Source organism: Aplidium turbinatum, chromosome 2, assembly GCF_918807975.1.
Source record: "Aplidium turbinatum chromosome 2, kaAplTurb1.1, whole genome shotgun sequence".
NCBI lineage: Eukaryota > Metazoa > Chordata > Ascidiacea > Aplousobranchia > Polyclinidae > Aplidium > Aplidium turbinatum.
The window spans coordinates 6,227,379-6,284,966 of NC_137473.1; the positions used below are offsets into that span (position 1 = coordinate 6,227,379).

At 38.3% G+C, this 57,588-nt stretch overlaps 2 protein-coding genes across 4 annotated transcripts; one reads left to right on the forward strand and one right to left on the reverse strand.

The window, feature by feature from the left end:
- The first annotated feature begins 7,643 nt into the window (after window positions 1–7,643).
- On the forward strand, window positions 7,644–14,109 carry LOC145787182 (TBC1 domain family member 23-like). Of its 3 annotated transcripts, XR_014291377.1 has the most exons (9): window positions 7,644–7,881; window positions 8,189–8,792; window positions 8,944–9,189; window positions 10,276–10,391; window positions 10,681–10,841; window positions 11,427–11,621; window positions 11,884–12,043; window positions 12,278–13,229; window positions 13,385–14,109. XR_014291377.1 is itself a non-coding variant. In XM_082598916.1 (8 exons), exons 1-8 carry the CDS (start codon window positions 7,664–7,666, stop codon window positions 12,879–12,881), a joined length of 2,316 nt encoding a protein of 771 aa, XP_082455042.1. In that variant the 5' UTR covers window positions 7,644–7,663; the 3' UTR covers window positions 12,882–14,109. The 3 variants fall into 3 exon arrangements, 2 of the variants coding, with proteins under 2 accessions (XP_082455042.1, XP_082455034.1); XM_082598916.1 differs by having other exon boundaries at window positions 11,884–12,055; window positions 12,278–14,109; XM_082598908.1 differs by having other exon boundaries at window positions 12,278–14,109.
- A 264-nt stretch (window positions 14,110–14,373) lies between these two features.
- On the reverse strand, window positions 14,374–25,842 carry LOC145787199 (ubiquitin-conjugating enzyme E2 G1-like). Its single transcript, XM_082598924.1, has 6 exons — window positions 25,656–25,842; window positions 23,812–23,914; window positions 22,986–23,083; window positions 19,109–19,224; window positions 18,408–18,470; window positions 14,374–16,195 (listed from the first exon to the last, which is right to left on the reverse strand). The coding sequence occupies exons 1-6, from the start codon at window positions 25,699–25,701 to the stop codon at window positions 16,118–16,120; spliced, it is 504 nt and encodes a 167-aa protein (XP_082455050.1). The 5' UTR covers window positions 25,702–25,842; the 3' UTR covers window positions 14,374–16,117.
- Window positions 25,843–57,588: the final 31,746 nt, after the last annotated feature.

Genomic DNA, 57,588 nt, shown 5'->3' on the forward strand with positions numbered 1-57,588 from the left:
ACTCTTTGTACACTTAGATGACCTATACTCACACCACAGGCTCACAGTCACACGGCTCGCCTGTCAAACTTTGAGACATTTTTGACACGAGAGTTGAAAAGTTTGCCTAATCCACCAGACATAGGAGGCTACTAATTAATTATTAATTCAACTTTTTAGTCTTATAAATAATGTATTTTTTTAATAAGTTATTTGGGTAAGTCAAGTATACAGCTCGAAAAGCTTTGTCGTGTTACAGTGGCGTAGCCAGAAAAAAAATTTGAGGGGGGCCAAATATTTGATGAATTGAAGAGAACGACAAAGTGTTTGATTTAAGACATCGCCACCTGGTGTGCTGTGGCGTATTCTGGTGGGTTAAGCCAGTGGTTCTCAAACTTTGTTTTGCTGCGACGCCTCGGGAAAAGTTTTCTGGACTTGCGACGCACCAGCAAATAAAAGTTAATGAGGAAACTTATTATTAAAGTTGTTTTTATTGATACAACAACAAAAAGCAATGCATATTATTTAAGGTGACGTGTGGGCTAGCTTGTTTTTACAAAGATCATTGAATCTTGGGAGAATTTTTGAAATTGAAACCCGCATTTGTCTTTCAGTTTTTATTCGTAATCGGCATTTGCTTTTTATCACCGCCAAGGCAGAAAATCCTGCTTCACATAAATACGACGTGGCAAGTGGAATAATAATTTGCAGTGCTTTCTTCACCAAAGCTGGATAATCGTCGTTCATTGAAATTCAAAAACTTGCAGGATTTCCTGAATTAAACATCATTTTCAGGGAATTGTCACAGGAAAGGTCAATGTAGGCTTCTTTTACTTGTGAAGTTAAAGACGATGGAGTACGTTGGACGAAAGGATCACGAATCCATTCGTAGTTTGATAAATTTTTCGGGAAGTATTTTGCAAATTTCAACTCGAGTGTGGACAAATGTTGCCCAAAAAAGTTATGCTTCGCAGATTTGAAAGCAGCGTTCGTTCTGAACTATAAACACTCTGCAAGTGGATTATTTTCTTGCTGCAAAAAAGCCTGAAGTTCAACCACCAATTCGTAGAAGGGTTCAAAGGATTTTCCAAGCGAAAGCCACCTGGACCAACAATAAAAGAGCAAACTCCAATGCTCTGCATTCATTTCTCCACAAAGTTTTTCGAAAATTCTTGACTTCAGTCGGTTTGTTGAAGTTAATAACTTTGATGACATCTGCACAGGCCCGAGTTTAGGGGGAGGGGGGCAGAGGGGGCAGGTGCCCCGGCCCCCCCGACTTTTGAAGGGCCCCCTACGTAGAAAAAATGTGATTTTGTGTTATTTTTTTTCCTTTCAGCCTTTAAAGTCTCTGCAAATTGCTGTGCAGTGCTGGATTAATGCTATTGTAGACGTAGAGGTGGTTTTTTTGCGCCGTAGGCGCAAAAAATTTTTTTGCAGGGGGCCCCCCATCAGCTAAATCCGGCCCTGCATCTGCAACTGTGTCACCAAGTTCAGGACTCAGTTTTCGAGCAACTAGCCTAACGCCTTTTAAGCATAACGTTTAAGCTTTAGGTAACATGCTCTCACTGGCCAATAGGCCTACTTTTCTGCATACAACACATTGAGGTCTTTCCTCATCAGCACATTGAGGTCGTTCCTCATCATCTTGCAAGACAAAGGTGATTCCAAAATTTAAACAACTGTCCTTGTAGGCTACTTGCGAGATTTCTTCTTAGGACAGTCATCTTTATTTGTAGATTGACGTTTAGCTTGCAACATTAACTTTCTGTTTACATCCTTGTTTCTTTCCGTATTCTGCGACGCCCTTGGAAAATTGAAACGACGCACCAGGGCGTCGCGACGCACAGTTTGAGAACAATGGGGTTAAGCAATGGAAGCAATAAAGCTGGCGGAGGATTAGAGCGTGCCGAAGGCACGCGAATTCTAGGGAGGTCCGGGGGCATGCTTCCCCCAGAAAAGTTTTGCAAAATTACACTCAAATAATGGATTATAGCGCTTTCTGGAAACACTTTGAGGGTAATATTTGTATGAAATTTATTAGCAGATAAACAGAGCTATTAATTTATTAAAGGTAGCTGCTACACAAAAACTACACAAAAACCCAACAGAGTAAGCCATTCTGAAATTGCTTCCACAGATTAGTTAAAAGAAGCGTAAATCGCGTAAAGTTTGCGCGATTTAAGATTTGCAAAATTTATTGGTGTCTTTCTTTGTGTCTAAAACAAGTCCTGGGGGGTGTTAATAGCGACGTCTTGGTAAACGATATAAATTTATACAAACTATATTATATTTTCAACAAAGGGTTCAACTTTGGAATCCAAACTTTGAAAATTTGGGGGGCCATGGCCCCTTTCGCCTCCCCCCCTGGCTACGCCTATGTCGTGTTACACGTTTTAAAATTTAGCTGTTGGCTACTTTTTGGTTAAAGTTTTGCAACTTTTGCTATAGAAATATTTTGAACCTGGCAACTCTGGCGTCAGCTGATTGATTCGCTCCTGAACCAGGGCCCTGATTGTACTCAATTTTGCGACTTGCGTAGCAGGTAATTTACATTTAAAAGCTGCAACAAAAAGCAAAAAAAAACCTACGAGAAAATTTGATTTATTTCCGCTATGGGAGCTGGTATACAAGTCCCCCCCCCCCCCCTTGGTAACTCGTGACAAAGACAGAACTCGACCAAACATACAGGGTGAAACTACTTTACCTTTGCTTTATTGTTCACACACTTCAATCCACATGTTTTGGTCAATTCCTCTTTGTCATGAGTTACCAGGGGAAGGGGGGGATTGTATACCAGCTCCCCGCTATGTACTTATGTGATTTTTTTTGCCAAAGGATCAAAATATGGAGTTGTGACATCAGTGGCGTAGCCAGGAAAAAAATTTTGGGGGGCCAAATATTTGATGAATTAAAGAGAACGACAAAGTGTTTGATTTAAGACATCGCCACCTGATGTGCAGTGGCGTATCCTGGTGGCTTGAGCAAGGGAAGCAATAAAACTGGTGGAAGTTAGAGCGTGCCGTAGGCACGCGTATTGTAGGGGGTCCGGGGGCATGCTCCCCCGGAAAATTTTTGCAAAATTACACTTAAATGATGGATTATAGCGCTTTCTGGAAACACTTTCAGGGTAATATTTGTATGAAATATATTAGAAGATGAACACCTATTAACTTTTTAAAGGTAGCTCTTACACACAAACGGGCAATTAAATCTGTGGCTAAAATTAGAGAACACCAAAAACTCAGCTACACAAAATTTAACAGAGTAAGCCATTCTGAAATTGCTTCCACAAATTAGCTAAAAGAAACCTAAATCGAATAACTTTTGCGCGATTTACGATTTTCAAAATTTATTGGTGTCTTTCTGTGTGTCTAAAACAAGTCCTTGGGGGTGTTAATAGCCAGATGTCTTGTAAAACGTTACAAATTTCTACAGATTTTATTATATTTTCAACAAAGGTTTCAACTTTGGGTCCAAACTTTGAAAATTTGGGGGGGAGCCATGGCCCCTTTCGCCCCCCTGGCTACGCCTATGTGTGACATTTCACAGAACTGTGTGCCTGTTGTTTAGTTAGGTTAGTTGGTTAGTCCACCCCGATAGCTCAGTTGGTTGACGCGTGACTTCTCAAACAAAGAAGCTTCACGATCAAGCAGTGCTGGTTCGACTTTCAGGGTGTGCACTTTGAGCAACGCACGTAAAGAACTGCTCTCCATTAAAGGCATCTAATGGATGGAATAATTCCCTGGCAACAAGAATTCAATAATCGAAAACTTCACTTTGTCAATTTCGGTGACCGGGTCTGCATCAGTGATTCAAACCCTCTATAAATATGCGAAGCTGCCAGGATTAAGCGTTGCAGGAAGCTTTCCCGGTCCAAGGATAAAGATTCGATCAATCAGTTGATTGAGATGCGATTAAAATATGGCAGGGCTATTTGGGTGCAACCTAGTTCGTACCTTGAACCATTCGTACAGTCAGTTCGTACCCTGAAAAGATCGAGAGAAACAATTAAAAAAAGCCAAAGTCGCTGATCGCAGTTTAATAGCACAAAGCCGAAGTCGCTGATCGGAGTTTCCCCAAACAATTTGAAACAAACTCGAGGGTTAGGGTTAGCGGAAACTGCGGTTAGCGGAAAGGAAAAATGTTTGCGGAAACTGCGATCAGCGAGGGTTAGGGTTAGAGCATAGATTACTCTATGGTTAGAGTTAGGGTAAGCGGAAACTGCGGAAAAATGTTTGCAAAAACTGCGATCAGCGAGGGTTAGAGCATAGATTACTCTATGGTTAGGGTAAAGGTTAGCGGAAACTGCGGAAAAATGTTTGCAGAAACTGCGGAAAAATGTTTGCTTAAACTGCAATCAGCGAGGGTTAGGGTTAGAGCATAGATTACTCTGATGGTTAGAATTAGGGTAAGGATTAACAGAAACTGTGGAAAAAATTTTGCGGACTCTCGATCAGCGAGGGTTAGAGCGTAGATTACTCTATGGTTAGGATTAGAGTACGGTAAGCGGAAACTGCGGAAAAATGTTTGCGGAAACTGCAATCAGCGTACTTCGGTTTTGAGCTATTTTTCTCCCTTTGCTATTTTTTCTCTCCTTTCTATTTTTTCGATCTTTTCAGGGGGAAAATTTAAAAATAATTGCGGAAACTGCGATCAGCAACTTCGGCTTTTTTAATTTTTTTTCTTGATCTTTTCAAGGTACGAACTGACGGTCCGAACTGTTCATGGTACGAACTAGGTTGCATCCAGGCTATTTGACCGGCTCCGGTTTTTGAATCTGAAACCTTATTTGACCGGTCATGACGTCACTATATAGGCACTTTTTTCTATTTCTCTTTCAATGCGAAAGACGAGAAGAGTGTCTATATAAGTTCTAAATTTGACAATTATGTTGAACTGTTTCGGTGGCACGTAGGATACGTCTCGGGCTGGTGTTCCAGAGGGAATGAGTTCGATATATACTATGCGGAAGGTTTTCTTTTTTTTAATTTTTAACTAAATTTTGACCTGAAGTGACTCAATCGTTAGGCTGCTAACTCAAATTAAACATTGACTAAAAAAATGCACTTCGGGTCAAAATTTAGTTTAGTCAGTTTATTTATTTGTCACAAACACAAACGTGAAAAGAATACAAAATATGCCATAATCTGCTGTGTGTCATATGACGAGGAGACTGCAAAAAGACCAAAGCGGTCATCTAATCAAAAAAAATGTTTAAAAAAAATGGACCCTTCCGGGTAGTATCGAACTCATTCCATCTGGAATAGCAATCGGAGAAATATCGTACGCGCCACAGATCGAGTTGAATAAAGTCGTCGAATTTAGAACTTATATAGGCGCTTCTCGTCTTTTGCTTTGCTTTCATCATCATCATAATCCATCATCGGTTTGTTCCCCACTAGGGGGGGTGGCCGATCTTTGAAAGTGGCTTGAAAGAGAAAGGCTTTGGCTTTGAAAGAGAAAATGAAAAGAAGTGCCTACAGTATATAGTGACGTCATGACCGGTTAAATAGTGTTTTAGATTCAAAGACCGACGCCGGTCAAATAGCCACTGCCTAAGTTCATTGCCTATTAGGCTACATAATAAAGTTACATGGAGAACGAACATAATAAGAAAAACAACGACTATTGCCGTATTGTGCATTACCTGGGCTAGCATGAACACAAAACAAAAATAATGCACATCATTATCATTGGACAATTAGATATTATAACTACAAACTGTAACCACAATCAAGTGATGACATCAATTCAAATATTCGCAGTCTTGCGTGAACTACCACTTGTAAGCTTGTAAATTTTCCAAGCCATCTTTGCAAGTTCCTCGAGCATGGGAGCGTTCAAAACGTTTATTCTATGAAAATGTTCACCTTACCAAATCCACGCTCTGCATTTGTTCGAGCTGTTAAGAATGCCGCAGAGATGTCATTTGGCTTGCATGCAGATGAAGCTTGTCCCATAGGCCACTATAACTTTGAGTTGATTGTAAAAACTTTGTATTGTTTCGCCAAAAATTAACTGAAACGTTTGAATGCTCCCAGGCACGAGGAACCTTAAAGATGGCTCCAACAGCTCGCAAGCTTACGAGTGGGTGGTTCACGCAAGACTGCCAATATTTGAAATTATGTCATCACTTGATTGTGGTTACAGTTTGTAGTTATAATATTTAACTGGACCCAATAATATTGATGTGCATTATTTTTTGTTTTGTGTACATGCTCGCCAAGTTAATGCACAATACGGCAATTAGTCGTTGTTTTTTTTTTGTCTGTTCATGTAAATTTTTTATGTAATAGGCAATAAACTTATGAAATATTAATACTTTTGTAAAAAAAACATAACAAATACCACTTTGATAAAACGATCAAGTGAAAACAGCCAGTGCAAAACAAACATTCTCATGCAGTAACACGGCATTGTTCAATACAATGTAAACAGCATAGTTAGCCCTTCAGTTGGATGGGCAGATTTCGAGTTTTGCATCCCGTAGTGTCAAGATATCCTTGATCTGTCCACTCTGCTTTAAAGTTTAAATGCTTTGTGTTCACTGTCAACTTATCAATAAAATTGTGATAGGTTCTAAGATTAACAGACCCAATAAGCTGGATTTTGCCTGTCGACCATCATTAGCTTAACCACTGTCATTTCTGGTTTACAATGTCACTACTTTCTTGCAATTAACAAAGTAGGCTGTAGTGTTTTCACAAACTCTGTTAAAGTCGGATAACCTTAGTAGCCTAGGCTATGGTAGTTACTGGGATGTTTAGGCTACAGTTTCTGATAAGACATGAGATGGAATTGTTTGCCCCGTTGAGTGCAATGCTGCATCATTTACAATTTCTATGGATGCTGCACAATCACTTTGTTTCTTAACTAACTCTTTATTATAGCCTACTGTAAAACTCCTTGTTTAAAATAGTTTTGTAACACTGTTAACATAGCCACAGCCGAGTACACTATTCTCATGAATCTATTTCTAATGATTGTCCCAGTTTTAAAAAGCATTTGGAATAAACGAACCAAACCATCAATCCCATGCCTATCAATTTAGTCAGCTTCTCCATTATTTTGGCAGTAAATTATTTCAACTTGTAAGACATACATAATCAAAGTTAAGTTTCATTTTTCAACATTGTGAATATGCTCTTTATTAGAGTCTTTATCGGTGTGTCACAGGTTGATCACACTTTTGGAGTTAGTTGGTCACATAAAAAAATTGAGAATCACTGGATTAGCCTATAACACGCAAGTATGTGAAAAAAATTGCAATGACAAGTATCACTTAACCTATATTGAATCCATATATATATTATTGATGCACTAAAAAATAAGGAAGTGGCTATTTTCCCACTCTTGTTGCCATGGTTACAATTAGGTGTTGCCAGAGTTAGGATTAAAGGTAGGAGGGGTTAAGGTAAGGGCTAGAGCTAGGAATAAGATTAGGGTTTTGATCTTTGCCCAGGACTAAAAAACATTTCCAACATATATATATACAAGTTTTTGTTTTCAACAGGTTTAAACTTTTCTCAAATTAGGGAAGAATTCCTTATTTGGCAACACTATTGTGGCTATTATTACACTATATAGTGTAAATATAGCCACAGCCAAAAAATAATGTTAAGTATTTTGCATTCATCATAGACATTGCCTTTTTTACGATCTAGGTTGACCATAATGATATGCAATGGCTGATGAAGATATAAATGTCGGTAGTGAGTCTCCACACAGCATGAGCACAATTGAAGAAGTCAACATCCCGGCTGACACCAGCAACTACAGTGATGCAGAAATTATTGACTCTGACTGGTACTTTGAGCTTGAAACAATTCTCAGCGAAGGGTTTGCTGATCAGGGAATTATTAAAAGTGTTTGCAAATGTAGAAACATACCACAAAGATTCAGGTATGGTTATATGTTATCTCAAGCTTGTTTTGGGCAGTTGAAAAAGCATGCTTTATAATATATTTTGTAGATGATTGGCTTTTAAAATATTTTGTATGCATTCAAAAATATTCCTTTATACTTCAACACTAAAACCTTTTAATAAGCAGTTGTCTATAACTTAATGTTGCATAAAATTAAAATATGATACATACAATGTTAAAGTATTAGAAAATTACATATTGCTGTGATCTGGCTGGTATTATGTTTAAGCTTTTAAATGTTTTTGCAAAGACCAATCCATAGTGATCTTATGCTGACTTTACAGATCACAAGTGTGGAAGATATGTTTGAACGTTGCAAATCGTGGAAATCCAATTGCGTCATGGGATGGAAAGCATGATGGTGCCATGTTGGATCAACTTAAACTGGATTGTACCAATCTGATAAAGTCAATTACAAAAGATGACTCTAGTGTCATAAAAGATGAAAATGAAGCCATTGATAATGTCATGGCTGTGATAGCATATTATTCAAAATGTCGTGCTGTCAAATACAATTCTTCAAATGGTTGGCTAGAAATCTTACAACCTTTTTTGCAACTCGGGCTTAGTCGAGGTGACTTATACAACTGCTTTTATGCAATGCAGTCTCGATACATTTCACGGCAAGATATTTCCCCTTCAGTCAGTTCAGCACCATATCATCTTTTGCGCTTGCTTCTTCTGTACCATGACCCTGAAATGTGCAATTACTTGGACACATGCAAAATTTCGATAGAATCATTTGCAAACAAATGGTTCTCCACATTGTTTTCCTTCCATTGCTCTACTGAAGTGGTGTCAGCAATATGGGATGTTTATCTGCAACAGTCTGATTCATTCTTTCTATTTTTCTTAGCTTTGGTAATCCTCGTGAATGCAAAAGATCAGGTAAGTGTGGCTTCTATATTTTGTCGTATCTAATTCGCATCTATTTTAAAAAAGGTTTGTTATTATTATGACGTGGCGATGTATCTATGTTGTGTGTTTGTGAAAGACTTCCTAATTTGCTTTGTTCTTACATTTTTTTTATACTTATTAGGTTATGGAAACCACAGGTACTTCTGTGGACAAGGAGGAAATTATAAAAACCCTCGCAAGTGCGCCATCTAAACTTGAAAAATATGATGTTGACGATTTCTGTCAGCTTGCATTGTACTACAGTGACAGAACTCCCTCATCATTCAGGCGTGACCTTGGAGCCTGCTTTTACAACTGTACAATGCCATCCACTTCATCAAAATTAGATTTGATGGCAACTGATCTGGAACAGTCATTCTGTTTGAAGGTGAGCCAGTTTTTTCTAACACTGACACGTAATTTGTAAAAGTATTATATATTTTAAAAAACAATACTTCAAGAAAGATGTGCAACATCCCAAAATATGACTTACGTGCGTGCAAGTAAACAGAATGCATCCCTTCCAGTACGGTAAGCGATACAGAGACTGAAAAGGTGGTAAAACATTGTGAAGTTTGTAAAGTTTGAAGTTAAACAAAGTCTGTTTAAAGAATGTCGCAAAAAAACTCAATACATGTTATTGTGTATGAACTATTATTCCTTTGTGTCCTTGTTTTTTTGGTGATTTATTTTTATAATGAACCTGTTGAAACTAATATGAATTGATGTGTAAGAAATAAATTTTATTTAAACTGAGAAAGTGGTTGGCATGTAAGCTTATTTCTGCTAGTCCTGATAATTAGTAAATTATGAACATTCTCGGTGCAGAGCCACTGTTATGCTAGTTTCTGCATTCTGAGCTTTTCGTGTGTCTTATTTTAAATGCATAATAAAATGAAGTTAATTTCTTTTATTACTAACAGATGATAGACAACAACTTAGTTTATTGAATAACGTAGGCTATTCAATTCAGTTTTAACTGTTTAACAAAACACAGTAACATAACATATTAAACACGGAATTTGTTATTATTCATTGTTGTTGTTTTGTTTTGGTGTGATGGGTTGTAAGGGTAGAGAGTTGCTGAAAACATTCGAATTAAATATGTTATATTACTTTGTTAGTTATAATTGTTTAAGCTTTTATCATCCAGGATGAGTTTAAGCTCAACTCATCCTGGAAACAACAAGGGAAGGATGAGTTTAAAAAAGTCGGACTGAAGGAGGAAGATGCAAGGGACAGGGTGAAATGGAGAAAAGGGATTAAGACAATTGCTGCGCGGAAACAATCGGCCACCCCCACTAGTGGGGAACAAACCGACGATGGATTATGATGATGATGAATTGTATTAATTTTTGAGTTATATCATTCAATCGAATCAAGTTGTCTATCTTGTGTCTATAGTACTTCACTCCCAAAGCCATAACATCAGTATTGTGCTGTAAAATGTATATATTATATATCTTGTTTTTAGGTTTCCATTCCTGAGTTGTTATTGAGCAGCCAGCCCTCCCACACAGAGGATTCGTTGGGTGACGACAGTGGCCCAAAGATTCGCTTCTTTGTTGTGGATTGCAGGCCAGCTGAGCTGTAAGTATCCCTGATGCATTTCTATTACACTTATAACTAAACATAGTGTTGAAAAAGGCTGCACCGCTTATCTTTGCTAAAACAAATTGTGTTCATTATTAAGACGGTTCTGCTTAAAAAGAATGATAAAATCTCCAAATTGCTCTTTTTCAATTTCTATTATAAGCAAAATACTGTACTTTTATGCATTGATGTCTTTCACGACCCATATATTGCACCAGCAAGTAAATTCAGCAACTAGTAATACAAGATTAACGTTTGATCAATTAATTTCGTGTTTCCCTTACAGCTACAACAAAGGTCATCTTTTGACAGCATTTCATCTGGATGCTACTCTTATGCTGCGGGAGCCATTGGAGTTTGACTCTGCCCTAACTTCCCTGTTTGCAGCCCAGGATCAGGCCATCCAAGCTGGTTCCGCAGCTGGCGGAGAACATCTCTGCTTCATTGGTGAGTAGTGGAGACCATATCAGGCAAGTCACTCAACAAGATGAAACCAGAAAACCTCTTTTTTTAAACACTTTTTATTGTGCCATTCCAGTGGTTGATAAGCTCTGCCTTTGACCACCTTTAGGACAATTGAGATCTGGTCTAAATAGAAAAGAACATAGAAGCTGCTGTTATGGATTAAGATGGAATTCATCTTCCTACATTCTCCTTCCAACAGCACTGAAACACTTGGCCACCAAACGACTAATTTTAACACAACACTTTCAAAGAAAGCATTGAAACAAGCATTTAGAAACAACTGAGTGGTTAGTTACCTTCACCACCCTTACTACATGTTTTTGTTTACAAGTATTATTTAATTCTAACTCTTTTTTCGTATGAAAAGTTGTTTTTTTTACTACATTTGATCGGAGTCAGATGCCTGGGCATTCCTCGAACAGCCACTTGATGGTACAGTCGTCCAGCGTTGACTGCCCAACTGCCCTTGGGTGTTGTGAGATTTGCTTTCAATGGCAATCGAAATGCACTCTGTCAAAAACTAATTCAGGCAACAACGACTTTCACTTATCGATTTATCTTCCACAGGAAGTGGCCATAAAGAAGGTGACCAGTACATGCACATGGCGGTGGCCAACCTGCTGCAGAAGCACAAACCCTATGTGAGCATAGCAAGAGGAGGACACGCATCCCTGATGGAATACCTCACTGATGTTGGGATTGATCTTTCGGAATGGATCGTTGGAGCAGAGCGTCCTCATCCTTCGCCCAGCAAGTCAATCAGTGAGATCAATTCAATGTTGGGATTTCTTTTTGCCGAGTCGTGCACTATAATGTTGGGTTAAGTGATTTGGGTCGCGTATTAAGTTGTCGTCATTTTAAAGAAGGTTTATTGTTTAGTCTTTAATCAATTTTCATGTAGAGATGGCTGTTTGTGCCAAGTGCAACGCTCGATAGGGCGCCGGTTCGACACCGCTCAAGAGCAGGTGGCTGTGGTTTCCGTAGCCTAACGCAGTTTAACATTTGTCGTCACTTCATCATTCAGGTCAACCCGACCAGGCCAATACAGGACCAAACACACGAGTCAAAATGGAGACTCTGATGAAGAAGATGGCGGACAATATGCTGGTGAAGACAAAGAATATCCGTGAAAAAGTTGTCAAATTCATAGAGAATGTCGACGATGACTTTGAAGATGGGGACAGGTACTTGGCAATGTGACTGATTATGATATCTCAAGAGATATGACCGAAGGCAACATTTTAACTTGGCAACGAAACCTCTCTGTAGGCTACCAGCTTCCTAGACAGCGATCAGTCGTCTTTTACATTGATTCAATGTATGCCGATGTCTGAGCTGTACATCATGTGATTTCCTCAGTTAATTACTTCAATTCAAAAACGTTTATCATCAGCCTGAGGAAACATTGTTTTTTGCAGGAGTGTGCATCCTGTTAAGAAGTCCGACCAGGGAGTATTCAGCATCGGGGATGATCATTCGGATGAGGAGAGTGGTCCATCCACAAGCCATCGCGCTCCTCCAAGCGGGGACGTCGAACCTTTGATCCTGTGGAAAGCAAAACCTGATGTGAAACACTGTTTCGAATGCCAGGCCGTGACTCCTAATGGTGGCTTGGTCGCAGCGCATCTTCTTGTGACATCCAATCACATGCGGTGTCTTGTTGAGGTCAAAGGGCGGCGAGGATCGAAGCAAACATGGGTGCGCGCGCGACCGCCGAAGCCTCTTTGTGCCGTCGTGAAAATCACATCGCGCCGTTCTTTTCCGGAGCTGATCACTTTCAAGTTCGGAGACTTGGAGGATCTTGACAAAAATGATGAGATGAAGATCCTGACTGCGGATCGCTACATCCTCCCTGACGCAGGAGGCTCGGCCAGAGTCATCAAACAATTGATATTCGAAGCGGAAGAAAGGCGTCAGAAAAAGAAGAAAGCCACACACCCCGAAGACGACGCACCTTCAGACAGCACCACCAAAGAACAAACCGCACCACCCAAGGCGTCCGTTCAACCGGAGCCAACCTAGTTGCAAAGTGGTTAGTTGTCAGCACAAAGTAGCATACAACCAGTGAAGTTTTGAAGCATTCCGCCTACTTCTAGCGCATGGTTGCGGTTAGCTTATACAGCAGTGCATCACAAAAAGTGGTTTTCGACTTCCAAGAACAAACGTAAGATGCCCTCATGAAATGCGTTGTCACCGGTACAATATTTAATACACGTAGCAGAAAACGTACAGTAGACCGGCCTTTGTACACTTCACATCATTTCGGTTGAGGATTTCACATAGTGCAAAGTTGTCATATGTTTGGGTGCTTGCAACACACAGTCACCGCGAACACTGGCAGTTGATGTTCATTGAACCACGTTTTGAAAGGTCGAAAGTTCCATCTACTGAAATCCACATAATGCAATGCACAATTATTGTTTAGTGAGCTGCTCGTGCTCAGATTTGTCGCACCACATGGTGAAACAGGGAATGACTGGCTGTGACCAGTGGCAGTTGATGTTCATTGAACCACGTTTTGAAAGGTCGAAAGTTCTAATGCAATGCCCAATTATAGTTTAGTGAGCTGCTCGTGCTCAGATGTGTCGCTTAGTTGCACCGTATGGTAAAGTTATGACCAGTGGCGTTAGGTAAAGAGTATCAAACATGACTCCAGACTGGTGAAAGTCTTTTATCAACCATCCTGGCACTATTAACTTATTCTGTTCCGACAAAAGAGCCAATTTTTCTCTTTCAAATGACGGACATCGGTTGTTTTCAGATGATTACGAACCACAAGGAATCTTTAAATCTAAGCACACTTCTGCTGTTTCACGACAAAAACCGTTTTGACTTGCTGCTCAAGTTCACGGAGCATACTGCGTACACTTGTGTGTCATGTTTCAGTGTTATGTTAGCGATTGGTGTTAGAGTGTACCAGTAGATATTTCGAATTGCTTTAGCTGGAAAATGTCTCTTCTGTGCAGAATTTATGGCTTGTTTTGTATTTATTCACATTTTGTCGTGACGTCTCATGAGGGCGTGCGTATTATCCCATGAAGTTATCAACAAGACTACTGTAGTAGCATGGATGGATAGTACATGACATGATAGTACATGACTGTAGTAACAATTAACATGGTTAGTAGCCTACATGACGATTGATGGTTTTGTTCATTTCGTTTGCAAACACTCCCGATATAAATCGGTGACCCAGATCGCAAAGGTTGTAATTTTTATGCCGTTGAATCGATAAATCGCATTCAAACATTAAAATCTGGCTTTGGCGACGTTAAAACGATGTAAAAATAGCATCTTTTGTCAGTTATCTCGACATGATTTCACCATGCCGTACACAACTGATAAACACTCAAGAACTCGTTAGAATCAACAAAGTATCCCGAACTTTACGTCACTCAAAAGTAAGTCAATCTAAAAAAGGATAACCTTATCTGACTGCTGAGTCCACAGTTCAACCGTCATCGCTTCTCGCCATTAAAAATGTCATTTTTATATTTAATTGTTTCAACGTTGTCAAACGATCTAAAACTGACATTAGACGAGCTAGGTGAGGACTACACTCTAGTGGCGAATGAAAAGGTGCGCACAAATTATTGCAGCGACTCTATTGTGAAAACATTATCATGAGCGCTGCAGAGCGCAGTGGCAACCATTTGTTAAGTTATAAAATAAAATGCAAAGCATCGTCCATTATGACTTCAACCAATTCCAGGATACAACGGTGGGCAGTAGCGCGCTACTTGTTTAGTAGCGATGTCACATTTTCGTTAAAGTAGCTGCTGCAGTGGTGACGCTACTTTTTGTCCAATGTAGCGGAGAGGAGCAATATTTGCTTCAGTCTTACTTACGAATTACAGAAATCCCTTCTGAAGGTCCACCCCGACAGCTTAGTTGGGTGTCTGACTTTATCAACGAAGAAACCTCAAGATCAAGCGACACTGGTTCGACTCACTGGGTGTGCGCTTGAGCAACGCATTTCAAAATTAATTGCAGCATCTAGTGGATGAAATCATTTACAGACAACAACCGGAAACTTCACTTTGTTAAACTTAGTGACAGGGTTTGCGCCAGTGGTTCAAGCCTCTATGTACGAGTATGCGAAACTGCCAGGATTAAGTTTACAAGAGAGTAAACAGGGCAGTTGAGAATATAATTTGGGCCCAGTACCAATGAGGTCTTCGGCCCACAAATCAAGATACTTCTAAGAAAAATACCCCATATCTAAAGAATACGCGGTGTTTTTTCAAGTTTCCGGCTTCAATTTAAATTCATCTCGGGCCGGATCCAAAAGTTCTCCCTGGACTCCCCTGTCAACGCATCTGGTTGAAGAGGCTAGTGAATAAGACATTGAGATAACTAATCCGTAGTTGGACATTGCGATATCGCACAGTTCATATGAAAGGTTGAATGCCGTTGTTGGTAACTCAAAAAACTTCAAATAAACCAGTGCGGTAATAGCATGATGTGTTTCACAATAGGCTACAGAGACATGGTCGTTCGCAGATCACTTACTATTTGACAATGCACGATAAAAATATTGACAAAGAAGTCACGTAATTGAAAAACAAAAGCGTACGTAAAGAAGCGTTTTTACAAAGCACAGGACGATGTAAAGTGTGAATGATCCTTTTATGTGATGCCTCACGTTTACAACATCCCAGACAGCAAAATTCCTCGTTTTTATATTGACGCCGAGTCAATGTAAAAATGCGGTGTAGGTCATTAACACTGTAATTCCAAACTTTGGTGTAAAGCTATCTTAATGCAAAAATGAACATCGTCGAACTTTCTAGCAACATATAAGCTTGTTGAAAGTGTCACCTCAAACCCTGACCAAAATTATGTCACTTTACCGTCGGATAAATACTAAAGAAAAAGCGAAGAAACGGGTGAGACAAAGTGGTTAATTTACGTGGACTTCAACATCATGGCATTAACAGTGTTGATTCAACACTTATTCATTTTTGGCTCATGCAGCTGCTTTAGACACAGGTGGATTGACCAATGAAAAGTGAAAAACTTACTTTTAAGCTCAATGACAATGCGTGGTGTTTTCTAGACTCAAAGTATGGCTATTGGCTAGGTTTACAAATTAATTTCAAAACAGAATAATAAACTTCATGTTGTCGTTGAAAAAGAAAAATCCATGAGTGAAATCGTAAAAGATTGATGGTAGGTTTTTCGCAACTTTGTGTTTTCTCACCAAGGTCTTTATTGTGAAGGTTGTGCAAGAAAAAAGTGAAAGAAAAAAAAGGCTATCAAAGTTCTTCTTGGCTTTTCCGAACGCATCTTGCGACTTGCCGCCTAAATCTTGCCTTGTCTTCTCGAAAGTCTTTCTGCAATTTAATAAAGAAAGAAAACAGTGACAAAACATTGAGGTTTAGTTGAAAACCAAGAGCAAAAGTTAAAAGTTGGAGATTCTTTTTGTCCGACAATCCTACACAAAATTCATCCTTTTTCATTGATTCAACGTCTGCATACGCGTGAGACAAAGTGGTCATTCAACGTCTGCATACGTCGAATCAATGTAAAAAAGAAGATTTAAATGAACTATCAGTAAGCAGATCACAGGTTAACAATTTAAAGCCAATTTTCTGGTGCATTATATAACTAAAAGGTTGCTTTTAGGGAAAAGTTGGGTTACTGAGTTCAAAAATGGAGTCCGTTTTTTGTTTTTCAACAATTTATCAAAATAAAAGTTTTTATCAAACGAAGCATTTTGAGGAAGCATCAAATCAATGTCGCATATGAAATTTATATATTGACAGCATTATCCAAAAGATCAGTACTTTAACGCAGTGTTTCTTAAACAGGGGAATGGTTCACCCCAGGGTGAATAAAATTGTTGCAGGGGTGAACCAACCAAAAGGGGTGAATAAGGGTGAACCGTCAGAAATGGATGATAGCTTGCGAGCAGGGCGGATATTCCGGGTGCTCCACCTGTTCAGTGAACAGGTGAGAATTTCCAAAAACAAAATCCATTCTAAGTTTTTCATTTTTTAATCAAAACTAATCGTTTTTTATAAATTTCAATATTTTGTATTGTTTGATTCTTTTATAAATTTCAAAAACCTGACTGAAAACTAAAAAGAGAAATGCACTGAAATGTGTGAACTTATCGATGAGAGTGGCATTAGAAGGACTGATTCATCCGCGATTTGAAAAACTAGTTGCGAAAGTTCTGGAGCATCCTAGTCACTAGTAAACAATTTTCTGCAGTAAATCGACTACTGAACTGTTGTTTTTTTGCTGAAAATTGTAATAGTGAAGTTGTTTTGGACTGAGTGTATAAGTAGGCTCAGGGTTGGAAGTCGTTAGTCAAAAAGCAATGACTATTTCACTATTCGATAGTGTCCAAAAAAGCAATGACTTTCCGCTATCGATACTTAAAAAAAGCAATGATTAGCAATTACTAAAAATATTGTATTTGCGTATTTAAAGACCAGTGATGCCAGGTTGTTTTTTGAAAACAAGCAATTGAATCTAAAAAAACAAGCCCTAAGTAGGCAAATCAATACAAAAACAAGCCCAATAATTTGCAACTAATACCAATTAGCATAAACCACGAAGTTTAGCAGTTTCAAATTTTCAATACAACCTTTGCAGTCCATACATCACGTTTATTTCAAGAATGACATTTGTTTATGTCATTCCAAGCAATAATTATCTTGAAAAGAAGGGATACAATGTTGACTACAATAATAACCTCGCCATTTCACTATCAAAAACAAATTTAAAAAAAGTTTGACTGGCCAAAAAACACGCCCAAAAACAAGCAACCCGCACACTTAAAACAATACGCAAACTCGAAAAAAAAACAAGCCCAAACTTGCGGAAAAATAGTTAGGTTGACAACACTGTTAGCGACTCTCACTGGCATGGTTTTTCTGAACTGTGTTGCCGCAAAATTTTCCTTAATCTTTTAAAGTTCGAAAACTGGAAGGGGACTAGGTCGGATAGTAATCAGAAAGCTAAATCTCGTAAATTCGTTTTGACGACGAAGTAAGTGAACAACAAAAAATGATTCAGCAGTTCTCCTAAATGTCGATTAGTGAAAAACGAATAATGATTTCGTTGCTTGCATAATAAAGCAGTAAATAACGCGCATTCGATATTTATTTTTAAAAGGAATGGGTATAAGCATTCGATATTCAGAAAGCAACGAATAAAGCTATCGAATAGTGACAACTAGTCGTTACTTCCAACCCTGAGTAGGCTACAAAAATTTGGTGACTGTGTTTTGTAGCTTTATATCTCTGGACTCGAGAAATTGTAGATTGCAATGGTAAAACTTAGCTTGAGTTGATCTTAACAAAAATCGAAACAACCTAAGTCATTTTGTGCTGTTATATATAGACGAGATAGTTTTATCATATCATGAGACAAGGGTGAATGAAATCTGGAGATAGATGCTAGGGGTGAACAAAACTAAAAAGTTTAAGAAGCACTGCTTTAACGTATCAAAAAGCAAATGATTTTGACGGGGAAAAATTGTATGACCGAGACCAGTAACTTACAACTATTCAAATAATTTTACAACAAACTTACAGCAGCATCGACATTAGCGGGTGATTCATCGTTAGGATCGCAGAGCATACTGATCACGCTCACCTGGTGAAGACAATGCACCAAATTTTAGGAAAACCAAGAATCAATCCTTTTCCTCGATTTGAGAAGGTCTCTTCTCAGCCCTGGCAGTTATATATTTAAGGAGCCACTGAAGCAACTTAATTACTGAGATTAACAGACAATCGCTTTGTTCTTGCAATCCTAGTTTTACAAAGTAGCAACAAAATCACATTATAACCCAGTTTGTGACAACCTTTTAAAACGGAAAAGTGGTATTGTTTAATGAGCCGGAGATTAGAAGCAGCATACCGTGTATGAAGTGAGACATGTCCTTGTTGAACGCAGCAAGACATAATTAAGAATGTTCAATTACGTAACTATATAACTGAAACAAGGGATCTGAACGCTTTTTATTTTGCATGAGCATAATCTTACAGTCTGTTAATTTCCTATTTGTCCACAAGGACATCTTTCGAAGAATATTATACAACTTTGCCAGTGGGTTGAGTCATGGTGCAAGACAGCTGGATGATCAGACAGCTCTAGTATATGTTACTCAAGAGCATATTGACCATAGACCGATAATACAAAATTATGTGATATACCATATACACATAATTTTGATTACAGTGTGGTAACTTTTTGCTACGATTGTTAATTTGGTATCAAACTTATCTTACCATGATCGTCTCAACAGTGTGGACAGGCAGCCAGCGCTCAGATGCTGATTCATAACCATATTTGTCATCTCCTGGTTCATGTAATATGGAAATGCAGACAAAGCCGTCCTTGCCCACTGCGGTGCAGTACAAAGTTAAGTTAGCTTGAAGCTGCTGGAAATGCTGTTAAAGTTCCAAGCAAAATGGTTAAAAATTTACGTTTTACTTATTTAGAGGGTCCCGCAGCTAAATCGGGACTTTTGCATTTTTTTTGTAATTTTCCGATTTCAAGGATGAAAAAGGTAAAATTATCATTTTAACTTTATTAATGTAATCCTTACAGTCTATTTAACACAATTATTCAATATGATGGCCCTTTGCTTTGATAATTTTGGATATTCTCTGGCGAAACTGTGAACAAATTCTCTTCGCTTCACCGGTATCGAGATTTCGGAATGCTCTTCGAATGGCTGCTTTAACAGAGTTGAGGTTAGAGTGTGGAATCGAGTTAGGCTGTCCTTCAATCACGCTGAATAGCCAATAAGGGCAAACGTTCACATCTGGAGAGCTGCTAGGCCAAATGTCTTTCGGGACAAACATGGGAAGATTCTCCTTCAGATAAGTCTGGACTTTTTTTGCTCCATGCGCTGGCGCAGAGTCTTAAACAAGCATGACTTTGGTAGCATCGTACTTTCTACGAATCCAGGACAGCAAAATATAATTCAGCATCTTCGGATACTCTGTTGTACTGATTCTAAGTCTAGCTTTGATGAAATGAGGAGGCATCATCTTGCTATCACTTGCTACGGCTGCAAAAACCATCACAGAAGCAGGATTTTTGCTTTCTATCAGATGATTGGTCACAGGCAATAACTCATGTGTTCTGACGATATGCAATCTCGTCCACAATGAACTTTTTCTTATCAACAAAAATGCGAACATGTCCTCCTTTGTTCTTGAGAAGGATGAGGAGCTTTGGACATCTTTCAACCCTGGTTGATCTTGAGTGGACAGTGGACACTGTGAGGAGGTTGTGACTTGTTTTCACAGGTCTTCACTCTTCATTGACTGCTCTACTGATGGTTCTGTGACTGACATGGCGTCTTTTGGCCACTTTTGTCATTGACTGTGTTGGGTCTGCCTTTATCGATCTTTGAGAAGTTTTTGTTCGCTTTTGATCCTTTTGAGGGCTGTGAAGGTTCCAACTTTCCCCTTGGCATCAAACTTGGCCACAACTCAATAAACTGTCATCTTTGAGTAGCTAGCGCTCTTAATAATATCCGAAGTGTTCTCAGCACATCTCAATTGGCATATGGTCATCCGTTTCATTAATTCTGCATGTCTAAAGAAGTTTACGTGTAAACAGGGCTGCGATTTTTTCTTTCTTGTCGAACGACCAAAAATTCTGCGTTTGTTTGTCGAATAGTAATATGACGTCACAAGAGTCAGATAAGCGTTTGGCCGCGAGTTACCGCACAAGTTGTGTGGTATCAGAGTCACTTAAGTTTTTAATCGCACGCTGGTTGAGTGATTGCAAAGGAGTATCAAGCGCTAAGTGATGTACCTACGGACATGTATACAGCCCTCTAAATTAGCTTGTATCTACGACGGCAAAAACATTGCCGTCGCCAAATCAACAAACCTTGGATTACGGCGGCAATTGCCGTATGCTTTAACGTTTAATCAAACGAAATTTTATACGTTTCTTCATCGCGTGTCACACGGCGGTAGCCCAGAGCATCACGCAAGCTATTTTATGCGCTGACAATGCTCTTGTGAACTGTAAAAAGTTTGCAACCTTATAAATACCGGCTTATTATTACGCAAAAGTTGTTTTTTCATCGAATGCTTGTTGCTTACCGATGTCGTTGCGAATATAAATTATGGTGAAAGAAGATACAGTTAAAAAGTAGAATTTACCTGCTATAGATTATCAAACAGAAGGAAAGGTTAGCGGGTATTTTGCAATATTTGTAAAGAACTTTATGACGGAAACAAATTGGAATTAGAAAAGCTACGGGGTCAAGTTAAAAAAGTAATACGAAATTCGATAAATGGTTCTTGGGCAGTAAAGTAATGCTTCCGATCATACGGCATCGCGCGTTCATGAACGGGCAGTTTTGCGTCTTCAAGTATTCTAGTGACGACGCGACAGCCTCATCCTCCGATACAGCATCTGATAATTCCGATTCTGACAGCTAGTTCTTTATCAAACAGACTCGTGTTTGCTCGCAGTATCCTAATTGTGCCGAAATTATGTTAGTGTAAACGTAAATCGAGGCAATCATCTCGCAGTGAGCTATTAATTTGTTACCGGTACCTGGTTGAACAATTAACGTTATTTTATGATAATTCAATTCAACGTCGCTAGATGTCGAATTAATGTAAAACAAACGTAAATTTCTTCTTGGGCATTGATACGCAGGCATCAAAATTCGTTATTTTTGCATTGACTTCACGTCTGTAGACGTTGAATCAATGTAAAATGATGATTTTTGCTGTCTGGGTAGCCTACGCAATATAACCCTCCAGGAAATTTAAATCGATTTGTGCTGTTAACTTACTTTAAAGGTAACCCAAAATTAACTTACTTTTCCTCCCTGAGTTATTTGAGGTGAATTAACGTAACAGCGTGCGTATCGCTACTTTTGGTATTATTACATCACAACAAATCAAACAGTGCGGTCGTGATAGACTACTCTAGTATATTTTTCGCTGCTCGTTTTTTCGATTCAACATCTGCAGACGTTGAATCAATGTAAAAACGACGGGTTTTGCTAGCTAGGTTGTGTGCTTTTGTGAATGCAAGTGCAAAATCGCCCATTACGTAATCACAGAAACCCTTTTAGTGGAAGGAAGTCGAGTTGCAACCGTGTTTATCTGTCTACTATTCTTTATTCACATTGCAAAAAAATTCTCCATTCTTGGAACAACAAGTGCATAAGTCAGACATAAATACGAACTTGCATAGACGTTGACAAGTAAAAGTAGCCTACTTTGAAGAAAGTTGGAAACCCGTTGTGTCGAATAGCACGAAACGTGTGTGGCGAAATATTTGATGCCAGGCGTTAGAACTTCGATCAAAGCATTTTCCCGCCGTGTTCAAAATGTTTCTTTCCATAAAAATAGCGGCTTTTTTCATCTGTATTTCTGAACGTCTGGTCGGGAACTAGGCTGTTTTCTACATGTGAAAAACTTTCGTAGCAAGTATCCAACAATCATTTTACCAGAGCAATATTGTTAATTAGCTCAAACGGCGAAATACAAACTGGCATAGACGTTGACAACTCAACGTAGCCTAGGTTATTTCATCTATAAAAGAAACCCGTTGTGTCGAATAGCACGAAACGTGTGTTGCGAAATGTTTGATGCCAGGCGTTGGAACTTCGATCAAAGCATTCTACCGCAGGGTTCAAAATGGCGGCGCTGACGCCTTGGGAGTTTCTCGTGTGAATCGTCGCTTTTAGACCTTGCTTTGAAGTACCTGGCGAAGGAAAGTTTACGTAAGTTAGCACTCTTATGATTGCATCACGTGATGCTCCCCCCCCCCGATTGTTCCTCGACCTAACGATGTTTAGTCCTCTCTCAGTTTTTTTTCCTTTTTATTTTCCTTTTTTTTCGTTTTTTTTTTTTCGTAAGGCACGGCGTTTGTCGAATAGTGATGGCGTGTGTCGAGTGACCTCGTCACCGAAAAAGGCAAAAATCGCAGCCCTGCGTGTAAATATTACTATACAGCACTAACTTTTAGAATACCCTTTTAAGATTATCTGCAAAAAGTTTCATCTTGATTAGAGAAATAAAAAAGAAAATGATGCAAAAACAAAAAGCCCCAATTTAGCTGCGGAACCATGTATAATTTGTGTATGATTCAGTATAAGTGTATGATTCAGTATCATACCATTTGGATGCCACATCTCCGAGATAAATCGCAACTTTGGAGGCTTTTGTGGATAATCTTCAGGAAATGTGAGGTGGGCCTTAAAGTATCCTCCATCACTGTTAAGTGTTGACAAAAAAATAAGCCAGTTATAGCAACATAAAAACTAATTGCAAAGAGCTTTACACTTCTTAAACCTCACATTTACCAAAGCGGTAAAATCATGTAACAGGAACGGCAACCTTGGACAGGTGTCAATTCTTGCAAACTTTAATGACACACGCATTAACTAGATTGCAGTTTGTAATATGTGTGAGTGTGTTTTCCGATGCCAAGCTTATATATTTGTACACAAACCATGAAAATTAATTACATTGGTCAACAAATTTTAACTAAATCTTTTAACCAGAGATACAAGTAAACTTTTCGAGCGATCCCAAGTCTTTGCTCGTTTTTTCTCTATCACATCTGGAGAAAAAAGGTTTTGAAAATATTTGTATTTTAATATTTTAGGTATTTTTGGGTATTTTATGTATTTAGTTATATAAAAATACATTTTTAAAATGCAACTGGTAATTACAATTCATTGTGAAATCTGCTTTGTACAAGCTTGATGTTAAAATTGTCAAATTGCCTCACATTTGCATCAGTAATATAGGTCAAATTTAAACAACAAAAATTCAAATACCTTAAAAACCTACTGCGCTGGAGAAAAAATAAGGACATTTTTGGAAACAGTGTTAAATACACTTCAAAATTTGCCTAATTGGGTATCTGATTAAAAGTTGCTGTTGATCAGTGTAATATAAAATGTCAAGCACATTTTAGAAAAACTGATAACACTTACAACAGGGAATCAGCTGGGCCAATAATTAAGATATCCCATTTGTAGATGTTATTTTCATTAACTAATCCTGCACTGAACCCGTCAACTGGTTGCTTCTGCAGTTCTGTGAAAACATGGTACATGAAATTAAGTGATATCTTATGATATAACAAATGAAGCATGACGAGTGCCCGGTAGGTATGGGCAAGCTGCTCCACAACATTGATCTTGCTTGTTGTGTAGCCTTCTATGTTGAGCTGCAGAATGGTGGGGCGTTTGAACTTGTCCATTGCCCCTTGCAGCCGTGCCGTCCGGGTGGAGGCTCTTGGTTGACAAGTTTCGTTTGGCATCTGCTTGGGTGCAGATGTTACTCACAGGATGGGGCACGAGGAGCCACTTGTCGTCCATCCGTATGGGCGTTGGGCTTTTCCGCTCAACCATGCACCAATGGGGAATGGCCTCTTCCTCCTCCTGTAAATGTGGTGCCGAGGAACAGACCGCAGACCACATCATCAATGACTGCTCCACCTTCAAGCCACCTAACGGAGTGGAAGGTCTGCGTGTCATTGGGTGATGAAACCAAAGACTGGCTGCTCTCTAGTAGCCTTCCAGTGTAGTCCGGGAACATCGTGAATCTGGGGTGGTAACTGGTAAAAGGACAGACCCTCGGCCCCAGACACTCACACGACGACGACGATAACAAATGAAATGTAACAATTAATAGTTCTTATCTGTCATCTTAATTGTTAGCTGGCCAAGATGTAGGCAATAACCTCTGTTGTACTTAAGTATAAAATCGATTCTTAACACTTCAGAAACGAAAAAAAATGTTTAATGATGGTTGTTTTTTTAAATGAATCACTAAAACATGACAAGTAGTTTACCCCATTAAAGCATGAACTAAAACAAAGTATGAGAATTTGTGGAAAAAACTAAATACATAATTATCATATACATAGGCGCCGACTTTCATTTTTGCACGGGGTGGCGGATAGCACAATATGGCAACCTAAAAACTTTCAAACTGCATGTTTTTGTTTGATTTTTTCTAAGCGTGTTTCGTAGATGCAATTGTCTTTTCACACCTGATTTGTAGCTCGATAATTTACAAAGCAACTTTAAAACAAAGCACAGGAGGTATGTCGTGAATTTGATTGTTACGTTGCTGCTCTGACACTTAACATCTGGCAAAAGTATTTTTGCGAACAGCAGCTCTGTCAATCCAACTGTTAATCAACTGGTCAAGTTGTAACCGTGAAGCTTCAGCTTGATAAACATTTAAAATTAGGACGTGGTTCAATCGCTGAACTGCGTCATGGTAGATTGCAAATAGGTTAAAATTTTTCAAAAAAGATTTTTGAGGGAGGCAATGGAAAGATCGTATTTTATTGATTAATAAGTCCCATTGTAAAGTAAACCTAACAAATGTAACAATGACTTATGACAAGTAACAAATAAAACGATCGGAACAACAACAAGGAAAAAACTCGTAGCCACGTGTTGCGTAATCTTCACGTAGCTTGCTTGATGTTACGCGAGTATCATGCTTGTGACAAAAACAATCATTTTCTTCACAATACTGTATTGGTTCACCTCTTGCTTTACGTTGACTTGAAGCGAAAACCAATGATCAAAAAAAGATTTAAACGTCCGTTCAAATTACATTTATTTGCAGTAAGTAATGTAACCTAAACGGGGTGGCTGCCACCCCGCCACAGCGGTTACGGGGTGGCGTGGCCACCCCGTAAGTCGGCGCCAGTGATCATATATAGATTGCTCGCAAGTGGCTTACTAGTAATAAACGACAAAAATAAACGAAATTAGAAGTTTGTTTATTACTATCAATCTTGAAAATATTTACTTACCTGCAAGTTGTTTTCGCAAGAGCAAAACTGATTGAGAGGCGGCCATGTATTTTAACACTGTTGTGTTGTGGTGCACTGATGCTTTTTACAACAATTTAACAAAGCAAAGAAAAAATGATGCAAACCTAGACTAAATTAGTGGTGCTTGAAGGAAAAAACTTTGAGCAATTATTTTTCACAGCACTACAGGTCCTTCAAAAAAGTTAAAAACAGAGATTGTTTTTCAAAATTCCTTGATTATTTAGGAAGTGGCTATTTTTCCACACTTAATGCCATGGTTACAATCCGGTGTTGCCAGAGTTAGGATTAAAGTTAGGAAGGGTTGAGGTAAGGGTAAGAGTTAGGAATAAGATTAGGGTTTTGATCTTTCTCCAGGACTAAAAAAATGTCCAAAATGTCATACAAGGTTTTGTTTTCAACAGGTTTAAACTTCTCTCAAATTTGGGCAGAATTCCTTATCTGGCAACACTATTGAGGCTATTACTACACTATATGTAGTGTAAATATAGCGACAGCCAATTATTTAACACCTGGCAAAAAAATGTCAAGATTAAGTGCAAATGGTTTAGAGCCTAGGCTACCATTATTCATCAAAGAAGTTGAACAAGTCAAATAAACTACCGGTATATTATATATTATACCGGTACAGTTTTACAAAACATCTGACTATGGACTAGTCAACAAAAAGTAAAACCTTTAACCTGAAGTTCTATGTTAATGTTTATTGATCTCAAGGACAATTTTAAGTTTTAAAGAATCACTTTGATACATTTTACTAACTAAAATATGGTAGCCTACTAAATTAACTAATTTACTAAAATTCATAATTAAAATCTTAGTTCTTGATGACTACACTTTGCGCAAATTTTTTTTCTATTTTTGGACTACTTTAAAGTTAGTTGTTAGTGGTTATTGCATGGAAAATTTTATAAAACATCTGGCAACACAATTAAGCAAACAAGTGAAATATTAAGTATATTTCAACAATTACTTTTTTAATCACTAAAAAAATATGAAAAAAAAATTTTTGTATGTGTCTCAGGTAAGTCATAGGCTACAGTACTGTAGTAGGCTACCGTACTCAGTTTATCAAGGCCACTGATGACATTTTACAAATACAGTCCGCCTAGTTTAGCTGCTTGTGCTATGTTTAGGCCTATTATTTGCAAAAAAAAATTCATCACTCAACCATAAACTAGCCCACACTTGTGTGATTTCATTTTTTTTAGTCTAGCCTATTATGGCTATAACAACCAGGCCCGGATTTAGGGGGGGGGCAGAGGGGGCAGTTGCCCCGGGCCCCCCGACTTTTGAAGGGCCCCCCTATGTGGAAAAAAATATGAGTTTGTGTTATTTTTTTCCTTTTGGCCTTTAAAGTTTCTGCAAAATCCTGTGCAGTACTGGACTGATGCTACTGTAGACGTAGAGACGGTTTTTCGCGCCGTAGGCGCAAAAAATTTTTTGCACGGGGGCCCCCCGATCTAAAAGTGCCCCGGGCCCCTCATCAGCTAAATCCGGCCCTAATAACAACTAAAAATTTTGAGCATACTTTGTTTCCAGTTTTATGCCAGTGCTTTGTTTGTGTGCCTATATCCTAGCTTGCTTATATCAGTGTTATCACATGTGTTACAATTACATAGTATTATACAGTAGAATTCGCCTATAGTGACTTTGGCTATAGTGACACTTCGCCTATAGTGACACCTGTTGCAAAGTCCCGTTTGCATACGCAACAGTTGAGTAGAATTCGGCTATAGTGACACTTTTCCCTTCAGGTGTCACTATAGGCGAATTCTACTGTACTCACATTACCACAATAACAGCTATTTCTTGAAGTTTTTGGTCTAATTAAACATTATATACCGTACCAGTATTAAAACTCTATTATGCCATTAATGTGGTAATACTAAGAGAAAAGAAAATACTTTTTGAAAGAAAAATCATAACTCCGAGCAAAACTGACTCAAAATAATTCAAGGTAGCTAAGCCTTAGAGAGCTGGCTTCGTCTGGGAAATTCTGTGGTTTTGTTCCTTCGTGGATACAGTTCAGTGAACGCCGTGGTGACTGGTGAAACTGAAACATCATTTTAGTGAAAAACAAACCGAGTAAAATGAGTTCACATGAGGTTGTGTGTGAATTTTTTTTTCAGATTTTTAAATGGTAAACCATTAGGTCTTTTATACATGACCATAGAATTAACAAGAAAATTTATGATTTATTTTTTTGAAACCAGAGTTTTTTTCTTACTGCTCATACTTCTTTTTCTTCCTTGATAATTCTCTGGTGATGTCTAGGATAGCTCAGTTGGTTTGCTCGTGATTTCGTGAACGAAGAAGCTTCAATCAATCAAAACAAGCGGCGCTGGCTCGACTCTTGGGGTGTGCGCTTGAACAACGGACGTTAAGGACTGCTCCCCATTCATGGGCATCTGATGAATAGAATAATTTCCCGGCAACAACACTTCAACAATGGGAAACTTCAACCTGTCAATTTCGGTAACTGGGCCTGCGGCAGTAGTTAAAAGCCTCTACAAGTATGCAAAACTGCCAAGATTAAGCTCTCAAAGAAGCTTTTCCAGTCCTAGGATAAAGATTTAATCAATCAATAATGGTTTACCTATTTAAATGTGGGCCACTATCCGTAGGCAAACCATCGTCCGCCCCGATCGCTTGCTGGTTAAGCACCCGATTCAAGATCAAGCAGGGTTGGTTTGGCTGTCGTTGTGTGCGCTTAATCAAGCAACGGTTTTCAAGACTGTTTTGCATTCAGCGGCACCAATAATCTCTATAGGCTAAAGGTTCGCACGTGAACATAGATTTATGAAAGAATAAAAGAGCCGGAGTCTCGCTTTTCGTGTGGAGTCGGAGTCTGAAATTCTTGGCAAAAGCCGTAGCCGGAGTCAAGTCAATTTATTTTGTTTTAACAGCGCCATATATTAATAAACAAGCAGAGTAAATGTAATTGTCAAAACAATGCATTGTAACCTACAACTGTTGGTTAGATTATGGCGCAATCAGGATGGTAGCGAAAGACCATTCCAGTCTAGTTTTTGTTCAGTTCAAACTTTTAGCATATAGGCTACAAATTTTACCTTATTTGGAACAGTTGTTATTTTTGTGTCGACCTCATATGATTAGCCTATAAGCCCATGTTTTTTAGCTCCAATGCCCATGTTTTGGATCTACTAAGCCCATATGTTTTAGATCTCCTATTATGCTTAGGCCTATATTTTGGATTTTCCATGCCCATGTTTTGGATTTTTTATGCCCATACTTTGGAGCTCTATTAATGGAAAAGCAGATAACGCATGCAGCCTAACTTATCACATCCCATGATATGTATCTTGTAATAGCAAAATACCGTAGCAGTGCCGGTCTTAGAGTATTTCTGGCCCTGTGCGGAATATGCTTTGGCCCCAATGACAATAATCCAATTCAGTAGAGTAGCTAGGTATTTTGAAAGGGAAGGGGGGTTGGTCGGTGGGCGAAGCCTGACGGCGTGTTCGCCGAAAGCGACACCCAGCGGCATGGGGTTTGGGGGGGCCTCCCCCAGAAAATTTTAAAAAATTACTTTGAATTTGGGGCATTCTGAGAGCATGTTCAACAAAAATTTGGGTATGAATATTACTGTAAAATGGTTCTGTCCGGTGACATAGCAAAACGATAAGCTTTTGTTTTTTTTGTTTGTTTTATTATCTTTATCCTGCATTGCGGGAAAGCGGACTTGAGCGCTATGCATCGGTGTACGCCTTCCGACGTACACCTGACCCACGCTGCAGCCGACGGCAATGTCAGTTTCCGGTTGTCTAGTCTACTTATGACTTAAATTTGGTACTACCCATTACTCGAAATCGATCACTAGGTATAGAGGCAATTATCGTTAAGTTTCTTGCCCAGAGAAACAACAGCAAGTGCGGGTGGCTGGAGTCGAACATGCAGGCTCTCGACTGCGAGCCCAACGCGCTAACCACTTTGGCATTTTTCGAAAATAAAGCTACGGTATGTCGATTTCGTCCCCTGAAAAGATCGAAAGAAATTTTGAAATGTTTGCGGCAACTCCAATCAGCGACTTCGGCTCTGTTATTTTTTCTCTCTCGATCTTTTCAGGGTACGAAATGTTCAGGGGACAAAACAGGGTTGCACCCGTTGAGTCTCTATGCTGAGTCTCTATGTTTTCTTGTTGCTAATTCCTTTGTTGAATTCACTTGTTGAATTTTTCCATTGGAAATGACAAAAATTACTGCATTTTCTGATTAAATTGCGGGCCCCTAAATTTGCGGGCTCTGTGCGGTCGCACGGTTTGCACACTCCAAAGACCGGCACTGACCGTAGCCTACTTGAAACTGTGTAGGCTATTGTTTAGTTGCATGAAAATGATATTAGCCTAAACAACACAATATTAGGTATACACACCTTTCTTCTTACAAAACAAGATTATCAACAATCAATTTGGCTCGCTTGGGAAAAGTTTAGACACCCCTGTCCTATGCCCAAGTTTTAGACTCCTTGTGCCCTTTTCTGGATTTTCGATGTCCATAATTTGTCTCTCCTATGACTATTTTTTGGATTTCCTATGCGGTATGCCCAAGTTTGGACCTCTTATTCCTTTGGTTTGGATCGTGGATAATAGAGTGTGCAGTCCTGAGAGTCTCAGCCACATAGAATAGCCTAAGTCCTAAGATAATAAGTCGACGAGGCCCTATTGGAACATGTTGTCATTCAAATCGGTATTGAAATATTGTGGTCGAATCAAAATTAAATTTGCTTGCAACATGAAAGAATAGGTCTACCTTCAAGAATCAACAGAAAAGAAATTGTAGGCTTCACTGTAGACATAGCCTGCTCGATCTAGGCTTGTATGAGAATGCAAAGTCGCGCAGTCGTTACAAACTACAAAGTAACAATGATACAAAGAAATAAACAAACAAATGTAGCCTAATCAAACCATTAACCTAATATGAAAAAGAAAATCAAAGTAGGTAAAATCAGTTTGCGGTTCCCGACTATTTACCATTCACAGTTATCAAAAAATTTATCTGTGCATTAAAATGACGGATAGCCAGGCCTGTACTTAAGTTAATCAGTACCTACTACAGTATGAGGAACCGAAAACTGGCTTGGCGTTGCAAAAGTTGACGACACATTAAATTATCAACTGAAAATATACAGCAGCCTATAGCTCAAGCCTTTTCAATTTCTAGTGCACTTTTGGATCTGCAGGAACTTTTTTCAGAGACCTCCAATGGATACCCCAGTTTGGGAACCACTGGTCGGCACAACGAGATATTCCAAACGTAAAGCTGCGTAATGATGTACAGTGTGAGCGACGAGGCGGATCCAACGGGCTGTGATTGGTTTATCGAAATAATTGATTTTGTGTGTGTTTTTGTCAACGTTTCCAGGGAAGATCTAAATCATAGTTTGAAAACGTCAAGATCGATAGACATAGGCTAGCCTACTAGGCCTATAGCTTATAGCTTTGATCTAATAAATATAATAGGCTACTTAAAATGTAGTATAAAATATTTAGTTCAGAAATCAGTTTCACACAATTACTGATAGGCTACAGCATTAGTTTTTATTAAACGATCTGATCAAGATTAGGTTCGCCAGTGTTGTGAAAGGAAGTGCTATTCAATTTTTGCCACCTGAATAGGTTTAAAACTGATATTTAAGATGAGCGGATAAACCAAATATAAAATTTCAATAAATGTAAACCATTAGCCTATTTAAAGTAACTTGCGTTCTTCTGGTGACTATTTACTAGGTTACCTCCTGATGTTAAAGATGATAACTAGCTTTTTGTATTTAAGACGTTTCGTCAGTCAGAAACGTCGGAAATACAAAAAGCTAGTTATCATCTTTAACATCAGGAAGTAACCTAGTAAATAGTCACAAGAAGAACGCAAGTTACTTTAATTATCAAATGCCTGGTGAACAGTCTCCCTCTGTTTTTACTACCATTAGCCTATTTATTAGAAAACACTAAAAAAACGTTTTGCAGGAAGCTACCTATTTTTACAACTGCCAAAAGTGTTCTAAAACATTCAGAAACTACTGCATTATAGTAATTAGTTTTAAAACTATTCCCTGGAGTTCAACTCTGGCATGCTTTTCTGTAAAACGATAAAAAGGAGTGATACTAATAGCCTATATCAGAAAACAATAGTTCTATTTACGAACCTTGTTGTGGTGTAAATATCCCCGACAACTACTTTATCTGGTGAAGATCTGGTCAGATGCTTATCCGATCTGGTAAAAATCTGGACCAGACAAAGTGGTTGTCTGCAGGGGCGCCGGAACTACTTTTGACTGGGGGAGCAGGATTATGAAATAAGGGTAGCCTACTTTTGTGGCTGAAAGGCCCATTTTTTTTAAGTTTTAATATAAAATATAGCGAAAATGTTCATCTATCAGCTCATTATCGAGTAATGATAGGCTACAAATGTCCGGTATACAAAGAACAATGGCACGGAAGGACATCATGCTATGTTAATGATGTAACCTACTGTGATACAGAATTTTGTGTCGTGAATAGTATTTTGAGGCAAAAATGAAAGATTATAATGAGGGTAAAAGCGAATAAAAGAAATTGTTATATTGTAAAATGTGCAGTAGCTTACGTGACCTCAAAAAGGCACCATTGCCCCCCTGACTCCATCCACAGAAAAATTGAGGACAGGAGGAGCACCCCCCCCCCCCCCCAGCTTCCGGCGCTCCTGGTTGTCTGGGATGAAATTGTTCGTTTGATAAAAATAAAGCTTTGGTAGAGAGTTTGCTTTGTTGAACCATAGACAAACAAAACAAAGCAGCCGTAGCGGGTTTAACGTGTTGTATTACACAGAGACATAACATAATTTAAAAAAAATCAATTTAAACGTTTTGGACACGTAGGCCTACGTGTGTCCTTATCAGGAATTACTTAAATCTGCAATAGACATAAAATAAAAATTTCATTTCAATTTTAACAACTAAATTTCTTTTTTCTTTTTTGGAAAACAACAGCAATGATAAAGTTACAACTAGTGAACGGAAAGAAAACCAATAAAAGGAAAAGGCGGCTAAACCACAGAAGTTCAAAACGTGCATGCGATGCAGATTTAAAACGTGCATCCAATGTCAACCAGATATTTGTTGACAAGGGCCGGGAAGCACTTAAACCCAAACTTAACAACCAAAAGTGCAATTAAAGAGCACATCGCCTCTTGTAAAACGTGCACTGACAATACCTCCATAGAATAATTAAAAATTATCTCTCGAGGCAGATCTGAATTTCAGACTAAGATCATGGAAGCCTTAAGAATCAAACGTAATAATCCGTCTCTCAACGGGAAGTTATTCACCTGTGGCTTATCGTTTCTTTTGTGTGTCTTCTAATTGTTTGTCATATGCCTGTATTTTACACCTCATGTAATCTGTTTCCCGCTGTAGGCTATAATTTACTTGTAGCCTATTCATTCTTATAGCCTATCACTTGTTCAGTTTGTGCTTTTCAGTCCGGAGTGTCGTTACAGTTATAGGGCAAAGTCAGATTTGTCTTACAATTTTCATTTTATGAAAAAAATCAATAACCATTAATATAATTAATCGGTTTGGGATATATCACTCAAACACGAAAAGTAATTAATACTTCTAGGGGTTGGCAAGCTTGGGCACGAGGGCCGTAGTTTGCTCATGCCTATTCTAGCTAGTTGAAACTGGGTCCGCTCATCGGCAATAAGCTACTGCTAAAGAGATCTCGAATTCTGATTCATTGTGAAAATCTTTACTCGGAAGACCTTGTTGAAAGCTTTATTCTTAACAGTTTCGCATAGCCTACTTGTAGAAGTTTTAAACCACTAACGCACACCCGGTCACCGAGATTAGTGAAATGGAGTTTCTTCTTGTTGTCTAGGAATTATTTTATTTACCAGGTATCGCTTAATAAAAGGCATGCAGTCTTTCATTTGCGTTGCTCAAGTACACTCCTCGAGATTTGAACCACTGTTTGTTGGTTTGGTCGTTTCTTTGCCCACAAAGTCGTCTTAAACCAACTGTGCTACTAATTTATCAGTTTGTCCAAGCTTCAAACTGAAATGTTATTTTTAAAACTGTTTGGTAGTGCATGGCTATGAATTTAATTTGCGTTTTCACAAAAAGGTGTAAAAATTTAATGGTTTTTAACTCACTTTGTTCATTCCATAAGCGTTTTGCATATATTGCCATTTTCCGGCTTCATCCATAAACATAATTTGAAACGTTTTTACCCATTTCGAATAAGTGCCTTTTCCTTGGGTAATTATTCCCACCACCAGACGTTGACTTTGTAAATCCACCTGAACCCATTCACCTGGTGCATCTATCAAAAGGTTTAACAAATTTTAAGAGTATTTATGTCACGCAAAAATTTTCTGCTAGAAGTGTCAACAATAACTCATAAATTATTCATGGACAACTCTTATAATATCCAATGAGTTTCAATGCCATGACGCAGAGGTTTTTAATCGGGGGGAAGGCCCTCTTAAAAGGGTGCCCACCACTTTTCACGGGGGGGAGCACGACCTCTACAACGATATTTAGTCTTTTTGCAGTGTGCAGTGGTATCAATGTCCTGTACTATTTTGGCAGTTCACATCTTTTTGGAAACTGAGGATCACTGGTAGGGTTTTATGCAAACGGAGGTGTTGTTGCGCTTAGCCTACTCATTACTGTATAATCTGGCTTTGTTGTATGTGACATAGAATAAAATCTATTCATTTATTTATTGCGTAGACTTATCTAAACCTTTGCCTTTTGTAAACCGATAAAGACCTAAATTTAGCTATCAAAGTGTTCAACTTTACAAAAGCTGAGGTTTGATAAAGCTGAAGCTCTTTGCAGTCGTATTTTCAATCGTCTGTGTTAGCGTAAAGACATGGAGTCTGATCCTAATAACCTACCTGGCTTTTTTTCACTAATGATTGATGGCTGTCCAAAGAAACATGCTAATTGAAACTTTGACATTCAAGCTCTACCTCTGGAAGAGTCAAGTTGAACAGGAAACTTGTGAGCTTCGGTAACTGAGATGCTGCACTCGCAGATGATAAGTGTGCAGTGTTGTACGCGTCAATGAAATAAATTGACGGCGTCAGCGTCAGCGCGAATTGCCTAAAAACTTTACGGCGTAAAGTACTGCGTCAGCTCTTAAAGAAATTGACGGCGTCAGCGTCAGCGCTAATTTCTAGCGCTATTTTAGCCGGGGTCTCACAAAACGGACGTAGCCTATTGCAACCAAGTTTAGGCGAGAAATGGCTATAAATAAAAAGCAGGTTTTATGTTTTGAGACTGTATTGTAATTAGCGGCTTAGCTTATTAGTTATTTACTTGTAGAAACACAAGCATTTCAAAACGTTTGTCTGACAATCTGCTGCGTTCGGGACTCATAATGTCCTTTCGAAGTGAAAACATGCGTTCCACAGCAGCGCGGTATTGGTGTGTTGTATTTCAAAAATAAGTTTTGAAAACGTTTACTCGGAAAGAGATCACTGTTCCAAGCGTGCTGTGATGGTTTAGCATGTATAAATCTTTTAACGAGGTCCACTGCACCAACATCGCTCTTTTTGGGGCATAGAGCTCTTGAAATAAAGTATCTTCTACCTCCGCGATGACATTCATTGGTTTTTCGCTTTCTCTCTCTGATCCCTCGTTCTAGATACTGCTCACGACATGAGTGATCACCATTTGGCGAACTTCTTCCGCTTGTATTCCAGGTAGCCATTCCAACCAATGTGAAAACGGGTAATTCTGATGAGTCGCGATGGCCAGAATACATCGCGAAACTCTGATTGTGAAACGAGATTTTCTATGAAAACAAAAAATGACGCATAGCGCTTGACGCTTAAAATCGACAAAAAAGTTGACGGCGCTATCACTTCCGTCAACTAAAAAATAAACTGACGGCGCTAGCCTCAGCGTCAACAAAAAGTTGACGCCGTCAAATTGACGGCGTCAACGTACAACACTGTAAGTGTGATTGGACAAATCTAGCAACAACTCATCTTGATGTCTTGAAAGCAAAAATCATGAAATAGTTTCCAGATGTAGAGGAAAACTTGGAAATCCGATTTGTCTTGAGAAGTTCTACCCCACTGCCAAAAAAGCTTAGACTTCGAAGAACTAGAACTAGAAATTATCTTTCTACTTAGGCTACTCACTCAATATAACCATTTCTGCTATCCGCTTTTAGACTAATTATAATCTTTCATTTTTGCCTCAAAATAATATTCACGAAACAAAATTCTGTATCACAGTAGGTTACATCATTATGACATAGCATGATGCCGTTCCGTGCCATTGTTCTTTGTATACCGGACATTTGTATCATTACTCGATAATGAGCTGATAGATGAGCATTATCGCTATGTGTTATCTTAAAACTTAAAAAAGGAGCCTTTCAGTAACAAAAGTGCCCTTTTTTCATAATCCTGCCTCCCAGTCAAAAATTGTTCCGACGCTTCTGCTCATATGGTCTGCCTAGTGGTATGTTATTTTACATTCGAATGAGAGAACAAATACTTTTCATTGGTGGGTTTGGCAGGCCCATGTCTTAGCTTTGCAGCGTTTTTGTTTGTTTAAACAAGGATTCAAAATAAAGCGCCATGATGACACAAAACGTACTAATTTTTCCAAGTTATTGGGTCAAACAAGAAAAGACAAACTTAATTTACTCAAAAGTCTCTCAAAAACGGTGAAGTTCTACGTTCCAAAAGTAAACTAATGAATCAGAAAATAATACTTTTGCCTACTGCAAGGTAGTACAAGTAAGCTTAATAGCAAAAAACAAGAGACCATTTATGATGGCGAATTTGTGGTAAGATGTATGATGGATTGTGAAGAAGGGAGCGTTCTTCCTGGCTATCAGAACAAGACTGAAGTAGTCGATAGTCAGTAGAAGAATTATGTGGTGTGATACTGACGAACCCACCATCATAGGTTAAACACAGTGTCTATCGCTGTCAATTTTTGCTATACAATCGGCTGCCGAGAAAGGCTATGATGGAAGTTACTGAAACCATATTTCTATAAAAAAAAACTCAAATAACATCAAAGAACCAAGAACTGCATTAAAAGCCGTAACACGACAAATAAAAAAGATGTCTGAGAGCGTAAAATCCAGCCAAACAGATTCTTGAAGATCTACAGTTCTTCTCAGTGGCGATAGATGAGAGCACAGACACGACAGATGCAGCACAGCTGGCAACATTTGTGTGTCGAGTAAGCATTTTAATGTTAAAAAATTTGTTCTGCTGATTTCTATCAAGGGAACTATCGTAGGAGCCTTATTTTGAATGCGTTACGTCAACACCTTGAAGTCATAAATCTGAGTCTGTCGAAACTGGTGTTAGTAGTCTATGGCCCACCAAGACCATGGAAAGTTGGTTTTGGCCGGCAGTTAGAAAAAGGTTGCCGACCCCTGCCTAGGTTATAGGCTAGTTGATATTGCGTTCAGTATGTAAATATCAGTATCAGTAGGCCTACTACCACTACCAGTAAAGTAAGACAGCAATATGTCTGAAATTGTAAAGCTTTTTAATGATCTAATTAATGCTCTTAAAAGTCAGCTGTGATTCCAGAGTTTTCTAGAATCTTTTCAATTTTTGTAAATGCCTATATGGTTCACCCATCGTCTGCTTACTGGTGGCTGCTATCCATGAAACGCTGTTATCCAGTCTGGCACGATGAGAGCCATAGTTTGCACTCCTTTGAGACGAAGCCGTCAGGGCACTATTTGGTATCGCTCCACTTTTTACTCCAGCATAGAAAAAAGAAACTGCAATAATGGTAAAAGTTAATAAGACACCGAACTTCATTTAGGCTGTTGCAAAAGTTTCAAAGCAGCGTAAACAAAATTAAAAAATCTTTCAGGTTGTAATAAGACAAGCGATTGTGCAGAAAATCGAAGAATCTACCCCACATTATTTACATAAGTAAAACACTGCTCAATGAAACAGAGATACAACCATTATCGCATCGGCGAATCCAGCATATAAGGCGATTTCAACAAACAAAAATGATGTGTATAGGCAGGGGGAAAAGGGGGAAATTTTTAAGCTATTGCCCAATAGTCAGTAGGCCTATCAGGTTTTGCAATGAACGGAACAGCAATCCCTAGAGAACAAGTGCTGGCCTACTGCTCAGAACTACCGTAATACAAACATCAAATAAGCACTTTGCTGTATTTTGTGCGAATGATGTGTATTGACAAACTGAAGCCTACCATTGAACCAACCATTATTTATTCCTACAGCTGCTTTGGTTTTATGTAACTTTAATAAGCTTTAAATAACATGATGTACGTTCTTCTGGTGAAAACTAAACTGAACTATCACAAAATGAATAAGGTGATAATCTGCTTTTATTCCGACGTTTTGTCGATCAGACACGACTGACTTCTTCAGGAAGCTAGGTCAGGCAATGACTGCCTGTCCCGCATAGCAAAACACAGAACCATGTTGCTGTAAACCAGGGGTTCTTAAACTTTTTTTAACGCGGACCCTTTAAACAAATTTTGGTTAGCGTGGCCCCCCTTTATGGCCTGGTCCGAGAAACTTTTTTGATCAGCATGAATTGAATGAATCTACAGTGGCGGCGTGGCGGCGGCAGTGGCAGCATGAATCATCATCCAAGTGATTCTAATCTTTTCTTTAACTTCTTCATTCCAACTTCTTTTTAGTCTTCTATTAGTTTTTCGTATCTCTTGGAGTCTACTCCGAGATTAATTTGGTCTTTTTCAGGTTTTATTAGCGACAAGCATTATCTTTTAAGCAGGTGAACGGTCGTATTGCATTCAAGCTTAATACAAATTAAAAACGTAATGCATATGGATCGCAAATAAGCTTTCTTGAAGAGAAAATTAGTTTGGGCTGAACTGCTACTTATATTGTTTGGTTCTCATCGCACGGGTATTGCTGGAATGTACCAGTCTATTATGCATTTGGCAGAAAAAAAAGGTTACGTTAGTGTTGTCAAAATACCGATTGTTTGAAAGCAATAATTTTGCAGGGTATGAAAAGGTATTGTTTTAAGCTGGACTTGCTACATCCATCCCAGATAGAAAATCAGGCAATCAGACAGATTTGCTGTCTGTGATATCATTTCATCTTAAAATTTCATACAGGTTGTGCAAGGTTTTGATAAAATGTTGATATAAATAAAATATTTACTTGGTTTTGTAACATTTCCTGAGCAGCCAAAAGATAATTGTCTTTTACATGAAGTCTTTTTTGCTTCCCAGTTAGCGTGGGAGCAATCCATCAAGCTGCTTTTGTTGAGGCCGCATTGAAGGGATTCTAGAAACGTCTGCAAGATAACAAACCAATTAGTAGGCTACAGCCACAATTCCGGTGTAACGATCCAGGAGTTACTGCGGTCCAAAAGTCATCGTGCTGCTGCAGCGTGGCAGTCTAGAAGTGACGTCAAACCACGAATGAACAAAGCTGCCAGGTGCTTCCAAAAGCAATACAAAAACAAAAATTTTAAAACTAAATTTAATTGAGTAGTTGCTCTCAAACTAATGCACACCTTTTCATTTAAGATTAATCAATGCTTAAAGAATTTCAATAATTTTCATGCAAAAAATATTTTTTGTATGCGGTCACTCCTGAACCGTTACACCGGACTAAGAATTTGTGCTTGTGTTCATGTTATATTCCCAGGGAACACAAAATAAAACCAAAGCAAGCTTATTTATTGTCTTTTTGACCAGAGGTTTTGTAAATTACAAGTAATTTTGATGATTTCTGTTTTGTAGCAATATTCTTTCAAGAAGTTTGCTTCTAAGCAATAAAAAGTAAAAATCGACTCGAGAATGTCTGATCGTATAAAAAGAACCATTATTCAGAGCTTGTTTTAAAGCTTTCTTTGATAATAAATTAACGGTTATTTTGGTTTACAATTCAGAAGCAGAAATATTTCGAAAAGCATAGTTTTGTTGTGACATAAATTCCTTTGTCTTGAATTCATTTTGTTTTGTAGTAAAATTTAGTTTTATTTCCAACATGCGTTTCAATGGACAAAATTTCACTTCCTTTGAAAAAAAAAATTCGTTCCAACAGTCTAAAATAGATTACTCAAAAGTATGGATACACAACAGATTGCACAAAATACACAAAAATGTCTTTTCAATATTAATTTTATCGGTTAAATTCCCAAGACCTTGGAAGTTTGTTCCGCTTTGATTGAAAGAACTGTGATATTTTCTACACTGCTGTTGTATCATTTTTTCAACTTGTATGACATCATGACAATTTTATTGTTTGTGGATTGTTTGTTACAGGCTATTGGTTGTGGCTAAAGTGTATTGAAGGATCCAAATGGTTTATGTTTTTGAACAGCACAGCGTTATCTTCAAAGTAGGTAATAAAAATGTGTCGCATTTTTGTGTATCAAGATTATGATTAAATATGCTTGGTTTACTGTAATTCTGCAAAGTTTCAAAAATCATCAAAGAAATGATGCTTACCTGTTCAAGGTTAGCATTGGTAGAAGTGATATTTTCCTCTAACACGTCCATCCCGTAAGATTTGCAGACCACAAACTTATCGAGAAAATCCATTTCTTCATTTGAAGACTAAACAAGACGTCCACATGATAGCGAATGAATACAATATGTAGCCTACAGTAGACTAATGTATATAGCCTAATATATTTCTTGATCATTTCAGTCAAAGTGTTGGTTTAAGCTAACTACCTGTTTTAGGGCAGTTTCGAAATGCTGAGTCCAAATATTAGTTCGGCTTTATTCTAAATCTAATACATCAGGCTTTTGAAGTTTGACAATAAAAAAATGTTTTTGGTGGAAATTACTTCATCGACGTTACATTTATCATCTATATGTGTAATGCCACAGCTGAAGGTTTGTGCCAGAAAGGCAAAAATAACTTTCATAAGTTTTCTGGTCACAGTTTTACTTCATTTTTTGGTTGATTGATTGGTTGGTTGAATCTTTAGTCTCGTACTGGGAAAGCTGCTTTGAGAGATTAATCTTGGCAGTTTTGCATACTTGTAGAGGCTTGGAACAACTGTCGCAGGCCTGGTTACAGAGATTGACAGAGTAAAGTTTCCGATTGTTGAAGTGTTGTTGCCGAGAAATCACAGTATTTATGTTCTTCTGAATGGAAAGCAGTCCTCAGTATGCGTTGCTGAAGCCCACACCCCGAGAGTCGAACCAGCGCCGCTTGACCTTGAAGCTTCTTTGCTCAGTAAATCACGTGCTAACCAACTGCGCTATCAAGGCGGATTTTTGTGATTTAATGCAACACATCAGAAAAAAGTACCCAGGTATTGCTTTTAGCTTCATTTTTGCCTGTCCTTTTGCTCCTTGTTAATGACTTTAAGTCAAAAACTAATTGACGGCAAAGTTGTAGCCTGTGGGCGATTTCAGCTGTTTTTGCCCCTTTTAAAAGAAATTATTTAATGTACCACAGTATGCAAGTGTAATAAAAAAGTGAGTCCCATACTTGAATCAAAGCAGCAGGAGATGAAAAAATAAGGTTCTCATTATATTAAGCCTTCGGCATTAACGAGAGTAGGATGGCCATGGGCCAGTTCCTTTTTCTCGGCCGCGTTTCCTTCAGTATTGCTATGCCTGTCCAATTTATTACACCCTGGGTAGAGGTGTGCGGTATTTAACAATCAGCTGAAGCCGGGAGTCGAACCAGGATTGAATGACTGGAAACCGAGCGCCTTATCTGCTGCGCCATCAGTGTGATAAACGCAACGTCAAAAACGCCACATTTGGCAAAATAATAATTTTTGTTATCATATCTCAAAAACCTCAAGTTGATAGAAAAAATCGTAGCTCAGATTCAGCTCAATTAATCTTCACCAGTCTTCAAAGTTTATTATAGAAAAATCGTGTTCACAAGTACTAATAGTCTACTAATTAATTATTATTATCAATGCTTGAAACTTTTTCGTATGTATCAAATTTCTATTGTTGCAACAATGCAACTGGTCAACACTTGTTTCAGAGTAAACCCCAATGGGGCCACTCCCACAGTCACACTTGTCTTGTAGCTTTAAAACTGTAGCAATGGTCTGCCACTGCCAGGATATAGCCTACATATACCTTGCACACGTATCTCCATTTTGGTTCAAACAACTCGCTGTCGTCGTAAATAATGGCCTCTCCATAACTCCCGTTGGTTAGTCGCACAGGGCCTGGAAATAAAACAAACAATACAGATGACTTTGCTTAATTATTTTTCTTTAAGTTTTTAAGCATTTCAGGAAAAACTCACTGCCACAAGATGGCATCCAACAGGGAGTTGTTTCTTCAAAATCGCCATTACAAGATTTATGATCCGGTAACGTTCCGTGCTGACAAGTTCTGCTCCGATTTCTTGTTCCTTCGCCGCAGCTTGAAATACTGCTGCAGTCGCTCCATGGACCCCAGTGTGTCCAATCTTGTAAATTTTAACGTTATTACAAAACAAAGAAGTGCCTGTTGAATTTTCAACGAATATAATGCTGACCTAAGTTACAAAAGCAGCTTTAAATATGAAGTCAAGCATTTGACAAGTAGAAATGAACACTTTATCTAAAACGAATCACAAATGTTTAACGTTTTATAAATTGAAATTCAGTCAAATTTATATGGATAACAATTTGGTAAAGATTAACCAGGAAACGAATGAAGTTACTTTGTTATTGTAGCTAGGCCTACATTGCAAAACAAGCGGGGGGGAGGTCATTGGTAAAAAGATAATCCAATTTGTAGGCAAATAAGAAACTAAACAAAACACATCAGATCAATACCGCAGTAGAACTACATAAAACTATCTTTAAACTTAAGTTTAAAAGACAAAAACAGTCAATCTATCACCAAAGCTTTGAAATTATGAAGTTTGGCACCTGGTCTACTTGGTGAGAAATGTAATCAATTGAAGTGAACTTTGAAACTTTTGAACAATGTCGTGACTTCAAATCCTTTCTTATTCTAAATCTACATCAATATGTTAATCTTTAATCCACTTACGAGGGCAACTTGATTCAGAGCATAACCTTTTTTCTTCCCTACTTCCTGTACATTTCCAAGGAAGCTCTTCATCGCTGCACCCGCGTGATCTTGACTGTATACTTCTACCGCACGTTACCGGGCAAGCTGTCCAGGTAGACCATGATAACCAATGAGCAGAATAATCTAAAAACGTAGATTGAGGTATAAAAGAACTGATAAGTCAAATAAAAAAGTTAGGACTCCAAAGATTCGGAATTCGACTCTGGAAGCAATGAATATTTACGACTTCACAGCTCTAATTAATAAAACCAGATCCATACCGGTATATTGTAATGAAACACAGAAGATCACCTGAACGGTAGGCTGTATTAAACTAAATAAATTATTGCTAATAACATTTTGTAATTAGAAAACTGTCATTGCCAGTTTTGCTAGATAGTGTGACTTGGGATAACAGATTCTTAGAATAGTTTGCTATCACGTTCGAATGATTCCTATCAGAAGAATTTACCACGTCCAAAATATTAAAGTAGCCTACGTGAAAATAAAAGACTTTCCAATCACAAAATTTTAATAAGCAGCACAGATTTTGGATTGCTGACTAATATATAACCAAAAAATTTACAAACCCTGTCGGGTGAAAACAGTTTTCTGACATTGATGTCCGCCTCCTATGGCAGGAGAACAAACATGATCTTCAAGACAAACAGAAGATGCACAAGGTCCAAGATCAAACTGTGGATAAAAAAAATGATTGTTTTGTCTTAGAATACAATGCATATACATGACAAAATCTTTTTCTGAAAGATTGTTTGCTGCGAAATTAGTGCTTAAAGTTTCTTCTTCATTTGTTCAATTAATTTCGACTCTCGGTCACTCTATATATCATATTTCTCCACAGCTCTCGACTTTAACCAACCTCCTCCAACTCATCTTTGCCCATCCTGATGTCACGAATCACTGTATTGAGTCATTCCGTTTTTTAATGGTCCATGCCTCTTTCTCCGCTGGCCAAATCAAGTATGCTGTATTTTTATAGTGATCATTATGTGACCAAATATGAAAGTTTCTGCTGTACAATTATAGCTTCTAATCTAGGCCCCTAGGGATATGCAATTGATTAAGTTTCACTTTTATCAGCATGATCGTTGCTTACTTCACAATGTAGATTTTAGCGACCAGTTTTAGCCTGATGCTGTGAGTTCGCTGTGGTAATAGCGAATTGCACTAGCTTTCGGAACACAGTTCCCTAGTCATGTGGAAGCTATAATTCGTCATAGCACATGACCAGGGAACTGTGTTCCGAAAGCTAGTGCAAATCGCTATTAGCACAGCGAACTCACAGCATCAGGCTAAAACTGGTCGGTAAAATCTACACTGTAAGGTTCTAGGGATATGTTTGGTCTATTTTGGTCCAAAATTTGTTTATTTGTTTGTTTGCGTCAATCTTTTTTCTTCCTGTTTTGTTCAATGTCTTTGTTTCGCATTCGTAAGTTGTAAGTGGAAATCAGTGGCGTAGCCAAGAGGGGGGTTTTGGGGGTTACACCCCCCCCCTTTGGCACACGTGTGACGTCACAATATTGAGAATGATGCTTTCAGTCTAAAAAAAAATTGCCTAATTTTAAACAAAATTGCATTAAAAGAGCGAGTTTTGCCAACACCAAACATTCAAACATCTCAGCCAAGAATTAGCAACAAGAAAACACAGAGACTCAGCTTTATTTCCGAAAAATGCCGAAGAAAACATGATCTTATCCTTTTGCCATGCCACCGGACAGCACCATTTTACAGCAATATTCATACCCACATTTTTGTTCAAAATGCTCTCAGAATGCACCAAATTCAAAGTAATTTTTCAAAATTTTCAGGGGGAGGCCCCCAGACCCCCCGCCGCTGGGTTGTCAAAACCCCCCTTTTCAAAATTTCTGGCTACGCTACTGAGTGGAATTACAATAGTTTCAATCTGCTTCCGTTTTGTTTCATTGTCGACATCCTTGCTCCATCAAATCATTCCAACCAATGCATTCCTTTTTATTTTTACTTTTCATTTTTTAAATTTATTCTTCTTTTATCTCTGGTGAGTTGTTAGACTTAGAGTCTTAGAAGTAGCCTATAAATTGTTTCACTGGTTGAATTCCTTTACTTTCGTTTTTAATATTGCTAGCCATTAAGTGTCTTTGCCGAGACACAGCCACGTGCTCTTTAGCGGTGTCGAACCAGCGTCCTTTCGAACGTCGCGCAGACGTTCCCACCACTCGGCCACTCAGCCGGCACAAATTGGAAAGTATGAATATTTGAGAACTTTTCTACTTATTCCATAAAAATTGAACGCAAAATATGTGAAATGTTTCCATCCAAAACAAAGGAAGACCGATCCAAACTTTTTTTCCACAATGGAAGGAAAACGTCAGTGCTTTTTGGTTAATCCACCAGGCGTAGCAATTACGGAAATAAATAAGCCAGAAGACCTGTGCAGAAAGGCGAATATGATAAAACACGTAAACACTATTTAAAAAATAAACAACGTATAGCAAAGCACATTGTTTTGTTGCGTGTAGCACCATATACCAACGTGAAAAACCTGTCTCATATTTCTTTGTGTAATTTACTTAAAGATGAGTTATTTAACCAAAGTCTGGTGATTATTACATAATTGCACTGATCCATTCACTCCAGCTAATCCATGCTTTTGTATAGCTGCATTGGCCCAGAAATAAATACTACTTGAAAATACAATACAAGAAAAGGCTTTTAAAATACAATACAAAGAAGCCGGTTTTTACTCTGGATTAAGATAATTAGGTCAAAGAATCTATGACGTAAGTAAATGAAAAAGCATCAAACAAGATAAGAATTGACACCTCAACAGAACAGTGTTTTTGAATGCTGAGGGCAAGCGAAAAAAATTACAAAATATCAAGCTGATAAAATACGTAATAAGCAATAAACAAAAAATAACGAATCAATGTGGTCACTGGTGTTTGAGGAAAAGAACTGCATAATGCGTATCCCAGAGATCGGCAAGCGTTTTTGCACTATAAATCACTTCAAGCAGGGAATGACGGTCAACACCGTTGAAAGGATAGTTTGTGTTAGGCTCCACATCAGTAAGATCCCTGGACCCCAAAACCAGGGCTTTGAAGCCGGAGCTCCGGAACCGTGCATTTTCAACGGAGCTGGAGCCGGAGCTCTACGTGAAATGCAAGTGGAGCTGGAGCAGGAGCTGGAGCCAATTGTTTGAAAAATAGCTCCAGCTCCAATGTATTTCATAAGATGCTACTACTGTTGGCTGAATTTACATAATTTAACAGCAACCCTTCACAAAATTATGAAATTATTTGCGTAATGAGACGTCGAATGAACGAATATGTTTTGAAACGCAGTTCCGCATGACACTTTGATGAAAGTAGGCTGCCTTAAATTTCATAAAGTTGTGCCATTTTTTAGCAACAGTTGACTGCAGGCAATTTTAAGCTTCAGAAACTTAATTGATATGTCATCATTATTAATGAATCATTTTAATGAAAGCACTTTTCGAAGCCTGGATCTGGTGCCGGAGCCGGAGCAGTAGTATCAATAAGCTCCGGAGCAGGAGCTGGAGCTAATTTATGATAAAAGAGAGCTCCAGAGCTGGAGCAACGTAATATTTACGCCTGCTCCAAAGCCCTGCCCAAAGCAATACCCTCATAAAAACAAACACTTCTTTAAAATATGAAAAACGCAACGTAAAATCTTTGAAGAAAAAGGTGATTTGACAGTTTTTCGTCCAAATCTGGAAGTTATTTTCAAGTTCATTGGATACAAAGTATACCTATAGAATACGTTGTTGAAAAGATTCTGGCTCCTAAAATCATTTCATACCGTGTCCAAAAGTATGTATTGGACATTCCTGTCGACGTTACTGACAACCGTTGTCATGAGAAGATCATTCGATCTGCTGTCATCAAAACACCACATCATACCATACATGGATCGAATATCAAAGTGCCAACAGTGAAAAATGAAATTTTACTTGCCTCTCCTATAAGTGCAATGCTTTCTCTGGTCAAATATTGAGATCCTGTGTGCTTCACCAAACCCTGATGCGTTTCCATCAACCTGCTATCTAGTTGTACCCAACTCGGCACTTTAGTTGACTGTCGATCTCGTTTGCTTAATTCGCACTTTTGCTCAACGCTGAGGTAGTTGTACGACTTGCAACTGAAAGTATGTATGCCGTACACTGTTAACGTTTAAAAAGTTTTGTACACCCATTTAGAGCAATCGTTACCAAAACTTTTATCTTGCCCCCAAAAACATGTTTTAATAGCAAATTATATTAAAAAGTTTGAATAGCATTATTATTTATGTTGTATGATGTTTGCCCCCTCACAAAGTTGCTTTTGCCTCCCTACAAATTTTCTTTCTACCTACGTCACTGCTTTAAGTAACTCACCGTCCATCTTGAAGACAGAACAATGCACACTGATGCACGTCATAACACGTCATGCTTCGGTAAAGATGCGAAGGGAAACGAAATCCAACTTCACTTGAATCAGCTGATTTGCTTCTTTTAAAAGTATTTCTCAGAGCACGAATTTCTTTTCCAAGAATTACTAATTGTTTTAAACAAATTAAAAGACTAAGCAGCAAACATAAAGTAAGTGATTTCATGTTGAAGCAGTAAAAGATTGTGTTTAGCTGCAGAATAACAAAACAAAAATAATCTGTACAGATTACTGAAAAGTTTGGGAGTTCATAAGGATAATTATCGTTTCTAGCACTAGTTGCATCGTTCATCTGATGAAACTGAATGTAAAAGCGGAGACAAACAAATTGAGTTATTGCTTCACTGACGTTTCGCGCACCTTGACAATGCGCATTCTCAGAGCAAATAATATACAAAATATAATTAACGTAGTTGTATGCTGCAATGCATTTGAAGGCAAGAGAAAAAATGAAACACCCATTATTTTAAAGGATGACCAAAAGATGTGTCAATGGTTACTTTCTACATTAGATAACGTAAAAACTTCTATTAAACATAAAGTCGAAGCAGCTGAGACCAACAGAAATTCAAGACGAAATTGAATTATTGACATTCTGTAGAACAACGAGACGGAAATTGAATTATGACAACGTTCTCAATTGTGTTCCAATAGGCATGAAGCCTGCGTACCAAGACAATAAAGATTTATAAGCTTTCGGAAACAGAATTCCGTCGCTCCAGTAGAGTACATTGCGTTGTTTTGACGTAATGTTGATGAAGCAACTTTCTCCCGTGGTGTGTTGAGAATAATTTATTTCATTTTTTTACATTTTTGTTTCTGACTAGTTAATTTTGTGACCTTCCTTTAGCATGTGTGAACAAAGAGCTGACTTTTCATCTTTCATATTTTTGACAGCTCTGCGATGTTCTCTGACCCGGGGTTTTATGCTGCGTTAGTTTGGCCAATATATACTGCGTAAGAATCATTGTACGGACTTTCATAAACAACACCACAAGTATTGTGAAAAGGAGTTGAGTCTTTAGTGATTGCCGATGGTTCGAAACGGTTTCACAATAAACCTTTATTTCACAATAGTTGGGTGCAAAATAACATCATCAAAAAGTCTTCATTTTTGGAGATTTTCAACCAACTGTCGCAATTCTTCCAGGCTGTGCTTTGTAAGAGATCTTCGCATAACTGTTTCTGCTAGCCTTCCTTCTTGATTTCGAATTGAAACGCGCCGGAGTTATAGTCGCTAAGAAACCGTTTTATTTTTTATTTTGAAAACTATTTTATTTTACGTTTATTTGAGAGATCGAACTCTTCGCATAAATGTTTTTGCTGGTCTTCCCTAATATCAAAGGCAAACGAAATCAAGAAAGACTGGCAGGAAAATTTATGAGAAAGGTTCAATCTTTTACATAAACGTAAAATAAAACAGTTTTCAAAATAAAAAATAAAACAGTTTCATAGCGAGTTTAACTCCGGAGCGGTTCAATGCTTGCCTTGTTGACTCAGAAACTCTCTGTATGTATGGAATGGTGGTAAAAGTGTAATAAGTTTTCCTGGTGATTTAAAATCATTTGTATTTCCTTTTTTCTCTTGCCTTTAACCGCACTGCAGTATATAACTTCGTAAATTTTAATTTGCATGTTATTCGCTTTGGTCCGCCCCGTTAGCACAGTGGTTACGTACCCGGCTCAAGATCACACGGCGCTGGTTCAACTCTTCGGGTGTGCGCTTGAGCAACGCATTTCAGAACTGCTCTCCATTCAGCGGCACCTAGTGAATGGAATAATTCCCCGGCAACAACACTTCAACAATCGGAAAACTTCACTCTGCCAACCTCGGTACCCGGCCCTACAAGTACTTATGCGATACTACCAGGAATAGCCTATCAAGGTTTTGTCAGTCCGAGGATAAAGATTCAAAACCAACCAGGATGCGCATTGTCATGCGCATTGTCATGATGCGCATTGTCATGATGCGCATTGTCATGATGCGCATTGTCATGATGCGCGAAACGTCAGTGAAACAATAAATCAATTTTTTGTTTTTACTTTGAGTTTCATCAGACGAACGATGCAGCTATACTGCAGTGCTAGAAACGATATAGTCTGTATAACTAAACTGTGGGTTATCCCCGAAGTTCGCATGGTAAAAAACATTGCAAAACATCTAAAATGCAACTTTTTGCTTACTGATTGAAGTCAAGTCAACTGTTCTCTCAATAAATTCATGGCTAAAAAAATAGTTCAAATTGTGTAGATTTACGAGAGTTGTTGATCAATAACTCGTGCTTTACTTTCCGTATCTGTAGGCCTGCTATGTTTATAATCTTGCAATAGTACTTTAAACTCTAAGATCTAAACAACTTGACCTCATAGTGCTCGTTGTTTCCCAGCCAAATTGCTTCCGGTTGTCTATAGAACCTTTTACTGACTGGTTCGCATATTTTATCATTATCCTTTCAGCTGGTAAGTGTGTTTTACTTTAGCGTTATGCGTTTTCTTCAATGAAAGAAGAGCATTTTCCCTTCAGCATTGAAAAGAAGACAGAACTCAAGAGATGAAAAAAGAGGTAGTGCTATTCTTGCACCACATCAGGTCTCATTCAAAGGTTAAAGTGACCAACGGGCGATAATACGTCATTCAACTCACTCATTGGAAATAATTTACATTCAGACATTGGGCTGTTATAAATATTTGATCAGCTAAAAAATAGTATCTCCTTTGCAGATGTGGACTTATAAAAAAATTCTTGAAATTAGGTCCTGCTATTTTGTATTTATCAAATGCTACCATTTCCACAACAATCTAACCTTTCAGCATAATTTGTTTAGAATCGATTTCGCCATAATAATAACGAAATATCCCCTTCCCGTTAGCTCAGTGGTTAAGCGCCAGACTCAAGATCAGGCGGCGCTGGTTCGGCTCTCGGGGTGTGCGGTTGAGCAACGTATTTAAATACTGCTTTCCGTTCAGCGTCACCTAGTGGACGGAATAGTTCCCCGCCAATAACACTTCAACGACATATCAAACACTTCACTCTGTCAATCTAGGTAACCGGCCCTACATCAATGGTTTAAAGCTTCTACAAGTATGCAAAACTGCCAGGAAAAAAACGATCCAACGCTTTGTCGTTTCCGAGGATAAAGACTCAAAACCAAGTAAATTTTAATTTTTATTTTAAAAATAGAAATAGTTTTTATGCTTGAAAACCTATTTTTCAATTTTTTTTGGTTAGGAAAACCTAATAGAAGAATTCCCGTCACAAATTGAATAGGTTTTGTCACCGGACAGTGACAACACGCCTATATTTCTCAACGAAATAGAAACAAAAAGTCAAGTCAATGTGTTTGTTTCGAGTGCCTATTGCAACCGGATGCAATAGTGTTGTTTGTGCAGTTGGAACTGAGAAAGTGTGAAAAAATGAAAATCTCTCCAGAAAAGATACAGAAAACAATTGACGAAGGAAAGAGGATTCAAGTGATTGTTGTTTAGCAGCACTCTTCAAAAACTTTGTAAAATTATCGCCATCTAACGGACGGAATAATTTATAAGCAGTGACGCTTCATCTTCAAGTGTAAGATACACACCACTGCAACATCGGTGACCACTTGACAAGGCTTGTATCAGCGATTTAAAGTTTTCAAGAAGAGGAAAAATCAACTAGGAATAAGCTTCAAAATAAGATATCTGATATAAAAATACACAGGGTGAATATTCAAGGCCGCCTAGCCTACTTCATAACTTATATTTGATTTAGCGTCCGGCCGAGTTACACTTGTAATTTTTCGTGGTACTGTAATCGGAGCTTCGTTGGAATTTTCTTGAGACTGAACTTTTTTTGCTGGGAGTAGTTGCTGTAATTTTAAGTGTCTGTCAAATGTCAACCCAATGCTCCGCTGCTCCCAGTAGCGGATGTATAAAAAATTGAAGGGCACTGTTGCTTCGACATTTTGTCAAACAAACACGACTGACTTCTTCAGGGGGCTAGACCAGGTAGTGACTACCTGTCTAGCATGGCAAAACGCAGGACCATGTTGCTGAAATCAACTAAACATGCAAAATGAAATTCAACTTCTAAACAAAAAATCGTTAACATTTAAACCCCTTTTTTTCTAGTTTCAAAGTTTGCGCGCGATAATTTTTTGTCTAAATTGTAAAAGTTGAATTTTCGGTATAAACGTTGGCATAGAAACAGATTATCACTTTATAAATCTTGTGATAGTTCAGCTTAATTTGCACCAGTAGAACGCATCATGTTATTTAATAAAAGCGTGTGTGTTGCAAACTTGTAATGTGATTGTTCCTATTTCGACAGAAAGTGGAAAACGGTAGCCCAATGTAGGCTTGCTGTTTTTTGCTTTAGACGCACACTTTGTTGGCCATTTGACTACATTGAGCTATGCGGTTTAGTTTGGATTTGAAGTCAAGTTTTAAATAATTTTTTTCATGACAATAAAAGAATTTCAATAAGTTACGTTTTGACCATGTTTTGTTTATAATTTTTTAGGAAAATTTTGAAAATCTTCGGTGTGTAGGCCTACCCACTTTTTCGTATGGAGCTTACTGGCCCAGTATATATACAAGGCACTTTTCAAATACCATATTTCTTTTGACTGTTTCCGCTTTTGACACTAAAATAGGTTAAAATTAATTGTGGAATGGTTGAGTGAGCTGCGAGCAATGTGTTGCATTGTTTTCTCAGTTTCGGAGAACCATAAAATTCCCACCGCTTTTATGTTGCTGAAAGCACGCATTACATCTTAAAAATGTTTTTCCAGTTACCGGTAGCGGTATAGGCTTTTTGATGAATTCTTTGCTAAAGTTTTTGAAACAAATCCATTAACTTCTTGAATTATGAATTAATATAAATTTGATTCGATTCGATATGTTCGATGATTAAATTTTGGCAAATTTAACTATTGTGATATCACAGAAAGAACTAGTGTTTCTTTTTGTTTTTGTTGGTAGGTAATTGCGGCCTTTTCCAGCCATTTTCAAATCGAAATTAGCGAAAGCCAATAGGCTACTGGACGCTTAGAACCAGCCCCGTGGTCTTAAAATAGCTTCGTGCTTATGTGACAAGTTAAGCTCTCAATTGGGGATGGTATTGTATGCTTCACAAAAGCTTAACAGCATTCAACGCTTTTCATCATTATGAGAGAAAACCCGTACACAAAGAAAGCAGGCTACTGTAGTACTTCAGGGCAAGTCAGCTGGAGTTTGTCGCACGCTTTCAGTAGGCCAAGTGGAGCAGTGTTTTACCCGTAGTCATAAATCATTTAAGAGATACGCTTGTCGGAAAAAGTAAGGAAGTAGAGATTTCTCAAACTTTGTGTTTGCTGAGTAAGAATTTTGATTACAGTTAGCTTGCAAGGTAACGTAGCCTACTAAACTGCGAAAGCCCTGTTGACGAAAAATCCATGAATCCAGTCTCTGCCAGTAGGCCTATAGAAGTTAATGTCAATGCCAGTAGGCCGATTGGCATTTAACCTGAAACGTGTTCAGGAAAGGTTAGCAACTGTTGGTCATTGTAGCTTGTTTAGCAATAGCTAGATCTTTTCCAGTGATGGCAGTTGAAAGAAACATCAAAACTAGGCTTACTGGTAATTATTTGTTCCTATTGTATTTACGTCTTATCAGGTTAGCTGCTTAGCATATTGTATGCTAGCCTCTGTTATCGATTTTTGCAACTTTGTGTGGTTATGAGATCAAGCTTGAGCTGTAGAGATGAAAACAGAATCGATACTGTTTTGGCAACATTCAGCAGTAAGCTTAACAATACACTTACATACGTCCAAGTGCAGTGATACCTAGTATGTTTGTAGGAGACTACTGTAGCCTAGCTTGGGTCAGCTACAAGTTTATAACAAAAGTAGTAAAATAAAGACAACAATTAGTAGGCCACCAACAACAACCCAACGTGGCAAAGTTCTTTCATATTATACAAGAGCCAATCACCTAATTCTGTTTGTGCATACTGGAATGAAAGAGGCCAGTGGCGTAGCCAAGGGAGGTTTTGGGGGTTACAACCCCCCCTTTGGCACGCGTGTGACGTCACGATATTGAGAATGATGCTTTCAGTCTCTTTATGCTTGAGAATGATGCTTTCATTTTCAATCTAAAAAAATTGCCTAATTTTAAATAAAACTGTATTAAAAGAGCGAGTTTTGCCAATACCAAACATTCAAACATCTCAGCCAAAAATTACCAACAAGAAAGCATAGTGAAGAAAGGGGCGTTCTTCCCGGCTATCAGCACAAGGCTGAGCACTCACTAGTACAGCGAGCAGTTGCGATGAAAACATATCTTACCTTTTTGCTATGCCACCGGACAGCACCATTTCACAGGAATATTCATACCCACATTTTTGTTGAAAATGCTCTCAGAATGCACCAAATTCAAAGTAATTTTTCAAAGTTTTCTGGGGGAGGCCCCCAGACCCCCGCCGCTGGGTCGTCAACCCCCCCCCTTCGAAATTCCTGGCTACGCTACTGAAAGAGGCCAAATCCTGTTTGCATTCGACTGAGTAAGTTGCAGATGAAGCTTTATAGACTCGATCGTAGCAGGTTGTATACGGTATTTTCTTTTAATATCTTCTTTTTGTTGCTTGAGGCAAGTTTTGTTTGTTTTTTATCGCGTTATCCATTTTGGAGCCCCTGCGATGTTATGGTAAGAATTTGTTTTTGGTCTGGTGGCAGTATTTAAATGAAATTAAATAAGCTTTTTGATTGTTTAAAGAGATATACGAAATGTAGAAATGCTACCCTTAACATAAAGGTGAAAGGTAGGCTAACCACTCAGCAAAATTTGTCATTTTTGTATTGATTCAATATTGCGATGATAACAAAACCACTTCCTTTTCGGGAAAGCAGCGAAGCGAACTACGTCAACGATTGTGCCACCTTTCGCTCCAAACCAGTTTGTACGTGCTCGTGATTATGTAACGGTGGCCGCTGTTATGTAGATATCCTCGATGCGTCACTGACGTTAAATTAATGTAAAATCTGATACTCGGACTGGATTGTGGCATTTGAAACTAAGAGCATGGTCAGTTATTCAATCTTATCTACTGTTCACTCCGAAGAAATATCTCATTCATCTGATTAGATAATTTTATGTTTTGTTGTCGGAACTGCTTAAGACATGATTCTCAACGTTTTGTTGATGTCAATAAAGAATTCAATTGACTGGCAAAAGGAGCAGTTGAGAACTATATGTGGCAAGGACTATTGGTGCGGTACTGATGGGCCCAGCCTCATGGGCGTAACTCGTGTCTATCGCTGAGTTCTTACACAGGTTTTTGGGAAAAGTGTTGATGGCTAGTATGGAGGCTACACCGGTATGGTTAGCGAAACACAATGCTTGCTGTTCTATAATGAGTAGTTAGGTGCTGACGCCATGAAGATAGCTCCTTCTCAACAAAGTTGATATAATTAACTTGTTTTTTCTTATTTTTCATCTCTCTTTCCTACGCGATCTTGATAATAATAATAATGTTATGGTTTTATTTATTGTCGCTCTACAACAGCTAAGGTCTTTTAGCGACAGGGCTCATTTTTAATTTGTATCAGGTTTACGATGTTATCACATTATTATCCGACTCATTCTCACTGCGCTATGCAGGATAGAACACAATCGGTACCGTTTTTAAAGTCTTCGGTTTGACCCGACCTGGAATCGATCTCAGATCTACCAGCACCAGAGCCGAAGGCGAAACCACTCGGCCACTGAGCTGGTACGCGATCTTGATGCGTTGTGAATTGAAAATTTTGCTTTATATTTTAATTTGAAAATGATTAATTCGACAAGATGCCTCCGGTAGGTTCGGTATGCCACATTCCGGCTAGAAAATCAGTTCTTTTTACATTCATTCAACGCCTGCAGATATTCAATCAGTGTAAAAACACTAATTCACTGGCTAACGAGAGTGCTCTTGGCATTTTTTCTGGGTTTATTTTGGAAAAATAAATAAGTGTTGACAAGTGTAGAAAGTCATATAAATAATACCGTAACTTTTAAACGCTAACGCACGTTGTTAAAATCAAATTAAGTCTTGTTCTGGAAATTCCCTTTAGTTTTGATGATTTTTAAAAATATTGACTTGACTAAAAAAATTGTCATAAAATAATTTACTCCCTAGCATTTAAAAAAAGCAAAGTTTTAGTGAAATTTGGCATTCAAGTGTCAACCCCCCAAAAAAAGGAATGTAGTCAAAAGTAATGCAAATGTTGAAAGTAGGCAAGCAGTCAGATTGTAATACCTGCCTGTTCATGTTTTCTTCTAGCGATAAAAAAATAAACTAGTTTAACTTTCACTCCTAGCCTCTGGTTTTGCAAACTTTTTGGCGCCACGGACCATTGTTTGTGAATCTCTGTCCTTTTGTGGACCCCAATCGTATTTCGCACCAATGTTTTTCACCCAACCAGCGTGGAAGAATAATTCAAACGAAAAGTAAATATCACTGAAAGGAAGCAATCGGACATGAGTTTGATCTTCGGTCTGCAAGTTCAAAAAAAAAACATTTAATCATATCTATAAAAAAGCTGACATTAATGGGACGGATGGGGTTGTGTCTTATCCCGCAATTTATCAATTCTCGGGGCTATTTGTGACGGGCAAACTCGTCTGTCAGAGTCCACGGTAAGTCTGGACCTGTATTTTGTCTTCAGATTGGCAATTATCCTTGACAGTGCATGTAGCTTACTGTAGAATGCATACGTTAGAGTCTTTTTTTTAATTTTTGTTATATCGCCGCGGACCACGGTTTAGGAAAGCCTGACCTAAGCGTAAAAACCCATTTAGCTTGATATTTAATTTTTTCCTGTTGGTTTATTGCTTATCATGGCTTTTTTTAATTCGTCATCATCAATTTTTTCATCAATTCGTCAACAGTTTTTTGTGTAAATTCGGTTTAGTAAACACGTGTTTTTGCTGTAACTAATATAGCAATTAGGTAGGCTATAGCCGAAAAATTATCTGTGACGAAACAAAAAAATAAAAGTCTGAGTAGCTGGGATAAAAATTTCTAAATGTTTCGCTTGTAGGCAGTGGCGTACCCAGGGTTTTCTCAAGGGGGGGGCATTGAGAGTAGCGTAGCCAAGAATTTTGAAAGGGGGGTTTTGACGACCGGCGGGCGAAGCCCGACGGCATTTTCGCTTAAGACGACACCCAGCGGCGGGGGGTCTGGGGGGCCTCCCCCAGAAAATTTTGAAAAATTACTTTGAATTTGGTGCATTCTGAGAGCATTTTCAACAAAAATGTGGGTATGAATATTCCTGGTAAAATGGTGCTGTCAGGTGGCAAAGCAAAAGGATAAGATCATGTTTTCTTCGGCATTTTTCGGAAATAAAGCTAAGTCTCTATGCATGGCCCAATGGCCCCCCCCTGCGTACGCCATTGCTTGTAGGTTGTTGTAGGCTTTTGTTGTTTATGACATTATTATAAGCCTAGTAGGGCTGCTTGAAGCAAAACTACGTTACTGTCGCACCAGACGAACCATCTGCTTGAATAACCGGTCTGTTTTTCGCTGGTGGCGAGCACAACATGAGCGAACGGTTTTCACCGCTGGTTGGGACAGTTGGCTAAGACAAGCAACTTTAGCTTTTATGTTGAAACGTTTTCAAAACAAAAATTTGTGTTATTTTGACAGAAAGTTGTTTTGCCCCTTTCATTTGAAGATCGTAGCAATCTGATTTCGTTATGCGCTTGAAGGAAATATGAAAGGCCAATGCATGAGAATCATACAATGCAGAAAACGTCATATAGTAAAATATGTAAACTGGCATGAAAAGTTAATTTAAGATATACTGACTATTTCACTTATGCTCTTTCAAACAAGACACGTTGCATTTCAAAATTTTGGTTTGTTTGGTATAATCACAGGGTTTGTAGAGATTTTTATCATCTTTTACTTTTTCTGCTGTAGAGTATAAAAGCAAGCTACTACAGCGAGTATGTAAAAATGTGAAATACCCGTTAGCTGCCAGATGCATTCTTAACGTCACTTACATGAAAAACCTCTTCGTACTCTACAGGAAAAACCGGCCAAAATATCGCTGCAATATTTATGGACAATGGATTGAATTCATAATGTACATTGCATTGCCCATTTCACCCACAAATTTACAAATTTTTAACAAAAAAGACGTAGCGTTAGTGAAGCTTCGTCTTATCGGCTACATACATGCCTACGTTTTGTGACCTGTCATAGGATTTTTATTGTTTCTGTCGTTAAATACATGCAGTTTAGCATGGTCTCTTGCAATTTTTTTCAAACCCTCCCCATGAAAATTTCCTACGTACGCTGCTGTCTTGAAAAGTATGTTGGTTGGTCAACGCGATATTTTGTAGCTGCATGCTTCTCGCTGACAAGAAAAGTAAGGAGTATTTTCTGCACTAATTTGTCGTAAAAAAAAGAAAAAGGCGCATGCGGTTTTTTCCTCTGTAAATCGCGTTTTCGTCAGTCTTGTAGACAC

What these genes read in the sequence shown, in the direction of transcription:
- LOC145787182 (XM_082598916.1), top strand. Translation starts at nt 7,664, where the DNA reads ATGGCTGATGAAGATATAAATGTCGGTAGTGAGTCTCCACACAGCATG. An exon ending in AACAGTCATTCTGTTTGAAG is followed by an intron (nt 9,190 to 10,275) that starts GTGAGCCAGTTT and finishes TCTTGTTTTTAG; the next exon opens with GTTTCCATTCCTGAGTTGTT. An exon ending in GGGGACAGGTACTTGGCAAT is followed by an intron (nt 12,056 to 12,277) that starts GTGACTGATTAT and finishes TGTTTTTTGCAG; the next exon opens with GAGTGTGCATCCTGTTAAGA.
- LOC145787199 (XM_082598924.1), bottom strand. Translation starts at nt 25,701, where the DNA reads ATGGCCGCCTCTCAATCAGTTTTGCTCTTGCGAAAACAACTTGCAG. An exon ending in CTTGCGAAAACAACTTGCAG is followed by an intron (nt 23,915 to 25,655) that starts GTAAGTAAATAT and finishes ATGTTTTCACAG; the next exon opens with AACTGCAGAAGCAACCAGTT. An exon ending in CCGCTAATGTCGATGCTGCT is followed by an intron (nt 16,196 to 18,407) that starts GTAAGTTTGTTG and finishes ATTAAATTGCAG; the next exon opens with AAAGACTTTCGAGAAGACAA.